This window comes from Prosopis cineraria, unplaced genomic scaffold (genome assembly GCF_029017545.1).
Source record: "Prosopis cineraria cultivar Desert tree isolate PC_DT_omini unplaced genomic scaffold, ASM2901754v1 PC1, whole genome shotgun sequence".
Classification (NCBI taxonomy): Eukaryota; Viridiplantae; Streptophyta; class Magnoliopsida; order Fabales; family Fabaceae; genus Prosopis; species Prosopis cineraria.
This window is the reverse complement of record NW_026555332.1, coordinates 22482485-22554573: the sequence shown is the minus strand read 5'-3', so window position 1 is coordinate 22554573 and position 72089 is coordinate 22482485. Positions and strand designations below refer to the sequence as shown.

General features: G+C 31.6%; 1 protein-coding gene and 1 long non-coding RNA gene across 2 annotated transcripts; both read right to left on the bottom strand.

Annotated features, from left to right (window-relative positions):
* Positions 1-34902: 34902 nt before the first annotated feature.
* Positions 34903-36586, bottom strand: LOC129307283 (uncharacterized). The gene is made up of 3 exons (XR_008592331.1): positions 36292-36586; positions 35561-35626; positions 34903-35012 (listed from the first exon to the last, which is right to left on the bottom strand). It is a non-coding gene; the product is annotated as an uncharacterized LOC129307283 (long non-coding RNA).
* Positions 36587-41531: 4945 nt separating this feature from the next.
* Positions 41532-44613, bottom strand: LOC129309069 (probable NADH dehydrogenase [ubiquinone] 1 alpha subcomplex subunit 5, mitochondrial). Its single transcript, XM_054950418.1, has 2 exons — positions 44145-44613; positions 41532-41956 (listed from the first exon to the last, which is right to left on the bottom strand). Exons 1-2 carry the CDS (start codon positions 44455-44457, stop codon positions 41760-41762), a joined length of 510 nt encoding a protein of 169 aa, XP_054806393.1. The 5' UTR covers positions 44458-44613; the 3' UTR covers positions 41532-41759.
* Positions 44614-72089: the final 27476 nt, after the last annotated feature.

The window sequence follows — 72089 nt, the reverse complement described above, 5'->3', positions numbered from 1 at the left end:
AGTCAAAGGTGACTTTTAACTAGGTCAAAGTTTAGTAGTCATCATGTAGGAATCTATGATGATCTCAGGTCAAAAGGCTTAATAATATAGTTATATATGAGATGAGCTTATGACTTGTGCCATGTGACTTTCTCATAGCGGGTCGCTCCAGCACCTTATACTCTTTCAAGTGTCTACGACTTTGATTTATACCTCTATAATTAATCAAAGTCATACTAGTCTTGTTTCATTTATATTCCCTCATAGATGACCAATTAGAGACATTTAAGACAATCACTATAGTTTGTCCAAGGATACAATTACCATAGTGAGCATGCAATTGATATGATAACAAAAGAGAAATTCATTAAATAACAATGTGTATAGTACATTGATTGGTCTTAGGGTATAATTTCCAACATGCTGTTACTTGTCATCATACTGGTTTGTCCACTACTTGACTCCATCTGCTCAAATAATCAGCAATCAGATTATTTTTTCCTTCAACATACTCAATTTCATAATCATAATATGACATATCACTTTGTCATTTTAGAATTTATAGAAGATTATTTACAAATAACAAATGAAGGAAACAAAACATCCACCTTAATAAGAATAAATAAAAGAGATGTAATGAATGTAATATTATGGGTAGAAGAAAATAATGATAATCAATGTAAAATAATATTAGGAAAAGATTTCTTAAACTAAGTAAAACCATGTAGAATACAATAAGAAAGAATCATGATCAATATAAATTATCAAAAAATAATAATCCCAAAATTAAAATTGATTGTTTAAATGATTAAGTTATATTATATCATTATAAAATTCAATTATCAAAAATATAGATATAGATGTTTTAGTAGATACAGGAAAAAATATTTCAATAGCAAAAGCAAATGTATTACTAGATAAATTATAAAAAAAGAAAATAAAATATTAAGAATGTAAAGAGTAGAAAAAGAAATAAATATTATAGAATTAAAAGCGAAAGATATATTAATAAAAATAAGAGAATATGAATTAAAAATAAAATAAATAAATCAATACAATGAAACATCATGCAATGTAATATTAGGAATAGATTTTATAGAACAATATTATTCAATACATATGTTTGAAAAAGCTTTAGTATTTACAACACCATGTAAACATGAAGCATGAGGAATTAGAATAACAAGACCCTATAGTAGAAAATATGAAAAATTTTAAAAGAAAAAAGAAGAATATGAAATTCAATTTTTTCCTTATAAAAAAACTCTTATATTCAAATCAAATAATAACTAACAATAAATATGTTAGGAACTACAAAAATTGTAGAAAATAAAACTATTGAACAAAGATTAGTAGACAATTATAGTGAAAATCTTTTAGTATATTGGGAAAAATCTAAACCCTTAGCAAAAATAGAATTAAAAGATTATAGTAAAGAGATAAACTGTAAACCTTACCCATGGATAGAACAAGATAAAAAAGAATTTATCATGCATATAAATGAAATGAAACAATATGAATTAATAAGATAAAGTAGATCAAAAAATTTATCACTAGCAATGATAGTAGTAAAACACAATGAAAAAAAAGAGAAAAATCTAGATTAGTAATAAATTATAAAAATTTAAATAATTTGGCAATAAGAAATAGGTACCCAATTCCAAAACTATAATTATTATTTAATTTAATAAGGGGAAAAAAGATATTTAGTAAATTTGATTGTAAATTAGGATTTTTTTAGATAAAATTAGAAGAAGTAAAAAATATACTGCTTTTAGTACTTCTAAAGAATTATTTGAATGGAATGTATTACCCATGGGATTTCATAACAGCCCCAGTATATTTCAAGAATATGTGACAAAATTATTATTACCAATAAAAGATTTTGCTGTAATTTATATAGATGATATATTAATATTTTTAGAAAATAAAAAAGAACATTAAAAACATCTAGATAAATTTATTATATTAATAGAAGAAAAAGGATTAAATATATCACCTAAGAAAGTTGAGTTAAGAAAATATAGGATAAGATTTTTAGGACCTTATATAACAAATAATGGTATAGAATTACAAGAGCATATTAGTAAAAAGATTTTAGATTTCCCTCAAATAAATAATAATAAAGAATTACAATCATTTTTAGGATTACTAAATCAGGCTAAAAATTATATACCAAATTTATTGAAATTAACTGCTAAAATTAGTAAATTAGTAGGAAAAAAAATATGAAAATGGGATAAAAATTAGAAAAAATAATAGATCAAATAAAACATTTATGTCAAAACTTACTAAAGCTAACTATTCCAACTAAAAATAATGTAAACTGGATAATATATACTAATGCATCTGAAAATTATTGAGGTGCAACTTTATACCATAAAGATGAAAAAGAAGAAGAATTAATAATTTGTTATGCAAGTGAAAAATTTAATGAATCTCAAAGTAAAAATCATTCTAATTGAAAAGAATTTTTAGCAATTAGTAAAAGTTGTAAAAAAGTTTGAGCTATTTATAGTTAATACCAAGTTTGCTATAAGAACTGATAATACTCAGGTATGTTTCCCATTATTCTTTCAATAAAGTTATTATATACCTTGGAACCTCTCCAGAACTAGTAAAAACTCTATTCAGTTATGGATTTGTACATTCAATATACCCATCTAGTGACATGTTAGAAATATCTCAACTCCCAAAATCAGTCCAAAAAGCTACAAAACATTATTTTGGAATAGTAACTCAATATTAAGTATAGATAAGATGTTATTTCACAGTAGCAGAAATAACTCCAAAAAAAGTTTATCCTCCTATTAATCTTATCAAGTTTGGGACTACCAAAAAGCCTTTTGAATATGAAGAAGAAGAAAAAGAAGACATAAAAGATGATGAGGATTTCCAATATAAGATTTCTACAATAAGGGCTCAAGAATTCAACATTATATTTCAAGAAATGAACAAGACTATGATAGCAAATAAAGCCTAATGGACATACTTTACAGGCCCAACAACATGTATATATTCAGTAGGGAAAAATAGCATAATGGCAAGAAATTTCAACCAATGGTATGAAAAAAAGTAATCAAATGCAAAACCCGAAAAGTACCAAAAAGAAGATATGTCAAGTATTATCCGAATATGTAAATCACAAATATTGTAAAGAAAGAAGAATCTCAGAAAGAGATTATGAAGACCCCACTATTAATTTAAATATTTTACAATAATTTGCTGATAAGAAAAAGAAGATCTAGACAAATAGCTGATGGCCAACAAAAGTTAGCAGACAAGATAAAAATAGCAGACAAAAGTAAAGAAGCTGAAAGCAACCGAAAGTAAAAGCCAAAAGTAGCTGAAAGTAGTAGATAAAGATCCCGTGACAAATAAAGACAAAGAAAGTGGAAGACAAAAAAAAAAAGTAGTCAAAAGTTATTTTGTCCTTTGTAATCATTGTAAAGTAGCCAAAAGTTATTTTATCTTTTGTAATCATTTTAGATAACTAAGGTTAGAATTGTAACCAGGGTTGGGATGTCAGCTCTATATAAAGCCACGTAATTTCATTTTGAATGCATTGACCGTTAGAAAACTCTCTCTTATATAAAACTCAGAGTTATCTGAATTTTGGTTCCTTACTATCAATAAAATTATCTTTCAATCACTTCCATTCTGTCTTCAATATTTCAAGTATCGAGCAAGTAATCCAGGTATGAATTCTGAGTAATTTCTTTTTAGAGATTAAGGAGAAATTATTGTCTGATCCCTAACATAGTGATAATTCTGTAATGATCCTATAAGGAGATTACTGGTTATATGTTGCCATAATTACGTCTCCTGTAGGAAACGAAGGAAGGCTATGTTGTAATAATCTAAAGGGGAAAGGTATGTGTCGGATTGAGGTTCTGGCCTAGTAATTCTATGTATAAAAGAGGATAGAGACCCTTTTATGACCCGGATCACCATCGATTAAACCCTATAGTAGCATATAGCCAGTCCAGTTAGATTTTATAGAACAATTTTATCCAATACATATGTTTCAAAAAGCTTTAGTATTTATAACACCATGTAAACATGAAACATGGAGAATTAGAATAACAAGACCCTATAGTAGAAAAAATGAAAATTTTCAAAAGAAAAAAGAAAAATATAAAATTCAATTTTTACCTAATAAAAAACTCTTATATTCAAATCAAATAATAACTACAATAAATATGTTAGGAACTACAAATATTATAGAAAATAAAACTATTGAACAAAGATTAGTAGACAATTATAGTGAAAATTTTTTAGTACATTGGGAAAAATCTAAACCCTTAGGAAAATGAAATTAAAAGATTATAGTAAAGAGATAAACTGTAAACCTTACTCATGGACAAAGAAAGCATTTAAATATTAGGAGGAGTGTATAGGTAGAGAAAGCATATTTATATTAGGAGGAAATGGAGATAGTACATTTAATCAAGTAAATTGAACTAATATATATATATATATATGATGAAACAATTAGGAAGCTATATAAATATAAATATAAAAGATTTAATCCAAATATATAGCTTGAATGAAATAATAAAAATGTTACTAGAAGAAGCAAAATATATAATAGAACAAGAAAATCTGAAAAATAAATTACAGAGACTATTAGAATTAGCAAAACCTTTAGAACAAAAAATATATGAAATAAAAAAGGAGTTAAATGAAGAATTAGCAAAAGTAAAATATGATATAGAAAACATAAAATATAATATGCAACTAATAAAATATAATACTCAACAAATAATGAATGCTTTAGGAATAAATTCTAGAACTAAAATAACAGATGTATGTTCCCATATTATTATGATTAGAATAATTGAAGAAGAAAATATAAATATAACAAAAGAAAAAATAAATAAAAAAAATGAATGAAAATATAAAACAAACAAGAATAATAACAGGAAAATTACAAAAAGGACAAGAAGTAATAAATAATAATTTATGGAAAATATTTGAACAAATAGAAAAATTAGAACTTCAAAATTATTATGAAAAACATGAAAAACAAAATATAATAAAAGAAAAAAAGAAGAAAAAATAGAATTAACAAAGCAAGAAAAAATTAAATTAGAAGAAAATAATAGATTAGCAAAAATAATGTATGAAGATTATATAAAAAGATCAAAACAACAAAAAGTATATATAAATATGGCAGATACAATAGATGAAATAAGTGATATAGATCAACAAGAAATAGAAGAAAAAGAAAAAGAATTAAAAGAATTAAAAAGAGAATATGATCACTTAATAAATAAAAAAATATGATGAAGCAATAATAAATATGCAAAATGTACAGATAGAACATTTTAATCCTTCGAACGTAAATAGTGAAGGATATACAAATATGGATACAGAAACAAGTCATATGACATCACAATGAACAATAGTAGAAGATGATAGGGAAGAAGAATTAGAAAGTACTTTTAGAATGCATAAATAACCTTATTATAATGTACCTTATGAAACTACTTTTAATATACCTTCAAAAAATAATTTTACATCCACTCCTTTAGAACAATATGAAACCAGAAGTATACCTAATACAGGAATATGGTTAGATTTAGACTGTACTTTAGATAATAAAAAAATATTAGAAGAATGGTTAAAATCAACTTTCATTGCATTAATAGGAAGAAATATAGATACTCAAACTGCAAGTCTATTAATAGAATCAACATTTTTAGAAAATGAACAAAATTGATGGAGAAGTAAATCCCAAGATTTTAGACAAAAAGCAAGACAACCAAACAGAAGTTATAATAATAGAAAAGAATAGTATGCAATGTTATTAAAAAAATTATGGAATATTAATAAGGAATTAATTTATAGGAAAAAGTTCAGAACTTAATGAAAAAACTAAAAAGGATATAGTATTAAAAAGACTATATGAAATAGAAATATGTTCACTAGAACCAAAATATTTTAATGCTTATATTTGTGAATATAAAAATATTATTATGAAACAAGATTAGGAGACTTCAAAGAGCAAATATTTTATTTATATTAGGATTAACAGTTTATCTTCTATAAATTCTAATTGGATTCTACTTTTTTCTATTTTAGGATCAACTAATGCTATTACTTCTCTCCATATAGCATCTTTTTTAACTTCTATAATTATCATTATTTGTTAAATCTATTCTAATGTTTCTGGTCTTAGAGATGCTAAATTTGAAGCTATCAGAATTTCTGCTAAATAATTTTATAGTGTTCTCATACTTTGTGATCTAGATAATTCTCTTCCAGTTATTAGTTTCTTCTAAAATTAAGCTTCTTCTGAGATGATTAATATTTATATTTAGTATTGGAGTATTCATTCTTAAAGATCTTTTTCCTAAATTATTATTTCTTAACATTTTTTATGGGTTATTTTCATAATATTGTATAGTATTTTCTAATTCTAATTGTAATTGTTTTAAGATTGTAATATTTGTTGGATCTAAGAGAGTTTCTTGCAATACAGGTATAAAATATTTATCTATTGTTAATGTTTCTTTTGTTCTTTTATAAATTTTATGTTCATTTATAAATACTAAACCTATCATGGATGTAATACTTATTATTTTTTATCCTGGTAATAATTTTATTCCTCCTAATTTATGATATACTAAGAGTGTTCTATTCATATTTTGGTCTACTTTAGATATACAAAAATTAGTATTTAGTGTAAACTTTAATTTTTGGTATATTAAAGTTTTTGTTAATATTCCTAATATACTATTTTCAACACTACTTATTATTCTCGCATCTGTGATTAATAATTTTATTAGTGTATTTTTTCCTTCTTAAAAATAAGCTTTTACTAATAATTGTATTTCTGCAATATATATTTTTGTAACTTCATCTTTGAAAGATAATTTATTGATTTCTGTGTCTATTAATTGTTTACTAATCAAAGGTATTCTTAGTACTCCTTCTATTAAGGTTGATTCTATAAAAGATGCTTCTTTTCTAATACTACACAAGTATATTTTTCTTGTTTTTTAGATTTTACTAATATAATATAAGATAATATAATATAATATACTCCCTCCATTAAAAAATATAAGGCATTTTTAATCGAATCTCACCCCCCAATAAAGTAGTTACTTACTTTCCAACTAACCCTATCTTTTCATATTTATCCCTATTATACACCCTACAATAAATATAAAATCATTATCAATAGAGGCACTTTTGGAAAAAAAGGCAACGATTACACCTTGAAAGACTAAAAATACCTTATATTTTTAAACATCTAACTTCTCAAAAAATGCGTTATATTTTTAAATGGAAGGAGTAATATATATATATATATATGTATACACGAAAATACACTTGTGTGTGTGTGTGTTTCGAAAATATATTTATACATTATATTATATTTTAAATTTTATATATCATATGCATATATATATATATATCATACACACATATACAAATATATATATATATATATATATTAGAATATATCTATATATAATTGAAACACGTAACTAGTAATCCCAGCCATAGCAACACATAATCAATAATCCCCTTATAGGATCATTACGGAAATCATAACTTTGTTAAGGATCAAATAATAATCCCCCTTAATTTTCAAAAAGAAATTGCTCAGCTATACCTATTAATCTTCAATACTTTCAAAGGTTAAAATAATTGAAAAAAATAATTTTATTGATGTAACAAGAGATCAAAGAATTTTGAATCTCAGATTACAAGAGAGAGGCAAAGATTGAGTGTGAAGAGGTGTGTCTAGCCTTTGAACTTATAAAGCTTTATATAGAGCTGGCGTGCCAACTCTAGTTACATAATCAAGGATAATTGAAGATAAAAAAAACCTTAATAATTATAAAAGACAAACCTACTTTTGACTAATTACAAAAGATAAAAAAAATGATTACAAGAAATAAAATTACTTTTGGCTACTTTTGGTTTTGTCTTCTACTTTGATTGCCATTATAATTTATCTTCAATTGTTGGCAATTACTTTTGTCTTGTCAGCTACTTTTTTGCCATCTTCTTCTTGTCTTTATATGTCGGCAAGACTAATCCAGAATATTCATGTTAATAGAAAGGTCTTCATAGTCTTTTTCACTTTGTCTTCTTTCTTCATAACATTTGCATTTGTGATTTACATATTCAAATAATACTTCACAAATCTTCTTTTTAGTTCCCTTCATCATTTTTCATTTGATTATTTCTTATTCTATCATACCAATTATTAAAGTTCCTTGAATTCTTGCTATTTTTTCCAATTGAGAAAATACATGTTGGTGGTCTAGTAAAGTAAGTCCACTAGGCTTCATCTGTAGTTATTATCCTATTGAGTTCTTGGAGTATAATGTTCACTTCCTGTTCTCTAATTATTGAGATTTTTGTGTTGGAGGCTTTCATCATTCATAATGTCCTTTTTTTCATCTTCTTCATACACAAAAGGTCTTCTTATTGTTCCAAATTTAATCAAATTAATTGAAGGATATAATTTGTTTGGGTTTATTTTAGCTATTGTTGAGTAACACTAAATATAAACTTGGTATTGAGTTACAATTCCAAAATAGTGTTTGGTAGCTTCTTTGATAGAATCTGGAAGATTTCTGTTATATTATTAGATGGATATATTGAGTATATAAGGCCATAACTGAAGAGAATTTTTACAAGTTCTGGGTTAGTTTATGGATATACAATGACCTTATTGAGGGAATAATGGGAAACATTTAATATTATTGGTTCTTGAAAGGTGAAAATGGTTGATCTTATTGATAAGGAGTTTGAAAAAATTATATTGGTCTGTGGTTTTAAAGGATGGTGAGGTTACTGGACTTGGACTTCTTCTCCTAGAAGAAGTAGAAGTAAAAGGACTATTTTGAGGTGTTTTAGATACTATTTAGGCTTGAGATTTCTGAGCTTGTTTTACTATTTCGATAAATGGAATTATAAGATTAGATCTAGATGGGCTATGAGGCTGGAATTGGGAATCTGATGTTTGGGTTGAAACATCAACCGCTTGTCCTTTTATAGATAATGGTTCCTTGAATTTTTCTTCCAAGGACTCCACTTTACTTGTCAAAATATTCACCTCATTTGTGAGATGAGCTACTATTTCAGATAATGATTGAATACTTGTATTTAGTTGTCCAGCAATCAGGCTCATATTCATTTTCAGAATATTTGCCTTCATAGTTATTTAGTCTACTGGGGTCATTATTGTTCCTTTTGGTAAACCATCACCACTACTACTTGTCATCAACTTGTCTCTTTTCTATTTAGCTCCATCTGGACAAATAATCAACAACAAGATTATTCTTTCCTTTAATATATTCAATCTCATAATCATAATAAAACATATTTGATTTCCATTTAATTAACATTTTATTACGTAATTATTCCTTTATTCAACCAATGTTTTACTTGAGTATTATCATTTCTTATAATAAATCTAGTATTGACTATAAATAATTCAAATTTTTGTATAGCTTTAATTATTGTTAAAAAAAATTTTCAATTAGAATGATATCTAGTTTGGGATTCATTAAATTTTTCACTTGTATATCTAGTTATTACTTCTTCTTTATTATTGATGTGATATAAGGTTGCTCCCTAATAATTATCACTAACATCTGTATAAATAATCTAGACTACATCATTATTTATTCTAGATTCTGAAATAAAGTTTTTATCTAGTTTACTATTTTTTCTTTATCTTTATCCCATATCCATACTATTTTTCCTTCAGCTAATTTACTTACTTTAACTGTTAACTTTGATAAGTTCAGAATATAATTTCTAGCTTGATTTACTAATCCTAGAAATGATTGAAGTTCTTTTTTATTTTTTATTTCATCAAATTCTAATATTTTCTTGCTAATATGTTCTTATAATTCTATTTCATTATTAGTTATGTATTGGCCTAAAAATCCTATTCTTTCTTTTTTTTAATTCAGCTTTTTTAGATTATATATTTAATCCTTTTTCTTCTATTAAAGTTATAATTTTTTTCTAAGTGTTCTTTATGTTCTTCTTTATCTTTATAAAATATTAATATATTATCTATATATATGACAGCAAATTCTTTTATAGGTAATAATAATTTTGTCACACATTTTTGAAATATACTAGGGCTATTATGAAATTCTATAGGTAATACATTCTATTCATACAATCCTTTAGATATACTAAAAGCAGTATATTTTCTACTTTCTTCTTCTAATTTTATTTGAAAAGGTCCAGATTTACAATCAAATTTACTAAATATATTTTTTTCTCTTATTAAGTTAAATGAAAAATCTATCTTTGAGAGTGGATATCTATTTCTTATCACTAATTCATTCAAATTTTTATAATTTATTACTAACCTAGATTTTCCTCTTTTTTCTTCACTATGTTTTATTACTATCATGGTAGGTGATGAATATTCCGATCTACTTTCCCTTATTAAATTATATTGTTTCATTTAATTTATATGCATTATAAATGTCTTTTTATCATTTTCTGTCCATGGATAAGGTTTACAATTTATTTTCTTACTATAATCTTTTAATTCTATTTTTGTCAAAGGTTTATATTTTTTCCAATGAATTAAAGGATTTTCACTATAATTTTCTAATAATCTTTGTTCAATTGTTTTTCTTTTTTCTTCCTTTGCATTATTTAACATATTTATTGAATTTATAACCTCACTATTATATAAATATTGTTTATTTGGTAAGAATTGTACTTCACATTCTTCTATTTTCTTTTGAAATTTTTTATCTTTTCTACTATAAGGTTTAGTTATCCTAATTTTTCAAGCTTGATGATTGCAAGGTGTTGTAAATATTATTACTTTTTAAACTATATGTAAAGGATAATATTATTTAATAAAATCTATTCCTAATATTACATTACCAGAATTATCATTATATTGATTTAATTCTTTTATTTTTAATTCATATTCTCTTATTTGTATCATTATATCTTTTGCTTCTAATTCGATGCAATTTATTCCTTTTCCTACTCCTTGCATTCTTAATATTTTATTTTTCCTTTTCCACAATTCTTCAGGTAATATATTTGCTTTTGCTACTAACATATTTACTCCTATATCTACTAAAGCATGATATTTTCTAGATCTATATTTTTGATAATTGAATTTTATCAATATATAATATAATTTTGTCATATCAATTTTATCTTTGAAATTGCTATTATTTGATGATTTATATTTATTATAAACCTTTCTTTTTGTATTCTATAGGGTTTAACTTATTATTATCAGCTATTACCCAAAATATTATATTTATAACATTTCTTTTAAATTCTTATTAGTGAAGAAGTTTTATTTCCTTCATTTGTTACTTCTAAATTATTATTTGTTAATCCTAACTGTATTGTACTTTTTTCTCTTTTTGGATCTACTAAAAGTCTTTACTTCAATCCATGAAGCTTCTTGTTTTACTTCTATTAATATATAATTATTATTTTCTCTTAGTGTTTCAAGTCCTAATGATTCTAAGTTTGATGTTATAAGTCTTTTACTATATGATCTAGATAATATTTCTTGCCTAGATGTTACTCTTATTAAATTTGTACTAGTAGAGGGTCTTTGTTCTAAACTCAAACTTCTTCTAATGGGTTAATTAATATTTATATTTAAAGTTGGTGTATTTATTCTTAATGATCTTTGCCCTATAATATCATTTGTTATTAATCTCTATGAATTATTTCCTTCAGTATATTGTATAGTATTATCTAATTTTAATCTTAATTGTTTAGGTATTGCTATCCTAGTTGGATCTAACTCAATTTCTTATAATAATGACATGAAATGTTTATCAATAGTTAATTTTTCTTTATTTCTTTTATAAATTTTATGTTCATTTGTGAAAACTAATCTTATCATTGTTGTTATACTTATTGTTCTTAATCCTGGTAATAATTTTATTCCTCCTAATTTATGTTATATTATTAAGGTTTTATTCATATTTTCATTTTCTCTAGATATACAAAAATTAGTATTTATTATAAATATTAATTTTTGGTATATTAGATTTCCTATTAAAATTTTTAAGATATTGTTTTCAACACTACTTATTACAAAGGAGTTTAAAGTAATTGTATTGGTCTAAGGTTTTAAAGGAAGGTGAAGTTACTGGGCTTGGACTTCTTCTTCTAGAAGAGGTAGAAGTAGAAGGACTACTTTGAGGTGTTGTAGTAACTATTTAGGCTTTGACTTTTTGGGCTTCTTTTACTATTTCGGTAAATGGTATTATTAGACCAAATCTAGTTGAACTATGAGGTTGGAATTAGGAATCAGATGTCTAGGTAGAGACATCAACTACTTGTTTTACTTGTCTTTGAAGACATCAACTACTTGTTTTACTTGTCTTTAAGGGGATCGGGATAATGGTTCCTTAGATTTCTCTAAGGCCTCCACTTTACTTGTCAAAATATTCACCTCATTTTTTAAATGAGCTACTATTTTAGATAATGATTGAATACTTTTATTTAGTTGTCCAGCAATCAGGCTCATACTCATTTCTAGAATATTCACCCTTTATGATTACTTAATTTAGTGGGGTCATTATTGGTCCTGTTGGTGAACCATCACCACCACTACTTGTCATCATACTTGTCTCCTTTCTATTTGGCTCCATCTGGACAGATAATCTATAATAAGATTATTTTTACCTTTGATATATTCAATATCATAATCATAATAAGACATGATTGCCACTTAATTAATATCTTATTACATAGTCGAGTTGTCTTTATTTCTTTATTCAACTAGTGTTTTACTTGATTATTATCAGTTCTTATAATAAATCTAGTGTTAATAATAAATAATTCAAACTTTTGCATAACTTTAACTATTGCTAAAAATTCTTTCCAATTAGAGTGATATCTAGTTTGAGAATCATTAAATTTTTCACTACCATATCTAGTTATTACTTCTTTTTCTTTATTATTGATGTGATATAAAACTGCTTCTCAATAATTTTCACTAGCATCTATATAAATTATCCATATTACATCATTATTTACTGGGATGGTTAATTTGGGTAGCTTTTGACATAAAGTTTTTATCTGATTTACTATTTTTTCTTTATCCTTATCCCATATCCATACTTTTTTTTCTCCAACTAATTTACTTACTTTGATTGTTAGTTTTGATAAGTTTGGAATATAATTTCTAGCCTGATTTAATAATCCTAAAAATGATTGAAGTTCCTTCTTGTTTTTTATGTCATCAAATTCTAATGTCTTTTTACTAATAGATTCTTATAATTCTATTCTATTATTAGTTACATATTGGCATAAAAATCCTATCCTTTCTTTTCTTAATTCAACATTCTTTGGTGAGATATTTAATCCTTTTTTCTTTTATTAAGGTTATAAATTTTTCTAAGTGTTTTTCATGTTCTTCCTTATCTTTTGAAAATATTAAGATATCATCAATATATATTATAGCAAAATCTTTTATTGGTAATAATAATTTTGTTACATATTCTTGAAATATATTAGGGCTATTATGAAATCTCATAGATAATACATTCCATTCATATAATTCTTCAGATGTACTAAAAAAAGTATATTTTTTTACTTTTTTCTTTTAACTTTATTTAAAAAAATCTAGATTTACAATCAAATTTACTCAATATATTCTTTCCTCTTATTAAATTGAATAACAAATCTATTTTAGGAATTAGGTATCTATTTCTTATTGCTAATTCATTCAATTTTTTTATAGTTTATGACTAATCTTGATTTTTCTCTTTTTTCTTTACTATGTTTTACTACAATCATAGTAGGTGATGAATATTCAGATCTACTTTCTCTAATTAAATCATATTTTTTATTTCGTTTATATGCATTGCAAATTCCTTTTTATCATTTTCAGTCCATGGATAAGGTTTACAATTTATTTCTTTACTATAATCTTTTAATTCTATTTTTGCTAAGTGTTTAGATTTTCCCAATGTATTAAAGGATTATCACTATAATTTTTTAATAATCTTTGTTCAATATTTTTTATTTCTTTTGCAGTATTTAATATTTTAATTGAATTCATGACTTCATTATTATACAAAGGTTTTTTATTTGACAAAAATTATACTTCATATTCTTCTGTTTTCTTTTAAAAATTTTTATCTCTTCTACTGTATGGTTTAGTTACTTTTACTCCCCATGCTTGATGATTACAAGGTGTTATTAGGATTATTTCTTTTTCAAACATATATAAAAGATAATATTGTTCTATAAAATCTATTCATAATATTACATCTCATGTAGTTTCATTATATTGATTTATTTTTTTAATTTTTAATTCATATTCTCCTATTTGTATTGGGATATCTTTTGCTTCTAATTCTATAATATTTATTTTTTTTCCTGCTCTTCGCATTCTTAACATTTTCTTTTTCTTTTTTCATAATTCATCAGGTAATACATTTACTTTTACTACTGATATATTTGCTCCTGTATCTACTAAAACATGATATTTTCTAGATCTATATTTTTAATAATTAAATTTTATCAATATATAATATAATTTTGTCATATCAACTTTATTTTTGGAATTACTATTATTTGATGGTTAATATTTAGCATAATCCTTTCTTTTTGTATTCTCTATGGTTTAACTTGTTCTAAAAAATCTCTTCCTAAAATTATTTTACATTGATCATTATTATCATCTACTACCCAAAAATTTATCCTTATGACATCTTTATTATTTATTTTTAATGATGAAATTATTTTATTTCCTTCATTAGTTACTTTTAAGTTATTATTTGTTAAACTTAATTGTATTGTATTTTTTTCTCTTTCTAGGTCTACTAAAGCCATTACATCTGTCCAATTTGATTCTTATTTTACTTTTATTACTATATAATTTTTATATTCTCTAGGTGTTTAGGTCTTAATGATTCTAAATCTAAAGTTATAAGTCTTTCACTTCTAGATCTAAGCAATAGTCTTTCTTTTCTAGATACTTCTCTACTTGTACTAGGTCTTTGTTCTAAACTTAGACTTCTTCTTATTGGTTGATTTATATTTATATTTAAGGTTGGTGTACTTATTTTTGATGATCTTTGTCCTATAATGTCATTAGCCAATAATCTTCTTGAATTATTTTCATTTTCATAATATCCTATAGTATTATTCAATTCTAATCTTAATTGTTCAAGTATTGTTATCCTAATTAGATCTAATTTAATTTCTTGTAATATTGACATAAAATATTTATCAATAGTCAATTTTCCTTTATTTTTTATAAATTTTATATTCATTTGTAAATACTAGTCCTACCATAGCAGTTATGCTTATTATTCTTGATCCTGATAATAATTTTATTCCACCTAATTTATGATATATTAACAAGGTTTTATTCATATTTTTATCAGCTTTAGATATACAAAAATTAGTATTTATTATAAATTTTAATTTTTGGTATATCAAATTTCCTGTTAATATTCCTAAGATACTATCTTCAACACTACTTATTATTCTTCCATCAGTTATTAATAATTCTATTGGTGTATTTCTTCCTTCTTGAAAATAAGCTTTTATAAATAATTGTATTCCTGCAATATATATTTCAGTTACTTCATCCTTAAATAGTAATTTATTAAATATATATATATAATTAAATATATAACATATATATTCAAAATATATATGTGTGTGTATATATATATATATTTGTGTATATATATAATATGATATGTATATGTGATATATTATATTATATTGTGTTAGTTTTAAATTTAATTTTATATGATAGATTAAATTTAATAACTAACATAATATGAAAGAATATCATATTAGTTCTATAGTTTGAATTTATAAGATAAATTTAAATTAGATATGATATTATAGAATTTATTTATGAGATAAATTTAATCTAATATTTTCATTAGCTTATTAAAGGAAAGCAAAACCCTAGTCTATAAATAAGATAGAAAAGGGACTTGTTTTATGAGTTTAAGGGAGTTAGAAAAGTTTTGATAGCCAAATATTTTGAGAGGCACAAAACACCTTAGAGAAAAAGTAAACTGATGTTCAAAGACGAACGAATGTTGGGAGCACTAGCATGCTGTTCGAGTTAGAGAGTTGTTCCTGTGGATACTGGTAGAGGGATCAGATCTACGTTGTTAGCTTCTGAGATCCAAACTCTTAAAGAGAACACATGTGAAGTGTAACACTTGCCCCGAGTGTTATCCAAAAATCACACAATTCAAATAAACTAAGTGTAGTTAAGGAGTTAATCCTAAAACCAACTTAGGAAACAAACCATTTAAATCACTAAGCAGATACACGATTGCAAAATAAACATTTAAAACCTTTTTTAAATAAAAAAATTTATAGGTTTTACCCATAGCACGAAAGCAAGCTAGGCGAAAGCGAGGTAAAAAGATGCTGTCATGACAGCATTAAATTGCTGTCATGACAACTCTCCCGGGCTAACTTCCGAGAGGCACCGTTCTGTCATCTAGTCCTCGATCAAAGAAATTTTAAATCTCACACGTCACATTCAAAGGGTACTATAAGTGTGCCAAATTTTAAAAAGATTCAATGGTCGGATTAAAAATTGAACATGTTACAAGTTTGGTCATTTTTACTATCATGATAGCTAAAAAGCTGTCATGATAGCACCTGCAGACTAACTTCTAGAGTGCACCATTTCATCATCTGACCTCCCAGAGGAGCGATTCTAAAGCCCACATGTCACTTTTAAAGAGTACTATTAGCATACTAAATTTTGAAAAGATCTAACGGATGGATTGAATTTCGTGCATGTTACAACATTATCACTGTTGCTGTCATGACAGCGCTTTTGCTGTTATGATAGCTCCTCCGGACCAAATTCTGGAGTACTTCATTTCTCTGTCCGATATTCAATCGACATGATTATAAAGCCCACATGAAGCTTATAAAAGGTTTTACTTGTGATCCAAATTTTAGAGAAATCTAACGGTCGATTAAGATTTTGACACCCGAATGTAAAAGTGCAGTTTTTTAGTAAAAACCATTTTCAAAATTGTCCAAATCTTATCCTGATGGTCACAAACTTGTGAAAACACTTTGGACACATCAAATAGAACTAAAAACACCTGATAAAACATTTAAATGATAGGAAAAATCCTTTATACCAAAATTTGACCATTCGGGGTGCCATTTCCCAAAATGGACTCTAAACCCCCAAAATGCACAAATCATACAAGAGTGGCCAAAAACTATTCCAAATATCATATACACATATGAATACACACGCGAAACCTTTTCACTTGGCTTAAAGATCTCTGTGGGGCCCACACACCCACTCTCTCTATCCAAGGTGCATGTTTGCCCATAGCACGCCATTTGCAATGCAACCACTTTGCATTTGCTTATGGAATCACATATATACCAAAATAAGTATTTGCTTTGATCTACTAAATAAATCCATCAAAACCACACACCATAGCCAAGTTTCCTAACCACAAGTCTACAAGCAAACAAATATTCATACACAAGCCATATAATCCACACATACTCACACACATATACATAATAGCATCTTACTGGCATCCTAATTCTAAATACATTACAATAGATTTGTTTAAATAAAGGGGTTGCAGTTTTTTATAATTCACAAACAACCCCTAGCTCTGCTCCTTTCCCCATCCTCCACTGGTTCCTTTGCCTAGACCTGAAAATATTGAAAAGAAAGGGATGAGACAACCACAGTCTCAGTAACAGAGAAATCTACATTGATTATTACAAAGTAAGCCATAATCGAATAAATGAATAATAAATTCAACATAATATATAATTTAGCCATTTAAAATGCATGAATGCATGACATAGGTCGATATGGCCTTTCATGACTAAAAGAATGTCCCCTGGCACTCTTTAACTCGTAGGTAAACCTTATACTCACTTGTACCTCCACAGGCATAACATAATCTAAGGCATGATTTAATCCACCGAACCGCCTATGCCCCTTCAACGTGAATCCTGAGCATTCGAAGCTAACTCCCTCCCAGAGCTAGCCTGACTTACTCTCTATGTGAAGGCTACCTTAGCCTAGGCACTCAACCTCACACTTCATATGTCAGATTCCCTCCCCCACTGAGAGGTGTCAAACACTCAATACACTAACCACTTTAGTGCACTGAGCCCACAACACGTAAGGCAACACTTAGTACTGGTAGTGTGCCATAGAGTATCAAAAGTCTATACCTTCTCATTGGTGAACTACCACCAAAATTATACCTTTTATTCTTGTTTACCTTTCCCGAATATTGACCACTTCAACACTCTAAGGTAGTATAACATTTATAAATCTCCCTTAAAAGGTTCCTTAGCCTATCTAAGGTACCTTACTTAGTTACACTTTCTTAAGTGCAACTTCTATTCTTTATGATTACAATACATTCAAACAAATCTTGTTTCTATAAAAACATTATTGTTAAACAATTAGAAAACATATTTACACTATAATCAAAGTAGTACCCCATAACCTCTTATAAAGCACATTTAATCTTTTAAAACATGTAATGCATGATAGCTAGTAATATTTATTCAAAAATAGCTAAACAAAGTAATAAGAAATATAAATTCCCTTGTTACCTCAACCCTTTGGTACCAAAAGGGTTGCTCTTGTATAAAATAGGGCTAGGCTTGTTTCTTAACTTCTTAATAAGTTCCACCAACAATTCTCTACAACATATAAGTGATCCATGTCACTTATCATAACAAATAGTATTAATGAAGACTATAGCTCATACCACACAACTTGGGTTAATGAGCCATAATCCATCCTAATAGTCCATATATTAAACCAACCATTCACATAATACCACTTAACCACCAAAACTACTTATTAGCCATCACTAGGCTAATTTTCAATTCGTATAATTTCTAATAAATTAAAAACCTTCACTTAGTATCACCAACTTTTACCATTAGCCCTTATAATGAAAACTAAACCTTAATTTAAATCTTATTAGGCTCAAATGGCAAAATTATAACTAAATCAATAGACTTTAACCATTAAAGAGCAAAACCCAATCTCTCGGGTTTTAATTTGTGCCCAAACTGCCTATTTTCATCCAATTATCCACTCAAAATATTAGATTACTATATAGAAATTCAAAACATCCTCCCTAGGATCTAAATAAACTAAAGCTTATAAGAATAAAGCCTTTGAGATCAAAATTCAAAAATTCCTTCTTCCAAAAATTGAAGAAAATCAAGAGGAAAGGAAGAGGATTGAAGAAGGGAGTTTACCTATTATGTAGCCGAGCTCGCAACGATCGTAAAGCCTCCTAGATCCAAGCCTAACTCCCTCTCTTTCTCCTCTCTTCTTCCTCTCTCTCTCTCTCTCTCTTGTGCATTTCCTTTCCTTCTTTGCATTTTCATTTCTATTTCTGCATCCAGTTTGCTCTTTAAAATGCTGATCTAACACTTCGGGGAAAATTACAAGAAAGGGCCTAACATTTTTTATTATAGCACAACAGCCCGGGTCAACTTTAGTAATTTTTTTCATAGTTAAAAATCAAATAAAACCAAACTTTTACTGAGAAAAATTCAAACTCTGGACCTCTATCAAATTATTCTAAATTTTAATTTGATTATAGATATTTTATTTTTTTTAAATAAATCCGAGTCTTAAAATTTTCGAGATGTTACATGAAGCAAAAAAAAAAAGGTAACTCTTCTTCCCACCTTAATTTAAATGATTTTGTTTGGTCTACATCAAGATAGAAAATTCTCTTTTAATCTTCCGCTGTGCCTCCTTATCCAACAACATCATCCTCAGAGATATGGATTTTTGATCAATGAATGTTGTGATGTGTTACTCATTGAAAACAATGAGCCAACTACTTACTAAGAAGCCATAATAGGACCAAATTTCAAGAGAAAATGTAAGGAGCCAAGGTCATACTATTGACCTTGGAGAACATGAATATATATGTTTCACCTTAATTTGATTATACATATTACTGGAGCCCTTGAGATTGAGAAAATGTATAGCCATACTATAATTATATATATAAGGTGAATGAATTATATATATTTGAATATGGCCATATGTAACTATATTACTGGAATATGTCTAGATTCAATAAATGCAATATAGAGTGAATGAATTATATATACATATATATATATATATATATTTGAATATTTATTTGATATATATATATATATATGAAATATAAAATTCAAAATATAATTATATATATATTTGAAATATATATATTCATGTGTGAGTGTGTATATATGATATATATATATATGTATGTATGTATATGTATATGATATATGAAATTAAATATAATATATATATATATATATTCAAAATATATATGTATATATATTCGTGTATATATATAAAATATAATATGTATATATGATATATGATATTATATTGTGTTTGTTTTAAATTTAATTTTATATGAGATTAAATTTAATAACTAATATGATATGAGAGAATATCATGTCAGTTTTATAATTTGAATTTATTGAATCTAAATTAGATATGATATTATAGATTTTATTTATGAGATAAATTTAATTTAATATTTTCGTTGGCTTATTAAAGGATGACTAAAACCCTAACCTATATATATGATATAGGAGGGGGCATGCTCATTAAGAGTTAGAAAAGTTCTAATGCCAAAACACTTTTAGAGTCATGAAACACCTTAAAGAAAAGGAAACTAACGTTCAAAGATGAATGGACATTAAGACTGCAAGCACGCTATTCAAGTTGGGAAGCTGTTCATGTGGATACTAATAGAGGGACTAGATCTACATTGTCAGCTCTTGAGATCTAAAATCTTGAAGAGAACACACATCAAGAGCTCACAATTAAAAGGTAACTCTTTTATCCACCTTAACTTAAACATGTTCGTTCGGTCCACATGGGGATATGGATTTAACAATTTAATCTTCTGCTGCACCTCCTTACCCAATAATAGCATGATCACTACTAACTGAACATCCAAATCACCCTGACTTAAAATATAAACTCTTCTTAGACCAATATACACTTTCATTGGCCTAGAGCTCACCTTCAGTGGTAGAATCACCTAGCCAAAAGTGTTCTATCTCACTTCCGGACTATGGTTTTCCTTAATACACACAATGGGATATCGTTGACTCCAACACCATATCACATTGATATTAAGGAGTCTGAATCTCTAACACTACACCTCAATAGGAACTAAGAAGATCATCTCCAAGACCGCACCTCAAAAGGCATTAAGGAGATATAATTCTCCAACACCATATCTCGTTAGGCTCTAAGGAAAATAATGCCATATGGTCTTTCACTTCACTCCACATGGGTAAACTCCCACCCCTATAACCATACTTTCTAAACCAATCATAGGTTCCCAATCACCATGATACACACACACACACACACACACACACATATATATAATATTATCACATGATTTTACTTGTTTGTTTGGTCAAAGTTCATTTTTATGCAATAACTGTGAAATAACACAAAACATACTCAATTTAAAATAGTTTCATACACTACATAGCGTACTTACACACAATTACAATAAATAGTCAAACAGAGGAAGTTATTTAGTTACCTCAACCCTTCTGTTACAATAAACATTACCCGTGGTACTTTCTCAATTGCTAACTTGTCTCTACCAAGTTCTCTTCCCACTCTACACTTGAAATATGCCAATCTACACACAATTGGCTCAGTTAGTCAATTGGTTCAATTGATTAAAAAAACTTAATTATCAATTAAGGCTATATGTAGCCATCCATTCATTTCCACTTAGCTAATCTAGGTTTATTACTACTCAATGACCACTTTACAACACTTTAAACAATCTCATTTCACCCTAACACCATTTCCACCCCTATTTTCATTGAATTAAGGCCATATTTGAGCTTATAGGTTTAAAGCTCTATCGTTCAACTCTAAACTAGTCACAAAGCTCTAATTTAACTCTCAAGAACCTTTTTATTACTATAGTGTAAGAAACTAACCCCTTAAATTTTCCTGATTCAATATCTCCATAACTCACATTGAGAGAAATTATAATAGAATCGAAGGTAAGGGCTATACGAAGCTTACCCAATAAGTCACTAGTCAAAAATGCCTTTCAAGCTCCCAAAATCTCTTGCCCTAGCAAATCTTTACTTCTTCTCTTCTCCCCTCGCATTTTTTATGTTTTTCTCCTTCTAAAATCCAAGCCAAATCACGACTTATCAAGTTATTTTCTGTTCTACGCATCACGGTGCAGGCAGCATTAACTGTGGTGCATGGCACAGTAAGGAAAATCCTCATCACGCTTACGTGCTTCACTTTGAGATATAGTTCTTCTACCCATATCTATCCATTCAACATCTCAACTAGTCAAAACATCAAGTAATCATCTAAATTTCTAATCCTTTGCTAATTACTAATTCACTCCCTGATTAGCAAACATGATTAGAAAATTAGGATGTTACACATTCCATTCCTCTCTCAAGGCCAAACCCAAACCTACCAATTCTAAGGATATTTGAAGCTTTAATTCCTCAAGTTTCATGGATCACCATATGGCCTCTTAGAGTTCTTGGAGGAGCAAGATGTAGCTAAATTCTATATGGGATCCTAGGGAAGAGATGATGGAAGAGGAGTTTTGAAGACAACACTTGGCTAAACTTAACTTATTTATCATGTTATTTCAATTTCATTAGAATACTATGACTATAGTTGATTGTAGTTCAATTTGACTTTAATTTCATGGTTGGTTGTAAATGTTTCTTTTTAAAAGAAGTTTGTTGAGTTAAATTTATTCTTCCTTTTCTATTGGATAGTTTAGCCACCCTTGGTAATTGCATTGCAATATGATTCTTAATGGTGAATATCTTACATTGACTTAGTATGTAATTGTTTAGTAAATGCTTGATTAATTGTTGAAGTTGTATAGTATAATCTTGTGCTTGAGTGCTTATTAGCCATAGCTTTAGGAGAAGGAATTTGAGTAATGACTTAGTTAATTTCTAAGCTAAGCTAGTGAGATTGCTTAAGGGGCTTGTAATTAGCACTTAAGAAATTGAATTGGTAAGGCTAGATTGCTTAAGATAGTTGTTTTGAATAATCACTTTTTCAACCAAGGGGGAGAAGTTGAGTGGGCTGCCATAATCAATTAAAAGCTAGAATTCTTCCATTAATAATGTCCTAGGGTTCCTACTTTAATAGGGAAGTCCACTTAGCTTGCAACTTTAATTCATTAGTTAATTAGGTAACAATTTCACTCATTTAGTTAATCTATTCACCAAGTTAACTAGCCTAGGTAGTATAGGTCAGCTCCTTGTGAGAAGACCTAAAATTGGCTATATACCACATTAGAGTTAGGTCTAGAATTAATTTTGAGGGTTAAACAACTACACTTGTCAAAATTTTGACGGTTAAAATCCTTCAATCTTAATTATCTTCTCCTTGCCGTTATATTTATTCCTTTATTAGGTTAAGTGGTGATAGAGGTGCTTTGCCTTACTATAGGGCTTCCTCCCTTCTCAATATTTGTCAAATACAATGTTTGTATCCTGCCTTCCTAATATCTATCACATACTCAAGCTATGAGAATGTCTTTTGTAGTTTGTATGGTTCTCTTAGTTTCCTTATCTTTTTGAGGATGATAAGCAATGCTAAACCTCAATTGAGTGCCAAGAGCTCTATGTAAGGACTTCCAAATTTAGAAGTAAATCTTAGGTCTCTGTCTTATAGATAATGTTACTAGGTATTCTACAATCTGACAATCTCTTTAATATAAATTTGAGCAAACCTATCCAAACTATAGGTATACTTAACTAGCAAAAAGTGAGTAGACTTAGTAATCTATCCACAATTACCCTAATGATATTAAAGCCTGACTGTAATGTCTACTTTGACATTACCATTAATCACCACACAATCACAGCATACAATGGTAATTAGGAGCTCTAAATCACTCCTAGGCTTACCATAAATACAGAAGGGTTAAAACAATTAAATATTTAAAAATAATTTATAGTATTTGGGATCCCATAAAACCCTTTAAATGAGTTTTTTGAGCTCAAACTTAATGGTTTTTAAATATATAGGAAGCATAGAAAAGTTTGGGAAGCAAAACACCTAAAAACAAGGCAAAAATACCTTTTTGCACTTTTTGGCACTTTTACAGCGTTATATGTTACAGAGGGCTCAATTCCACTACATTACCGTATGCTGCAACATACACAATTTATGCCGTGGTGCACGTGCCAATTCATGATAGCATTTTGCTGTTACGATAGCTTTTTAAGGTGAATATTTGACATGCGCCATTTTTACATCCGATGTCCGTTTGGAGTAATTCAAGTGCCCACAAGAGGTTTATTTAATAAGCTAACTAATGGTATAAGTTTCATCACAATCTAATGTCGTATGTGAAATTTAAACACCTAGATGCAAAAGTAATATTTTAAAATGATTTTCAAGTATTAAAGTACCAAAAACTCAAAACTTATACCATTACCCCATTTTAAGGCCTGAACCAAGTCCAATGGACTAAAATACACTTGATTGATCATTTAAATAACCAATAATACTTCAAAACTAAGATTCAGCTACTCTATGCCCTAGTATCACCTAATAGGGCCAGTCACCACATTTCCACATATAAATCGCTGTGTGGCCAAATCATTACTACAATTCACATCTATATATCACCGCACGCACTTGTAATAGTATTTTAGCCTAATCTCACAATGTTTCACTAAACATTCCCCTTAGGCCAAAATATTACAAGTTCACTATACAAGTAATTTAACATATTACAACACATTTTACAATGTACTTACACTTGTACTAGTATTTTAGCCCATCACCACACATATCACCATATATATATCATCATATCGTACAATTCACGGGCTAAAATACATCACAACACATTATCATATAGGTGCAACTCAACAAGTTTATGCATTCCTAGTTGGCAACCTAAAATATTATACATTCATGGTTATATATACACAGAATATAAAATGGGCCTTGCCCAGCTCTTTCCCTTGTCCCCATCTGTCTCAGAACCTATAAAAATGTAAATTCACAAGGTGAGACATTGTCTTAGTAACCAAATATTCTACACTACCAATTAACAGGTAAAGTAATAACAAGTAATTATATAACAATTATCACCTTGCATAAGCAACATATTATAATTCACTAACATATGGCATGCATAACTAAGAAATTCTATCCGATCCTCCATTGCTCCCCGACTAAATTCATGGGCATTTATATTAGACTAACCCCTGAAGTATTAATCCCAACTCACCTTGCATGGGAATAACCGCCCGACCAAGGTGTTATCCTACTTTTGACCTACAAATTTCCCCTTGTCACAAGTAGCTAGGGTGTTATTAACTCCAACTCTACACCTTCACAGGTACTAAGGAGTGCTTGAGATGACTGCTAAGACTACTCATAATAGCAGTCTCGAATACGTGCCAGACCTAGTGTCCCAAAGTGTTAGTAGTACTATATGGATTTTTCACCACTTTCTTCTCAATGTCTCCCCCTCACACCATAAATCACCACATATGTATAAACAATTCACCACAATGCCATGCATGCACATTATCACATAAAAGGATATTAATCACCACTTTCTTTCATGCACTTATATCACACATATGCACATGTACTTTGCAAATGTCTACTAATGTACAACTATATCTTATCTCAATTATGTTTATAGTCCCATAAAACATGTTTATATGAATACAATGCATATCATGCACATGAAACTACTTGTATATGCTTAAACTAATTAATAAATATTGTAGATTATTCAGTTACCTCAATCTCTTTTATCAATAAAAGGGTTACCCCTGGTCCACGTGTGTTCTTATCGCTTCCTTAACCTTAAGGAGGTTTCAACTACTAAAATCTATAAAACATATGCACTATATGTTAGCTTTCAAACCCCAACATAAGTATTCCTTAACTAAGTTTAGTTAAATTTAGCTATTCAAAATTCCTAACTTCTATTATTGAGCTATTTGAAGCTACAACTACTTATATCATCTTCATTTAGCAACAACAAGCTAATTTTTGTCATTACTTAACTCCCACAACTTTAAAACTCTCAATTTATGGCTAGGGTTTATTCAACCCTTTCAATCCATACCCAAATCTTCATGTTAACACTCATTCAACTTAATGAAGCTTAAATCAAACTCCCACAAGCACATATAAGACCTAGAGTTCAAATATAATACCCCTGTAACTTAGAACCTAACCTCCCATTCTTAAAAATCCAAGAAAACCATGGTAGATAAGTAGAGAAGGTTGTTGGGAAGCTTGCCTATATGATTGGAGGTCCAAACAAGCATTTAACCTTAGCTAAATCTAAGCCCTAGCAAAGCCTTCATCTTTGTCCTTTGTGCCCTAGCTTTTCCCTAAGATTCCATCTATTTTTCTATTGATTTTCACAACTTCAATTTGCAGAGTTGTGCATTACGTCATGGCATAATTTGCTTATGTTGCGGCATAAAACATCGTGAGCTTAATCTTACTTGTATCATGCCGTCCTGTCCTGATTCAACTCAACTTCAACCCTAGCCCTTCTTTGGAGTTATCCAATGATCTAAAATGTCAATTAGCAACTCAAAAACATGTTTAACTTAATTAATCCATTAATTTACTAATTTATCCTTAAATAGCCATTAATTTTAAGATTTAAAACCAAGGATGTTACACTAAGAATGTCCTAGGTAATCCTATTAGAAAATCCATAGACACATTATCCCATTTTCATTCTAGAATATCTAAGGATTGTAAAGAACTGAAGGGTTTTTAGTGTTGTACTTTAACTTTTTGACATGTCAAACACTAAGTGACATACTTTGCTATGTTCAATTTCATACTAGGCCACCAAAAATGTTTCTTAAGATTATGATACATGTTGTTAGATACTAGATGAATAGTATATATACTCTTACGGGCTTCTTTGAAAATTATTCAAATCACCTACCTTAGGTACACACAATCTATTTTTGAATCTTAGTATTCCATTCTCAAACGAACTGAATTCTTTATATTTTTCTTATGACAACAACTCTCTAACCTTCTTAAAAAATGGGTCAAATCTTTGAGCATCCCTAATTTGACTCCTTAACTCTTTTTGTATACATAGGGTGCTCACAAAAAATTTTAGGATTAAAAGATATAGAGATATATAGGTTTCTAAAGTCCTTAATCAAGTAATACTATTTAAGTATCATTGAGGACATATGGAGGGACTTTCTACTTAAGGCATCTACAACTACATTAGCCTTACCGGGATGATACTTAAGAGTGTAATCATAATCCTTTAGAAAAACTATAGTTGTAATGCTCTCATTGATATTACCATACAAACCTCCACATAACTACTAATCAAAATAATTTACTTGAAAACTATGGGATCCTAAGATAAAACTTTTAAAAATCTCTTTATAGAAACTATACCCTAATTAGAACAGTACACAGCAAAAGCATAAGATATATACACATCAACTTGCAACTCAAAACAACCTAATTCACACAAAATTAGGGCAATGCACCATGGCGCGTGTAACACCCTCAAATTTACAAACCGATTTTTCGCAAGTTATTAATTCAAGAAATCATTTTTTTTTTGAACCCTTATCATACCCTTATCATGGTAGAAAAATTTCTACCATGATACATCCAAGACAATATACCACAGGTCTTAAAATATCTCAAAAAGCAATTAGAACCATGAGGGACAGACATGATCCTCATAGCATGTTATTTAAATTAGGTCATGAATCAAAAGGGACAGACATAATCCTCTTGGACATATAAATGCATTTAATAAAAAGGATTAGAGTTTACATGCTCCATAGACAAGATATGTCCTAAGTTGGCACAAGATACATTGTATAATCCAAAATAAGAGGCAACGTAAAAGATGGTGTCTCATACACCATAATTACACCTCTGGTGCTTTCTCGGCCGGATTCGCTCCTGTAAAAATATTAACCACGGGGAATGAGACTTAAAAGTCTCAGTAACCAAAAATTAATATGTAATGATGCATGCGGATGTAACTAATCATGCGATTGCTAAGTGGGCACACAAAACATTTAACCGAACAATATTTTCAAACAAACCGAACAAGTATTTAATTGCATGACTGCACCTTATATCCTCCTTTCACCATGCTCGGACGCCAAATCACCCGGCCAAAGGTGAGTTGGACCAAGCGACACGCCACTCATTGGGTCCAATGAGGGCTTACCACGTGGTAATAATTAACCGAACAGAAATTCCCATTAACACCATACATTAAAATACCCTGACAAGTCATGCATCATTCAAATATCCAAACAGAAATATATCCGAACAATAATATCTCATCATGATAAACAAAAATAAATTTTTAACCCACTTGGCAATAATTTCAAACAAGTATATACAGTATTTATTTTCAATAATTCATAATTTTTCCAAACAACAAAACAACACATAACCATTCACAAACACACTCATCACAACACATTAATAATGGTTACCTTGTGTCTTGAATAACAAGTTCCCCTTCACAACTCCTTTTTCACCACTATCTTTGTCAATATAATCTACATAATTATTTCACAATACTATATATTAATTTTACATTAAAATAAATAACTCTAATTTAAAGAGTTAGAAAGTCTTAAATCTATAGTCCATATTAACACTAATTTAAGATTTATGCCTTATTTAACTTCCCAAATTCTTTTCTAAAATTCTCGTACCCTAATGAACTATTTTTTTTTATCCTCAATTCACTTCTAGTATCACAATTTCATCCTTCTACATTCTAAAAATTCATCCAAAAATAAATTAAAAATTTTAGAATTATCCTGAAGCCTCAAATCACCTTTCTATAACCTCAAAAATACCTATTCATACTTAAATAAATATTTAATAATCATAGATTTATCCCTACATCTCAGATTCCACATAAATTCAACCATATAGATCTAGATTTTAACTCAAAAATTCTTAAACATGAGTTTCAACCTTAAGAAAATATTCTATAATATTTACTATATCCCTAAGATTTTAACCTATATTTTTAATCCATCATATCATCAGATTAACTATCCTATAGAAAAATCCTAATCAAAATATTTACTCTATCCTACAAAATAATCATATCACTAGAAAGCTAATATTATTTAGAAAATAACTATAAAATTAATTTTGTAATTAAATAAATTTTTAAATGCTAATCTAAACAGGAAAGTTAGAACATACCTGAAGAAAAAAGAAAATAATCCCCCTTGCGAGAAAACGCCGAGCAACGTGAGAGGAAGAGAGAAAAATAATATAAAAATGGGATTGTGAGTCCCAAAATTATATTAAAAAAAAACTATAGGTTTGAATTTAATTATTCAAACCTTTGGGCCCAAAGTTGCAATTTTCTCTAAATTGCATCTTAGCCTCTCATGCTTCCTAATGCACACACCCCCTCCTTTTTATACATGAAGGCACCTCTTCTCTTCCCTCATCTAACCAATGTGGGACTTAGAAACAACAACCTTCCACCCCCCCTTTTTTTTGTTCCTTCTACCTTCTCTTTTTTTTTTAACACACACATAAAAAAATTATTTATGTATTATATCTTAACTAAATATTGCTTATGTGGTTTTAAATTTAAATTTTTAAATTCATAATTAAATACCTAATCATAATATTATTTCTAAATAACCTCAAATAATATAAATTCCTATTATTATCATTTTTTTCCTCAAAACCTAAATTCCACAATTTCTTTATTATATAAAAATCAGGATGTTACAATTCTCCCCTCCTTTTAGAAATTTTGTCCTCAAAATTTAATAGATAAGCTTAGAAACTATGTACCTAAGCAAATAAATGTGGATAATCTCGCCTCATACTCTCCTCGGTCTCCCAAGTAGCATCACCTAGGGCTCCACCCTTCCAAATCACCTTCACGAGTCGGATGGTCTTATTGCGTAGTTGTTTGTCCTTAAAGTCCTCAATTCGCTCCGGTTCGGATCTAAAGGTCAAATTCTCCCTCAATTCTACTTCTTCAGGTTCAATAACATGGGAGGGATCCGGGTTGTACTTCTTCAACTGTGATACGTGGAACACATTATGGATACCTGCAATCTGTGGAGGTAATGCAACTCTATATGCAGTAGATCCAATTCGCTCCAAGATCTCATACGGGCCCATAAATCTAGGTGTCAATTTCTTTGCCTTAATGGATCTACCAATGCCTGTCACTGGAGAAACCTTCAAAAATACATGATCTCCTACTTCAAACTCTAACGGCCGTCTCCTCTTATCAGCATAGCTCTTCTGTCGGCTCTGAGCGGTTAGCAATTTTTGCTTAATCATTGCAATCTTCTGGGTGGTTTGCTCTACAATTTCTGGACCAATGATACTCCTCTCACTTAATTCTGTCCAACATAAAGGCGATCTACACTTCCTTCCATACAAGGCCTCATAAGGCGCCATCCCAATACTAGAATGATAGCTGTTATTATAAGCAAATTCAGCTAATGGCAAATGATTATCCCAACTACCTGGTAGTTCAATGGCACAAGCTCTCAACATGTCCTCCAAAGTCTGGATCGTCCTCTCTGTTTGTCCATCTGTTTGGGGGTGGTATGCGGTGCTAAAACTCAGTCTGGTACCCATAGCCTTCTGTAGCGCACCCCAAAAGTTTGAAGTGAACCTTGGGTCACGATCTGACACAATTCTAGAGGGTATACCATGAAGTCTAACTATCTCCTTAATGTATATCTCAGCAAATTTCTCTAATGTAGAGGTAAACTTGATCGCCAAAAAGTGAGCTGATTTGGTGAGTCGGTCTACTATCACCCAAATAGCATCCTTACTCGAGGGTGTTCTTGGCAGTCCAGTGATGAAATCCATAGAAATATCATCCCATTTCCACTTTGGAATATCTAACGGTTGCAGTGTTCCAGCTGGCTTCTGATGTTCTATCTTTATCTTCTGACACGTTAAACATCTAGAAACAAATTCAGTTACATCTTTCTTCATTCCTGGCCACCACCAACCTCGCTTCAAATCATGGTACATTTTAGTTATACCGGGATGAATTGTATATTTGCTCCTATGAGCTTCTTCTAAAAGGATATTCCTCAATCTTGGATCATTAGGTACACAAACTCTACCTTTATACTTCATCACTGTGTCCTCAGAGATGGTAAAATTTGGGGCCTTACCTACCACTATCTCCTTCCTTATATTCCTTAAGTAGTCATCACTTTGCTGTGAGACTCTGAGATCTTCCCAGAATTTGCTCTCAAAGTCTGCTACCTGGAGTGCGGCCATTTGATGTTCAATCACATCTACTGGAACATCATGAAAACTGTTCCATAAATGATATTCATGAACCATCAAATGTGCAGCATGAATAGTCTTTCTACTTAAGGCATCAGCTACCACGTTAGCCTTACCCGGATGGTAATGTAATTCAAAGTCATAATCCTTTAGAAATTCCATCCATCGTCGCTGCCTCATATTAAGCTCTTTTTGATCAAATAAATACTTCAGGCTCTTATGGTCACTGAAGATTTGAAACTTAGATCCATACAAGTAGTGTCTCCATATCTTTAGAGCAAACACAACTGCAGCTAACTCCAAATCATGAGTAGGGTAATTTTCCTCGTGTGGTCTCAACTGTCTGGAGGAATAGGCAACCACTCGGTCATTTTGCATCAAAACACATCCTAAACCCTTTAAAGAAGCATCAGTGTACAGAGTGTACGGCACCACAGGTCAGGAATAGTCAATACTGGAGTAGTGGTTAACCTCTTTTTCAATTCTTGGAAAGCAGCTTCACATTTGTCAGTCCAAATAAATGGGGCATCCTTCTTAGTTAGCTTAGTTAAGGGCATCGCAATTTGCGAAAATCCCTTAATAAAGCGACGATAATAACCTGCTAGACCTAAAAAGCTTCGTATCTCTGTAACAGATTTTGGCTGTTCCCACTTCATCACTGCATCAATCTTGCTAGGATCCACCGCAACTCCATCTCTGGACACAACATGGCCCAAAAACTTTACTTCTTGGAGCCAAAATTCACACTTGCTTAATTTGGCATAAAGCTTATGTTCCCTCAAAACTTGCAAGACGATTCTTAAATGTTCACCATGAGCCTCCTCATCCTTTGAATAAATAAGAATGTCATCAATAAACACTACTACAAACTTATCTAAATAGGGTCGAAAGATCCTATTCATGTAATCCATGAATACCGCAGGAGCATTCGTAAGTCCAAACGGCATCACCATGAATTCATAATGCCCATATCTCGTCCGAAATGCTGTCTTAGGTATATCCTCTGCTCTCACTCTCAATTGGTGGTACCCTGACCTTAAGTCAATCTTTGAGAAAACTGCGGATCCCACAAGCTGATCCAGCAAATCATCGATTCTCGGAAGTGGATATTTGTTCTTGATGGTTACTTTGTTCAATTGTCTATAATCAATGCACAATCGGAGGCTTCCGTCCTTCTTCTTTACAAAAAGGACTGGAGATCCCCAAGGTGAAACACTCGGTCTGATGAAACCCTTCTCAAGTAGCTCTTCGATTTGCTTTTTCAGTTCTGCTAACTCTGAAGGGGACATCCGATAAGGAGCCTTAGAAATTGGCCCTGTACCGGGTACCAATTCAATTGAGAACTCTACCTCGCGCTTTGGGGGTAAACCGGAGACTTCGTCTGGAAATACATCCGCAAATTCTTTGACAATTGGGATATTCTTCACGCCTTCATCAATCTCAGCTTGGATAGAGAAGAAAACCATGTAGGCCTGGCAACCCTTCTTCATACATCTATCAACTTGCGCCGCCGACAAGAAAACATGATCTTGAGTCTCGACTGGGGTCACCGACAAAGAAGATAAAGACACACTCCTCTCTCTACAATCTAGGATAGCACCATTTGCAGCCATCCAATTCATTCCCACAATTACATCCATACCTCTCAGTGGTAGGATAATTAAGTCCATAGTTGTTTTCCTATTTTTAAACTCGACTACTAGGTTAAGGCATGCCTTAGCGGTCCTCACAGATTCTCCCGCAGGAGTAGACACATTCATATCAAACGGTAAAATACACACAGGCAAATCAAGGTTCTTTACACAAGTTTCAGAAATAAAAGAGTGTGTAGCACCCGAATCAAATAGTGCAACAATATCATGATGAAGGATTTTGATGTTACCTCTAATGGCATCTGGGGAGTTCATGGTGTCCTGAGTAAGAGCAAACACACGACCAGAGACAGTAGGATGTTGGGAAGGGTTCTTCATATTTGAGCCCTGGTTGTCCCCACAAAACTTTGCAATGTGACCGGGTTTCCCACAAATGTAACAGATCCAGCACTGTCCGAAATGACGACGCCCGCATTTAGTGCACTGTTGAGAGCTCGCTATACTCGGGGCAGGGGTAGATACTGTTGGGCTCCTCTGTGACCCGTAATAACTACTATGATAGCTCCTCTGTCCTTGGCCCCTTTGAAATGGACCCTTCTGCCTTCCTTGGTTCCATGAGCTACTCGAACCCTGATGGTTTTTCTTCATAATGCCTCCGGTGGGTCGAGGGTAGGTTGGGGGTCTACTATATGAATAACCCCTCTTCTCTCTCTCAACCTCCTTCTTACTGCGAGCTACTACTTGTAGTTTTATGCACATTTCATCATAATCTCGGATATCTAGATGAGCCAATTGTTCCCTCAATTCTGGTCTAGCCTTCTCCAATAAGCGCTTAGCCTTCCATTCGGAATCATCCCTATACTGCAGGTACGTGGAGTATCTAGATAACTCCTGAAACTTAGCAATGAATGTGTCCTCATCGAGGTTCCCTTGCTTAAAGGCATGGAATTCCGCTTCCTTCTCAGACCTTAACTCTGATGGAAAGTAATGCCTGAATAATTTTTCCTTGAATTCCTCCCAGGTGAGTGTAGAATCATCCCTGGGCCCTGCTGTCTCCCACCAATCTCTTGCTCCTTTCACTAGGAGCACTAATGCTACTTGTACTTTTTGATTGCTGGTGCATGTGACTACTCGAAAGATGGATTCGAGTCTCTTCACCCATTCCTCTACCACGGATGGTTTAAGGTTACCATCAAATGTAGGAGGGTTAAACTTCCTAACAGTTTCCCACACATCAGTAATGGTCGGTGGGGCTCTCTGTTCCTCCTGCCTAATTTCTTTCCTTCTAGACTCATGATCTCTCAGAGTGGCAGGATGTGAGGAACTGCCTTCCCCCACATGACTCTCAACATGAGCCCTATCTCCATTTTCAGTTACCTTTTGCCTCTTTAGCTCCGTCAACTCTTGTTCGTATCCTTGAACCTTGTCTGTTAATGTTTTTACAAGCATTCTTAATTCCGCCAAGTCAGGCTCCTCATTTGGCAGTGGCGGTGGCAGGTGCTCATGTTGGAATCCTGGGTTACCACGAGTAACAGGCATTTTCTCTCCCCTCCTAAAGGATACAAGATATAAATAATAAAATTAGCCTAGCTATATCATGGCCATACAATGAGAAGCACCATAACAATGTATATTGCCAACCGACTATATGCTCTGATACCAATATATAACACCCTCAAATTTACAAACCGATTTTTCGCAAGTTATTAATTCAAGAAATCATTTTTTTTTTTGAACCCTTATCATACCCTTATCATGGTAGAAAAATTTCTACCATGATACATCCAAGACAATATACCACAGGTCTTAAAATATCTCAAAAAGCAATTAGAACCATGAGGGACAGACATGATCCTCATAGCATGTTATTTAAATTAGGTCATGAATCAAAAGGGACAGACATAATCCTCTTGGACATATAAATGCATTTAATAAAAAGGATTAGAGTTTACATGCTCCATAGACAAGATATGTCCTAAGTTGGCACAAGATATATTGTATAATCCAAAATAAGAGGCAACGTAAAAGATGGTGTCTCATACACCATAATTACACCTCTGGTGCTTTCTCGGCCGGATTCGCTCCTGTAAAAATATTAACCACGGGGAATGAGACTTAAAAGTCTCAGTAACCAAAAATTAATATGTAATGATGCATGCGGATGTAACTAATCATGCGATTGCTAAGTGGGCACACAAAACATTTAACCGAACAATATTTTCAAACAAACCGAACAAGTATTTAATTGCATGACTGCACCTTATATCCTCCTTTCACCATGCTCGGACGCCAAATCACCCGGCCAAAGGTGAGTTGGACCAAGCGACACGCCACTCATTGGGTCCAATGAGGGCTTACCACGTGGTAATAATTAACCGAACAGAAATTCCCATTAACACCATACATTAAAATACCCTGACAAGTCATGCATCATTCAAATATCCAAACAGAAATATATCCGAACAATAATATCTCATCATGATAAACAAAAATAAATTTTTAACCCACTTGGCAATAATTTCAAACAAGTATATACAGTATTTATTTTCAATAATTCATAATTTTTCCAAACAACAAAACAACACATAACCATTCACAAACACACTCATCACAACACATTAATAATGGTTACCTTGTGTCTTGAATAACAAGTTCCCCTTCACAACTCCTTTTTCACCACTATCTTTGTCAATATAATCTACATAATTATTTCACAATACTATATATTAATTTTACATTAAAATAAATAACTCTAATTTAAAGAGTTAGAAAGTCTTAAATCTATAGTCCATATTAACACTAATTTAAGATTTATGCCTTATTTAACTTCCCAAATTCTTTTCTAAAATTCTCGTACCCTAATGAACTATTTTTTTTTATCCTCAATTCACTTCTAGTATCACAATTTCATCCTTCTACATTCTAAAAATTCATCCAAAAATAAATTAAAAATTTTAGAATTATCCTGAAGCCTCAAATCACCTTTCTATAACCTCAAAAATACCTATTCATACTTAAATAAATATTTAATAATCATAGATTTATCCCTACATCTCAGATTCCACATAAATTCAACCATATAGATCTAGATTTTAACTCAAAAGTTCTTAAACATGAGTTTCAACCTTAAGAAAATATTCTATAATATTTACTATATCCCTAAGTATTTTAACCTATATTTTTAATCCATCATATCATCAGATTAACTATCCTATAGAAAAATCCTAATCAAAATATTTACTCTATCCTACAAAATAATCATATCACTAGAAAGCTAATATTATTTAGAAAATAACTATAAAATTAATTTTGTAATTAAATAAATTTTTAAATGCTAATCTAAACAGGAAAGTTAGAACATACCTGAAGAAAAAAGAAAATAATCTCCCCTTGCAAGAAAACGCCGAGCAACATGAGAGGAAGAGAGAAAAATAATATAAAAATGGGATTGTGAGTCCCAAAATTATATTAAAAAAAAACTATAGGTTTGAATTTAATTATTCAAACCTTTGGGCCCAAAGTTGCAATTTTCTCTAAATTGCATCTTAGCCTCTCATGCTTCCTAATGCACACACCCCCTCCTTTTTATACATGAAGGCACCTCTTCTCTTCCCTCATCTAATCAATGTGGGACTTAGAAACAACAACCTTCCACCCCCCCTTTTTTTTGTTCCTTCTACCTTCTCTTTTTTTTTTTAACACACACATAAAAAAATTATTTATGTATTATATCTTAACTAAATATTGCTTATCTGGTTTTAAATTTAAATTTTTAAATTCATAATTAAATACCTAATCATAATATTATTTCTAAATAACCTCAAATAATATAAATTCCTATTATTATCATTTTTTTCCTCAAAACCTAAATTCCACAATTTCTTTATTATATAAAAATCAGGATGTTACAACGTGCCACATGTGCTGTGACATATGGCACAAAGACCACAGTTGCCCAGTTTATGCCATACATTGTGGCATGTAGCAGTTTTTAGTGTGAATTTTAGATGTGCACTATTTTCGCATCCAATGTTCGATTAGGATTGTTCAAGTGCCCACATAAAGCTTGCTTCATAATCTAACTAATGACACTGGTTTCATTTAAATTCGATATTCTGTTTGAAAATTGAACACCTAAGTGCATTTTAACTATTTTATGTCAAAATTTACCACTTGAGCATCATCAATTGAAATCGTATGTCATTAGCTGCTTTTAAGGCTTTGACCACATCTAAATGGACAATATATACTTGATTGACCAATCACATAGGCAATATATCATACATATACACAATTGGCCTGTAAACCGCCCATATTTCTCATTTGGGCAAAATTCACATTCTCATTTAACTCTTAACTAAGGCTAAATCACCCTTCATGTATATCAAGCATTCATCATACCTACATAATACCAACCATCCACTAGTCCACGCTTTTATTTTCATCATGTACACACATATACACAGGAGCTAGGGAACTAAAACTACTAAACACAATATAATGCACATGTACTCAATTCCTATGGCAACTTATACACAAGTTCATAACTAAAAATATACAAATTCATTACACCAATTCTTATAAAAAGGCTTTAGTGAGAGGTGTCAACTCAGCCTATGTCTTTCCCCTTGAACCGCCACTACCAAAACCTAAAAAATATAAATAACTATGGGCGAGATAAAAATCTCAATAGCCAATATAGTTTATTCAAGTATATTAACACAAACCACCATGTCAAAGTAATAAAAATCAAAGTATAGCATATGTATGTATTATAACATAACTTAAATCACCGTTTTCACATATAAATCATTTTTAAACACTTTTACACCTTCACATGAACATCTAACCATAAGAAACCTAGCGTCAAAATAGCTCATCAAAATCCATAGATTATAAACAATAAGAGTTTGGTTTCAAGAACAAGGCTCTGATACCAAAAATTGTAAGACACTCAAACTCTATGAAGTTTCATTAGGGAGTTATTGGCTTAACGCAATCACATTGAAATAAAGGGAAAATAATATTAAGAGTATATGAGTAAATGTGTGTGTGTGTAACTTAAATAAAAGAAAAACTCTTACATCATTGTTTGATAATTACCAACTATTTACAAGAAGTGCCAAAAAATTATTTTTACTAATAGTTACATTCCATCAAAAGAAAGCATACAAGGATATATATATATATATATATAAACCAATTCCTTGCTTTTCCTTTCCTTGCCCATCTACTATTTGACCAGAAACAAAATTCTTAAAAAACAAAATACAAGTGGGATGAAAATTTTAGTATTTTAACAAATTAAATTGGTCACATATAACCAACACCATAACACAATTATTTAGGAGAAATAAGTAAGGAAGTACAAAAGAAAACATGTTTATTCACAAAATGGATTGCGTAAACAATCATGCTAATAGAATCACACCAATGACTCAACTAAATTGCATCAACGATTTCTATAACCTAGCATCAACTAAGGTTCTTATTACTAGATAAGTCACATCTATCAATATTTACTAATAGAATGCATCAACAATTTCTACAACCCGGTATCAACCAAGGTTCTTACTAATGTTATATAATTGTTTATTATATGACTAAGTACATATATCTATAACTTCACATTAGATAAATGCAAGTAATCCTCATGAATACAATGTAAACATCTACAGTTGCAAAACATTTGATAAACAATCATCAAAATTTAAAAGATTCAATAATAAAGCTTATTATCATTTTCTTCTCAAAATACTTTATGAGCTTCCACAGCAATCCACTAATCCTTCTTGCTGTCTAGCAAAATAAGTTTGACAACACATAAATAAATAAGGAAGCATTTAAAATAACAGTAACTTTAAACATATCTAAGAAAATGTCTATTATTACTTAGCTGAGAGAGCTTCAAAATTTCAAGTTGACACAATACTAATGCTAGAACCTGATCAACTAGAGCAATGACAACAAAAATGATAAAACTAAATAACCAAGTTTATGTTCAATTTCTAAGATGGAAGTTTGCAAAATCATTTAGAAAACTTATCATGCTTGAAATATCATTTGATTTATTGTGATAATGCCCCCTTAATTTGTTTATTACCTATCAAAGTTAAAATAATATTTTATACTTAATAGAATTATTTAAAAATTAAAATTAGTTCAAAAAATAAAGAAAAAATAATTTTAAAAAGTTTCAAAGCCCATAGGTGTTAGGGTTGGGTTTGGCTATATGGGCTTCTTAGAAGGGTTGAGATACTTCAAGCCTGATTTGAATAAGCCCAACTTGAATTAAGCCCGACCCGAATAAGCTCGGCCTGCCCAAATTATCGGCTCTACGCAAAAGGTATGGAAGAGGTGAGGTTTTTATGCATTTTAATAAAAAAAAAATATAATAAGTTAGTGGGCTAAAATTACTCTAATAGACCCCACTGCTAATTAATTTAAAATGCACCCCCAATAGATTTGAAAGATGATCATAACATTATATCAAAACATATTCTTAAATTTATTTTGGGATAATTTATTTTTTTTATTTTTTTAGGAAATTAATTAAATACCTCTCTAAACAATACTCAAAAATCAAATTTTGGGATGTGACAAATAGTAAAATATAATTTTCCACAATCATATTCTTTAGCCTTTATCATCTATATTACAAACTTTGAAATGTTTTGATCACTAGCTCCATAAAGTTTTAAAAGATATTCTATTTACCCAAAATGGAGTTAAGTTGAAGAAGTTATGAAAAATTAAAATTTAAACTTTAAAATGTGAATTGTGCAGAAAACAAGCTTGACCTATGGTCACATTTTTAGTCATATCTCTCACTTCCTTCAAGAGATTTCTAAAGATATATAATTTACTAAATTTAGAGTTGTATTGAGTGAGTTATAGCCTTAAGTTTTGTGCTATAATGTCTCTCATATGCTATAATGTCTCTCATACATGCATGTCTGAGAATGCATACATGTGTGCTTCAGTCATAAAATGCATCATAGGACTAATACACGAAACCTAGAACTCGCTTGTCTCAGAGGTCATACCAGCATGTCTCACATTCCTATTCTAAATATCCAATATATGCTTGTCCTAAACCTAATACACACTTGTTTTAGTCTCATACAAGCTTGTCTGAGTTCACAGAAAGAAGCAAGGTGCTTCTAACCTCCAATACACGCTTGTTTTAAAGAGAGCACATGCCTTTTTTAGATAAGAAATTCTGCCTTGACCAATACAAGCTTGTTTTAGTCTCACAAAAGCTTGTATGAGTTCTCTAGGAGAAGCAAGGCGCTTCTGACCCCCAATACACTCTTGTTTTAGAGAGAGCATACGTTTGTTTTTGATGAAAAATGAACCAATCCTTTTTGCCTTGCACAATACAGCTTGAATTAGACGCTAACTGTGCATTTAATGCATTTTGGAGGAAAAAATATGCTTTTACTCAATTTCTTCATACACCCACACTTTGCATCAACTATAAACAACTAGTTCTTGTGTCTAGTGGCTATTTCACTCCATAGAGCATAAATATAACAATCCAAATATATTTTAACAAGAGATTAAGCTTAAAAATTATTAAGTTATGAGATATGCATTTTTTCTACAGTTATTATATGAAAATATTGTTGTTGAGCCCATCTTTGTTATATTTTCATCATGTGAATTTTAGAGCTTCATTGTAATTATTATAGCTCTTAGAGAGAATTTTTCGTTAAATAATTTACTTATTCAAAATATTTGTAAAAATGAGGGAGAGATTCCCTTTATAATTTAAGAGAGGGTGTTCTCTTGAGAATCTACCCCTTGTAAACAAGAGATGTTATTCTCAAGGAAAAAAACTCACTGATGCAATGAGTGATTGTAATAACTCACAAGTGCCTAGCTTAAACTTGTGAAAGATGTGGAGATTTGAAAGATGTGGAGAAATCTCAAGTGGTTTGCTCAAAAACTAAATGTAGGTAATTGGAACTAAACCATAATAAATCACAATTTGCATTCTCCTTTTCCTCAACTGTTTATATCTATAGCATCTTAAATTCTTACTCTATTTTAGTGTTCAAACTGAATTTGATTTATTTACAAGCTCCAACTCAACTTCCCACCTATAAATTGATTAATATTTCAATCATTCTTAATTTGTGTTTGTGAAAGCTGGTTATTATTCTCCCAAACAAAGTTTTGAACTTGCATTTCTTTAGACTTACCTTTGTACTTTGTTTAAGTAGGAAAAAATTTTAAAGTATTAGAAAATTCAATTGACATCCAATTCAACCCCCCACAAGCATGCTGTCATTATCTTAAAAAGATGGCAAAACGAAAACTCTTGGGAGAGGGGGAGAGCGATCATGCAAATATTTTTTTAATAAATAATCTATAAGACAATCCATATATAATATAACATCAATGTGGAGTCGGGGAATCTGGGTTCAAATTCCGAGTGAACAAGAACATTCTAGGTATGCATCAAAGGGCATAATGGCATGGAATTATAAGTTATTATGCAAATCCAGGAATAAAAGTTGCTACAACTAAGCAACATAACACAACAGGAGGCTCCATACCATGGAATGTTGCAGCAACAGCAATGAGACGACACATGGTTTTGCTTGTCATGCAAGATTATTCCACATTTCTGTTTCAGTTAAAGCATAAGATCCAACACCATCTTACATTAAACAAAACCCTGTTACTTCAGTAAACCTCCATACCATGGAAAACAACTTAAGGATAGGAAAAAGTGAAAGTAAAGACAAATTGAGAAACCAAAGCTCCAAAAAAAATTTTAAAAATAAAAATAAAAAGACAGACAGAGGCTCTAGATCATTAAGTTATGCTTTTGATGGAGATTCACCAGAGCTAACTGCAGGAGTATCCTCTTTAGGCTTTGACATAACTGCTTCCAGAGTCTTGTGAAATTCTTCGGGAAGAGGAGGAGGTCGATGTTGAGGAACATGCTTAGGAATTGGTGCATCATTTTCAATTAGCTCACATTCATAATCATCAGGGACACCCCATGGATCCCACTCTGCAATAAAAAATAGGAGGGAAGTTAAACCAATCATCTTCCATCAATAATTGATGCCTAACACTTTGATGAGTGACCACTGAAATCACATTTGTTGGTTACTTTATACTAACAAAAGACAGGTAAGAGGAAAAGAGATGATCTGTTAACTAAATGAGAATAATGATACAATGACACTTTGGAGAAGCATACTAAATTGGATCACAGTATCTGCATATTGAAAATCTTTTTGGCTCCATTGCGTATGTAATTTAATGTTAAAATATATAGCAATGGTAACAAAAGACATGGGGTATAAATATACAAGCTTGCATCTGTAATCAATCCAAACAGAGATAAACCAAATTCACAAAACTTAAATTAAATATCTCATTTTGCTCGACACCACCATAAGGTGTAGGGATTTTTTTAATTGTGGGTGGATGTAAGAGTGTTACGCTTCCAACTATTAGCCCCCTTTCCTTTACATGGTTTTACTTTAGCCTTCTTTATTCCCCTAAAAAAAAATTAAATATTGGCTAGAAGAACTTCAAATTTACGCCAAGCCCCTTGCTGACATGAATCCTTATTTGAACATAGATCTCTACAAACAAACACCAACTCTATAAAGCCATCGGTTGTCCTAGATTCAAGTTGTTATTCCTAGACCAATCCTAGCATTATTAAACCTGAAATTCAGTTCACATCATAATCTGAGGCCCCAAATAATAATATTTTTAGATTAAGCTCTTTTAAGTTTAGGAATTTGGTCCAAAGAGCAAAACCAACTTCTCAATGAATTCCAGTAATTTACTAGCCAGAACAAATCTAGGACCATATGGCTCAAAGTTGAAATGAATTTGAGCACTACAACCATAACATGTGAAGACAACACAGGAAACCAAGAGATATCATCAATGCGAATAATGACTACTCTATCTAATAGTCCTTATCACATTGATAAATTGCCAACCATAATAATGCCAACACATCCATATTTGTAAGAAACATACACTGTGCACAAGGGAAAATAGAGACGTTGGTGTGCCTTGAACAAAACAATAAGATTGAATATTAAACTGCTCCAACAATGGTACGAGTACACCAGCTCACTAGATGTGCAAGTCATTTTTGTTCCATGTACTTCACATATTGCGCACAACTGCAAAAGATTGTTAATCAAACTTGTGGTTATATTAAGTAGCCTGGAAGAGAAATATATAAAAATTCTCTAGAGCAAAAATTTGCTTTTGGCTGAACCCATATTAAGAATAAGCTAATGAAACTGGGATTGTATAAAAACCTAGCAGGACTAGCTTTTACTAAATGTTAAATTGTTCCTAGTGTATCATTTTTGATCTGATATGGATATTAGTATTTGTTTTAAATCAAAGCCAAAGGGCCCGCAGGCTACTATCCTATATATAAATGCACGCTAGACCACTGAAGAAGAAATTCATGTTCGAGTTAAAAATCTTCCAAGCAATTTGATTGTATGACCATCAGTTGATCATTTTAATTTGATATTATCTACAGTTATTTATTTAACACTTTGATATTTCTGTTTGCTTCAAAAGAAAAAGAAAGTTGGAATGCTTCTTGAAACATGCAAAATTAATGCAACAAGGGAATATCTGAAAAGTTAAAACAGATCAAGTGAAACGGGTAACCTCAACAGACGTGTATATAAGGTCAAGCTTTATACAAGCAGCCATTTGGTAATGGCTTCTCTCTAGACCATGGCACGTTATCTAAGGACAGAAACAAAAGCATCTTCCCAAGCCACAAACTTTTTTGTGTTCTTGTACTTTATTTTCCTGATTATATGAGCAGTCAAATATATCATATTTTTCATATTACTTTGCTTTCGTTTGTAAGAAAATAGGGAAAACGTAAATTTCTATTCAAGCCAAGATGAATTCACCAATCCTAATTATTTATAAGCTCAAGACTAGAACGTACCAAGAAACATCCAATCCATGGGTATACAGGGGAATTTACCAAAAGAAATTGAAGATTAAATACCAAACAAGAGGATAACACCCTATTGCTGCTAAATTAACATTCAATTAAGATAAAAACAACATAGTGGCACACCATAACAGCATGTAAACTCATTTCGCTATTAACAACAGAAGCACATCAATGCAGTTTAATCAACATTCTTTTTCACGCACACATAATTCATTATTTTCAAATAAATCGATACCTATCATTTTCCCAATGAGCTTGAGCTCATCTTGAGCCTCCTCGATGAGCTCCTCCACCTGGCCACAACCAAGTCGCTTCTCGATCATTTCCCAATCCTCCTCTTCTTGGCAAACCTTGAGCCTGTGGCGCGTGAAGCTTTCCACAGCCTTACGGTAGCTTTCGTCCTCAGGAACGGCTTGGATCTCCTTGAGGGTTTTGGTATAGAGGCCGATAAGCACTTCTCGAGCGTTCGGCACCACATCAAGCCCTACAATTCCCGTGGTCTGCTTCACCTTGGCCATCAATGGCCGCGCGATTGCTCGTAGGAACATTCTTGCGAACACACTGCGTCCCACAGAATCACTGTCTTCTCTCTGGCTCCGCGATTTTCTTTCTTTGTATCTCCTGGTTTCCGGTTAGACTTAACAGTGGCAGGGGGTGATGGGTTGCTCCAAATTAGTCTCGGGTTGAACGATGTGAGGCACGGGTTTAACCGAGGAATGTGCCACACCAATAGGCCATTGGTGCTATTGTTGCTAGCTTTTTTCTTTTTTAAAAAAAGCAACAAGAATAGTCAAAATTTTAAAAGGCCAAAGATCTAACTTGTCCTTATTTTTTTTTTTTTGAAGAACACTAAATACTGTAAAAGGCAGGGCAATCTATATTAAAAATTGGGACATATGAATGTCCCAAAATTTTTGTCTGTGATTAATAAGATAATAGTGGGCAATTTAGTAATTTGATATGTTAATTATGTTATGGATGATTAGAAAGAATTAATGGGTTTAATGCCCTGTTTGGTATGGGGAAATGAATTTGATGGAAGAAAAAGTAAAAATGGCAATAGAAGTAGAAATGGAAGTGGAAGTGAAGTTTATAAGTATGTTTAGTATGCACATGTAAGTGAGCTAAAAATTCTATCTAAAAAATATATTGATTTTTTGAAATGACCAATATATCCATCATTTAAAAAAAAAAATTCTCCACGTTCTTCGCAAGTCGCAACCATCACTGCATCGGTATGAACACCATTATAAATCATGGAATGCCCAACAAATATGAATTTCCATCAAACAACAAATCCAAAAGAACAATTAACTTCATCATTTACAGCCCAAAATCATTGAAGAACATGAACCAAATTTCAAAAAAATACAAAGAAAAAACATGAAATACAAATTTGGAAGTTCATGGGAATCCAAACAGGGAATTAATGGAAAATACAAAGCCTGTATTTTCTTTTATAGTTGTTCCTCATAGCAATCGAACAAAAAAAAAATCCAAAAATATTATAGATCTAAAAAAAAATCTAAAACTCTTCTCCTCGTTCCTCATCTTCGATGACTCACAAGATAACAAGAATCAACAGACAAGGTTCAACTATACCAAACATGTGAAATGGGGGGTTTTGGTTCCACTTCCATTTCTCTAGCTCCAATTCTTTCCTACCAAACGAGCCATAATGAATGTGCTGGCAACGTTAATCGTGGGCTATGTGGTATATTAGAAATGTTTTAAAAATTGAACTAGGAGATCAACAGAAAAAGTTAATGGATCACGATTCTTATGGTATAGCATGCTAGACGATAATTGAACTAGTAACCTAATAATTAAATAAAAATAGTATTTATATACATATATATAAATAAAACATTAAAATATTGATAATATCATTCTCGATGTAGAACTGTTTAGTCATAATATATTAAATTTTAATTTTCTCATTTTTTTCATATGTATATTATTTTACTTACCTTATCTATTCTTTTAAAGCAAATGTGTTTTCAATTTTCTCTATACTTTCATTTATATAATGCCAAAAAAAAATTATAGATTCAAGATTTTACTATAACAACACAAAATTATATTGACATTAATATTTCTAAATTGAATAAAAATTTTCATTACTAAAATAAGAGTAAAAAGAAAAACGGTTCAAAACAATCTAACCATTTTGAGTTCCAAATTTTAGTGAGTTTTCAAAACCTGCCCAAGTAATAACGTGCTAACTTAAACCAACTACTAGAATGAGTTAAATGATTGAACTAAACTGCTTTCTTTACTAGGGGATCGTTTGAGTAGTCTAACAGTCCAAGTCTCAAAACATTAGTATTAGGCCACCTAAGCCCAACTAAAGAGGAGAATAACTATCTTGGACTCTTTGTACTATTTGCCATGGTGGAATGGTCGAATTTTAGTTAAAGCAAACAAGTGTGCTAGTGAGACAAAAAGACGAGAAATGAGGGAATCAGAAAGAGGGAAAACTTAAGGCTACTAGGGTTCAAGGCTAGCAAGAGCTTGGGGTAAGTCTCTAATCCTTTCCTCTTCCGACTTATGCAATTTTCTATTGGTTTTGGATAGAAGGAGATGATGATTTCAGTTCTTTAGGAGGTTTGGCCGAACCCATTAATTCAAATTGAGCCATTAAGAGTTGTTTGACGTTTCCAAAGTTAGGGTTGGTGTTTTTATGGAGTATTATGAATGGGTTCTCGAATTTGGATGAACCCTAAGCTTAAAATTGATGTTTGGAAGTAATGTAGGTTATGAAATGAGTTTATTTAGCCTAATGGGAGCTAAACAAAGTTATTAGATAGTTGTAAGAGTTTATAGGATATGAAGAGATATTTGTGCTTGAAATTATGAGTTACATGTCACGGGGCTAGTCTTTCAACCCATGCAGTACTTAGACAATCTTCATTGGAAGTTGCTAAGTAAGCTTGACTCGTATGAAAGGAAGATGCTTGGCTAAGTTAAGGAAAGGGAAAGCTTGAGGGCAAAGGATACTTGGAAGAGAACTTGGAGAATGTGAGAGTATATTGCTTTGAGGACTCAAGGGTTGTGTGTTACAAATGAGGAGGGATGAGGTATTTATAGGCCTCCCCCTTGGTTCTAGATATTTCCCACCTCCTTAATGGACGGTGGAGATTGAATTGATCCTACGGTTACAAATGATTCTCTGGAATCCTCTCCTAGATATTTACAACAAATATCTAGATATTTACATGGAAAGATCTAGTAGCAAATATTAAAATATTGAGGCTAGAGTTGTGTAGACTTATTTAGAATATTCTTGCACTCTCTAGCACTCTTAAGCTTATTCGGGAGCCTTCTGGAGGGTTTTGGAATGTTCCAGAGCTCCTTAACCTCATGAAAAATGAAGAATCGTGACATACAGCTAACCCATTCTGGTTAGGAATATGCATGTTAGAGTTTAAAATTGATATATTAGTGCTTGAAATTGTAGGGTAATATCATTTGGATCTCTTCGAGTAAGGGGAGGCTTGAGTAATCAATAAAATCTAAGGGTAGCCTTCTTTGGTAACAAAAGGGTTGAGATAATTGGATAATTTAATCATTTTATTTGCTTGTTTGGATTATTTGTGAGTTTTGTGAAATTAGAGTTATGTTTAATATGAAAAATGTAACATCTTGAGTTTTCAACTTTGAAATTTGAGTGCTTATGAAGGGCATATTGGTTAAATAAGAGATTTGTGAATTAATAATGTCTATGGGACACTAATAAAGTTTGTGGACCTTTGGACAGCCTTGAAAATGAACTAAGATAATTTATAGATTAACCAGGCTCAAGTGGGATGTCAAAACAGCATGTGACACTTACTGTGCACATTGTGTGGTAGTGCACAACCAAATCCTTACTTAAACTAGATGTGAAATATGTTTGATTTCAAAGAGAGAAAAGAAAGAGACAAGAGAGGCGAAGGAGGAGGACTAGGGGTCTGCTAGGGCTTTATCTTAAGAGCATTTCAAGAGCATTTTGAGCAAGAATCACTATTAGGTAAGCTTCCTATTCCTCTCCTTCCTCTTTTTATGCAAAATTTCTATGAATTTGGGTATGTTGTGTAATATCCACCTCGATATTACTAGGACAACACTCTAACACACCGTTTGGATAATAAGGATTAATCATATAGCCTCCTCCTATAACTGCTCAATATAGGAGAAAGTTAACCCATTCACCACATTAATCATAAAAATCAGTAATCAGATATTTTGTTTGAAAAGCTTTGGCCAAAACTTGTTTTGCAAAATTACTAAAGTCCTAACACATTTGAGTAACACATAGTGGAAGTAAATTATATGCATTCATAATGCTAGTTGCATGCACTAAAACCACAAAATAAGCTAGAAAAATGGGCAATGCACCATGGTGTGCAATACGTGCACCGCGACATATGGCACAAAGCCATACACCCAAACTTTTTTGTGTCATGTGTAGTGGCACGCTAGTCTGAACTTTTTTCTGTCATTTTGACAGCAAAATGACAAACTTTTGGCGTGCGCCGTTTTCACATATGACGTCCAATCAGAATGATTCAATCGCCTACATGAAGCATATTTCATAAGCTAGCCAATGAGATGGGCTTGGACACAATCTAATGGTCCGATCAAAATTTGGACACTCAAGTGTAAAAAGTCACTTTTTACAAAAAAATTCACACACCCAAGTGCTCAAATCGATCCCTTTCTCTCATCAAACCACATAAGGCCTTGAACAAGTCCAAAAGGACCTACTACACCTAATTAACCATAATATATCACATACATACATATATATCAAAATTTGACCCCTCAACAACTAATTTCCATATTTCTCATCCTTTTACAATTTAACACATTTTGGCCTACTTGGCCCCTTTTTCTTTATCACATATCCACACATTTCATATTTACTACTCAGTCTTAGCTCTAAATTACTCATTTCATCATAATTTCACACATAAGAAAAGATTCATCATAATTTATACACTTTCAACTAAAAACTCATTTCAAAAAATGCATGCAAACTCCTATGGCAAATTATTTACATATATACAGGCTAAATTGATTCATTACACAAACTCAAAGCTTTCACACGACCACGGCACCACTATACAAGCTCAAACTCTTTTTCCTTGCCCTGATCACTGCTCTGTCCTGTAAAATATAACCACGAGGGTGAGATAAAAATTTTAGTAACAAAATAACTCACTCCTATTGACTATCACATGCAACAATATGAAAGTAAAGCATAATATAGCATTTCACATAATATATCAATTCACTTCTTTTACCACTATAATCATCACTTTTCACCATTTTTCCACATGTACAATATATAGCATGATCACTACTGACCGAACCTCCAAATCACCTTGACACAAAACCATAAGCTTGCCTTAGACTAATGTACACTCTCATTGGCCCTAAGCTCACCTTTAGTGGTAGAATCACCTGGCCAAAGGTGTTCTATCTTACTTCCAAACTATGGTTTCCCCTAATACACACAATGGGGTGTTATTAACTCCAACACCGTATTACACAAATATTAAGGAGTCTCAAATCTCCAACACCATACCTCAATAGGTACTAAGGAGATCATCTCCAATACCATACCTCTAAAGGTATTAAGGAGGTATAATTTTCCAACACAGTGCCTCGTCGGGGTCTAAGGAAAATATGCCATACAATCTTATCACCACCTCTCTACTTGGGTGAACTCTCCCCCCTATGATCATGCTTTCCGAACCAATCATAAGTTCCCAATCACCACTTTATATACTTTCTCACACATAACATATATATATATCTATATTTACATACCATATGAAATCACATTTTTCAATACTTTTACTTGATCAAAAACTATTTCATGCAACATTCACAAAATGCCATAAATCATACTTAGTCAAAAACCATTTCATGCACTACATAGCATGCTCACATATAGTTACAACAAATAGTCAAACAGAGGAAGTTATTTAGTTACCTTAACCCTTCTGTCACTAGAAAGGTTACCCATGAATTTCAATTACCACAACAACTCGTTATAAGCTTCCTTTCTCAATTCACATGCTCAATGTGCCAATCTGAACGCAATTGGTACAATTTAATCAATTGGTCTAATTTGATTAAAAGTACATTTTTACTACTTATGACTATATTCAATCGTCTATTCTTTTCCATTTATCCATTCTAGATCTATTACTACTCGATTACCACTTTACATCACCTCAACCACTCTCATTCCACTCAAACACAATTTTCACCCTAAAATCTCTTTGAATTAAGGCCAAATTGAGCCTACGGGTTCAAAGCTCTATTGTTCATCTCTAAACTAGTCGTAAAGATCTAATTTAACTCCCAAGAACCTTTTTATTACTATTAGGCAAGGATCAAACTCCTAAAACTTCACTGATTCAATTTTTCTATAACTCATATTCAAAGAAATTTGGGTAGATAAAATGTAAGAGTTATACATAGCTTACCTGATAAGTTACTGATCAGAAGCACCTTCTACAGCTTCGAAACAGCTTGCCTTAGCACATCCTTCACTTTTCTCTCCTCCCTTTCGTGTGTTTTAGATTTCTCTCTTTTAAAATTTTTGAAATTTGACAACTTAAGAAGTCATTTTCTAGTCCATGCATACGCATGTAGCACAAGCCATGGTGTGTGGCACAGTAAGAATAATTCTCACATGCGCACTTGCTTTGATCTGAAACACAATCCTTTCACCCGTATTTGTTCATACAACATCCCAAAGACATAAATCATCATCTAACCATCCAAATCTCTAATGCCATACTAATTACCACTTTACCCTTAATTAATAGCTAATCTTAGGATTAAGAAATTCAAGACGTTACAAATCAAAATCTCAAAAAAAGTAATCACAACCATACCTTACTAGGCAGTAAGGAGATACATGCCATATGGACTTTCACTACTTCTTATGAGTGAACTCTTACCCCCTATAATGATCATGCTCGTACTTATCATACATACCACATATTTGTATCCAAATTACATTTAACTAATATAAGAGACTTTCATAATTTTTTCATCACTCAGAAAATCATTTCAAATACACAAAAATCTTATTTCACAATATGTAATGCTTTCAAATCACATGTAGAAAATTTACATATCTACTTACAGATAGTTAAGCACTTTAACTAAATAGTGTAAATTATTCCATTACCTTAACCCTTTTACCATAAAAAGGGTTATCATGGTCTAATGTTTGCTCTACATGTAACATCTGAAAATTTCAAATCTAGAAAAATTGACTAATTAAGGGATAAATTAGTTAAAAAGATGATTAATTAATTTAATTATGTTTTTAGGTTGCTAATTGGCTTTTTGGGTCATATTTGGCTCTAAATTGAGTTAGGATGGAAGTTGGATTGAATCGGGTGGCATCAGGGGGGAGCAAAAGTGAGTTTTTACTCTCTACATCGTGAGCTGTGGCTTGTGTGTCGTGCACTGTGGTGTTAAACAGGCATTAAACACAAAAATGATCTGAAAAAGTCATTTTTTGTTAATGAAAGCTTGGAACTCGAAGGAGGAAGATTTGGGCACTGCTAGGGCATCATTTTAGGATGATTTTGAAGATAAATTAGGCCTTTAAACTCTTGAGTAAGTTTCCTACCCTTTTCCTCTACCTTTTCATCTCATTTGCCATGGGATTTAAAAGTGGGAGAATTTGCTCTAATGGATTAAGCTATGAGTCAATGTTTTAAAGGTTTCTATTGACTTTAAAGGTTTGATTTAAGTTTCTTAACCTTGGATAAGTAGTAATATGAAGTTAAATTCTTATTTAGTGAAAGTTGGATCAAGCCCTAGCTTGATTATAGGGTTTTGAGGTGTGACAAGTTGAGACGTCAAGTGTTATATTGTGATAGAGTTAGAGGGAGGCTTGAAGGCATTGTGTGAGAAAATTGTAATCTTGACAAGCCTATTTGTTGAGAATATGAGTGAGAAGTGGGAGAATTGGGATGTTGTGGATAGCTAATAATGCTTGTGTTAATTGAAAATTAACATATAGTACTTGTTGATGTAGATTATGGTGTGGGAAAACTTGCCTTAACACAATAAGAGATAATTTGCATTATTTATTACCTTGTATAAGTTATTCTCAAGTTCTTCTTGCATGATTTGTTATGTATATATGTATAAATTTTATAAAAGTTAACTATTTTAGAAAATTAGTAGAGTATTGATTTGTAAAATGTCATGTTTTTGAAGTAAGTAGTAATATTCATTATATTGGTTTAGAAAGTGGTTTATGCAGGGTCAAGTGGAGATATGTAGTAAAATGTGGCATATTAGAGGGTGGGAGGTCACCCTAGTAGAGTTAGTGGAGATTAAGTCCATATGATACTGTTGGGACCTCGGGATGCTAGGTGCAACTCATATTTGTCCTTAGTGCCTAAAAAAGGGTGTGTTGTTGGAGACTTACTCTCCTTAGTACCTAGAGGGTGTGGAGTTAGAGATTATGCTCCTTAGCATCTGTAGGTTGTGACGTTGGAGTAATGACACCCCAATTACTTGAATAAACAGAATCAGTAGTCCAAAAGTGGTTTAGGACACCTTGGCCGGGTAGTCCTACCATAAATGGTGAGCTTGGGGACCATACATGTGGTTTAGTTCCCTGAAATAGCTTACCGATTTGGTCGAGAGTATTGGAGGACCAAATGGATAGTGATCATGTGTGTAACTTGTGGTGATTTTATATGGTGTGTTTATTATGCTTATTTTACGGCTTGTTTATAACTTGGCATGTTAATCAATAATGTAGATTATCTTAGTTACTGAGATTTTTATCTCACCCTATGGTTATCATTTTATAGGTTCTACTGTTGAGATTGAGCAAGGGAAGGAATCGGGCAAGGGCTAGCATACTTGCTACATTATCATTATAAAGCTTGATTTTATTTTGAGTCGTGTACATAAACTTATATGGATGATAACATGAGTTGCCAACTAGGAATGCATGTCATTTTGATTGATTGCACTTGTATTATACTATGATATTTTGTATTTTAACCCAACATTATATATGATGTGTATATGTGGTGATTTTTATGGAGATGGGCTAAAATACTAATACAAGTGCAAGGAATGTTTTATATATGTGGTGATAATGTATATATGGTGTATTATGTGGCAATAAAGGCCAAATAGTGTATGTGGTGTTGATTTTGTATTTTGGCCATATTAGGTGAAATTGGCATTAAGTGGCCAAATTTTGTGTTTGGTATGTTTTTGTGTGTTTGAATGCTCAATCATGTGTATTTTGATCTATTGGACTTAGTTCAAGCCTCAACAATGGGTTAATAGAATAAGTTTTGAGTTTTAGGTACTTGAATGCTTGAAAATTGCTTTAAAAACTAACTTTTACATATGAGTATCTAAAATTCTCATACGGTATTGAATCATAATGAAAATTATACCATCAGTTAGCTTATTGAATAAGCTTCGCATGGGCGCTTGAATAACTCCAATCGGACATTAAATGCGAAAATGGCGCATGTTCAAAATTCGTCTTGAAAAGCTATCATGACAGCATTTTGTTGTCATGGACATGTGCACCACGGCGTATTTCGCACAAGCTATGACGCATGGTATAGTGGCCAAATTTGCTTTTCTGTGTCATATGCTACGGTGCATAGACCACAAGCAACGGCCCATGTGCCAAAATACTCAAAAATGTCATTTTTAGCCCTATTTTGAAGTATTTTGCTTATCAACTTTTCCATGCTTCCCATACCTTTATAAATTATTAAGTTTAAGCTCAAACTACAAATTTGAAGGGTTTTTATGGAATCCCAACTATTTCACAATTATTTTTAAAAGATTATTAGTTTTAACCCTTATATATATATAATGTGAGCTTCGGAGCAATCCTTGCTCCTAATTATGATTGTTTGTTGTAATTGTGTGGTGAATTTTGGAAATGTCAAGGTGGACATTACACCACATGTTCACTCGCACGGTAACACTCAAGCAACACTTAATCTATACAGTTAAGCGTTAACTATCAATTCTTACTCTAATTAAACCTTGAAATCACTAAACTTTGAGTACCTATTATATCAAAAAATCTCATTTATCAACGTCAAACTTTCCAACACACTCCAACAATCCTATTTAATATCCAAAAACCTTAATATCACTAACCACTTACCCACATTGTCCCAAAACTTCAAATTCTCATATAAGGTTCCTTTAAACCCTTACCAAAAATTCCAAATCATTATAAAACCTATTAACCTTAGGTTAAAGGCTTGATTTACTCTCCAAGACCTTAACTAAAGTAATGGGTTGGGTCTAAACCTAAGGAAAACACAAAATCCATCCCATTTTGCTTGAAACTCAAAAATTTTACATATATAGGGAGAGGGAGATGTGAAGGGAGCTTACCCAAGGTGTAGTAAGCTTAATGTGCCTTTAAGATGACATTGGGAGCAAATCCTAATAGCCTAAACCCTTCTTTTGTCACTTCTCCCATTTTCTTTCTTTCCTCTTCTTTGAAATCAACCATGTTTCGCATTTGGTTTATGCCAGAATTTGGTTGTGCACCACGACACATGGTACAGAAACTGCCATATGCTTTTTTAGCCACCCTCTCGAGCTCGATTGACCCATACACCATCTTGGTTTATTTCCAAAGCTGTTCAAAGTTCAAATAGCTTTATTAGTGTTCCAAAACACCTTTAGTTTAAAGATCACATATTTTGACCAATTTGGCCTTCTTAAAGACCCAAGGTTCGAAGTTGAAAACTTAGGATATCACATATTGGGGCTTGATTTCATCTCTCCTTAGGTTTTGACTAAACCATTCATTTAGATAAGGTCTTGGGGAGTTAAATCAAGCTTCTAAATCTAGGTTTATGGATTGTGTAGTAATTTAGAGTTTTTAATTAGGGTTTAAATGAACCCTAAGTGAAATTTGAGAGTTTTAGAACTATGTGGGTAAAGAATTTATGTTATTAATATGTTTTGGTGTTAAATGGAATTAATGGAGTGTGTTGAAAGTGTTGGTGGCATTCCAATAGGATATTTGGGTATAATGGGTGCCCAAAATTTAGTGATTAAATGGTTTAATTAGAGTGATAATTGATGATTAGCACTCAATTGTGTAGATTGAATATTTCCTGGGTGTTGATATGTGAGTAGACCTTATGGAGCACACATTAGACCATAGTAACCCTTTTTATGACAAAAAGGTTAAGGTAACTGAATAATTCATGTTATTTGATTGAGTGTTTAACTATTTGTGAGCAAATGTAATTTTGCATTTAAGTGTTTGAAAGCATTGCATATTGTGAAATGAGGATTTAGTGCATAAAAAAAGACTTTTAAAACATTGAATTTATGAAAATATTGTTATATGAGTAGTTTATAGTTTAGGTGTAAATGTGTAATTTTATGAGAAGAGTGGGCATGATCATGATAGGGGTTGGGAGTTCACCCATAGGGAAGAGTAGTGGAAGTCCATATGGCAATTATCTCCTTAGTGCCTAGTAAGGTGTGGTGTTAGAGATTATCTCCTTAATGCTCATATAGGGTACGATGTTAGAGATTTACGCTCCTTAGCATTAGTGTGATGCAATATTACAATAATGACACTACAAATATTGTGTGATAGGGATAAACCATAGTCCAAAAGTAGGATAGGACACTTTTAGCTAGGTGATTCTACCACTGAACGTACGCTCGAACCATTGTATCTTTGTTTGGTCTAATAGAACCTTTGGTTTCAATTAGGGTGATATGAATGTTTAGTTGGTAGAATGATCATGTTAGAGTGTGAAAATGACTTGTGGATGTATAATGCTAAATGATGTCTTTGTGCAAATAAATCTTACTTATTTACAATTGTGCATGTTAATTGTGTTGAAAATTGTGACCTAGGACCAATCATTATACTATGAACAATGTTATTTGATGAATTTTTCTTTTGTTATCTGATAAAACACATTTGTTACCCACTTTTATTTGTCAATTAGGACCCTTTTATTAATGATTTATCACCTTCAAGTGCACACATTGCATTGGATTTGTAATTTTGCCTAAGTTTCTAGGTTCAGTGCACTAGGGGCATTTTGGTTCAAAAAATGAACTTTTGAGAAAATGTACAAGAAAAATTGACAAAGTGCATTTTATGTCCAGTTGATGAGTGGTGAAATTATATTTTTAAAATTCATTTTAGTTTGGGAGTAATTAAATAAAAAAGTCAACACTTTCTTAAGTGTCTTAGTTTATCCTAGTTTTTGGTTTGCTTTTGTGTGGAAATTTTTTTATATAATTTTGTGCAGCCTGAAACTTGGTTAATTTGATAAATTCTCCCTTCTAATTATGAATTTAATTCTAGACATGAATTAGATTTTATTATATCATATGCGATTTAATTGAATTATGTGATTTATGTGACATAGGTGGCATGTGACTTGTGCATCAATTGGGCAATTGAGGTCAACACTCCTTAAGGTCAATGGCTGATGGTTTGCACGTGAATTATGATTATTTTGAGGGATTAAATCAGCTGAAATGATGTGGATGACATATGAAAAATTAGGCACACATTGGAATCATCTACAAACCAATAGGAAGTTGCCACCTTGCAAGTGTGACAAGGCTCCCATTTACATTTTAATTTTTTTTATTAAGCTTCAGCTGATGGGAAATACCAAGGAGCACGCCATTTTAAACCCCAAATGGGATCCAACACTGATCTCATTCATCTTCCACATTCTCTCTCTCTTGTTCATAGTGTTCTTCATTTTCTCTCTTTTGTTCTTCATTTTCCAGCACCCTAACCTCTATTTTCAGCCACCAAACCTCCACAAAACTCATACCATTCTTCTCCTCTCTTCATTTTCGTTCCATCCCTTCCATTTTCACAAGGATTGAAGCTCATTTCCATCATTCAAGAGCTATAGAGTTTGGCCTTCACAAGCAATCACTAGGGTTCTTGAAGATGAAGATTGGCTAAGTTTCTTTGTGGAATCCTAGAGAGATGAAGATGGAGGATGAGTCTTGAGCTTCAAATTGGCTAAGTTCTTTTGTTTCCTATCCTCTTCTCTTTTTACTAGATGGTTAGATTCCTTAATCTAGGGTTTAATCATCTTAGCTTATAAATTCTAATTTAAATTTGACGTTGATGTAAAGAGAGAGGATTGTTTCATTTAATTTCTTCCTTGGACAGCCATGACTGAATTTTGCCACTCTTTGTTTGGCACATAATCTTGTGTTTTTCAATTAGTGAATATCTTGTGTTAATATTGCATAATCTTGTGGTGTTAATGCTTGTGTTGTTGAGTAGCTTGACATAATCTTGTGGTTGCTCAATTTATGTGTTTGACCATGGCTGTTGAGAGAGGATTTTGAGTGAATCACTTGGCTAATGTCTTCACCAATTGGTTAATTGAACTAGAGACTTTAATCTAAGACCTAGGGAGGTTAGCTAATTAGGTTAATTGGCTTAGGATAATTTTCTTAAGTCATGACAGCTTTAGTCAAGAGGAAAGGGAAGCTAAACTTAGCCTAATCATGAGAAGATAATGAATCCAAAATCAACTAATCTCTAGGGTTCCATTATTGCGAAAAGGGAAGTTCACTTCACTCACTTTCACTAGCATTTTAATTACTTGCATATTAGGTAATTAGTTTAGATAATTAGCTAGGTAACTAAATTCCTACAAACTTTGGTTGATTTATTTCACTAGATAACTTTCAATTAGACTTAAAACCATTCCTTAGGAGATGACCTAGGGTTGGCCCTATATTGCATTAGGGTTAGCTTTAGTGTAATTTTGAGGATAAGCGACTAATTTCCTATCATTATCATATTAATTGCATGTTCATTATGTTAACTATATCCTTGGATAAACTATCATGATTATCCTAAATGTCCTTGGTCGGTCATCTATGAGGGATAATAGATGAAACAAGATTAGTATGACTTTGATTAATTATAGAGATATAAATTAAAGTTGTAGGCACAAGAAAGGGTTCAAAGTGCTAGATCAAGCTGTTAAGAGAAAGCTACATGGTACAAGTTATAAGCTTATCTTGTAATCTCCTCTTATATCCTCCTAATATAGGAGAAGGATAACAGATTGACCACTTATACACACCAATCAAAAATCAAAGATTTTGTTTGAAAAGCTTTAGCTAAAAACTTGTTTGTAAAACTATCTAAAATCATATCATATTAGAGAATACACAGTGGAAGCAAATTACACATTTGTATAATGTGTAGTAGACACAACCTACTAGCATTTCCTATTTCAATTGCATGTATTAAAACCAGGAAAACTAGGTTGAATTATAGACCATGCACTGTGGCATGTAGTACGTGTGTTGCGACATGTGGCACAGAGCCATATGCCTAAACTCTATAATGTGTGCCGTGGCATGTGACACCATGCACCGTAATGCGCCTGTTTGAATTTATGCTGTCATTTTGACAACAAAATAATGAACTTCCGACGTGCACCGTTTTCACATACAACGTCCGATTGGAGTGATTCAAGCACCCACACGAAGCTTATCTTGTAAGCTAGCTAATGAGATAGGTTTGGACATGATCTAATGGTATGATCAAAATTTGGATACTCGGGTGCAAAAAGTCACTTTTTTAAAAAATTTTGTAAACCCAAGCGCTCAAATTGATCCCTTTCTCTCAATAGACCACACAAGGCCTTGAATCAAGTCTAAAAGGACCTAATACGCCTGATTAATTAAAATATATCAAAATTATATGCACATATTGAAATTTGACCCTTCAACTATCAATTTCCACATTTTTTAACTTTTCACAATCGAACATGTTTTGGCACTCTTAGCCTTTTCACTACATACTTATATATAACCACATATATCACCATTGCTACTTAATCTTAGCCTCAAATTACTCATTTCATCATAATTTCACACTTGGGCTTAAGATTGACTAATATTAATAATAATTTCAGCACAAGTATACTCAAATCATAGCCCCTGATTCATTTCATCACAAAAATGCACAAATGGGCTAAGATTTCACAGAATTACTACTTAAAACATACATGTAACCCTATGGCAACTCATTTTCCCATATATACACAAGTTCCTTAGTTCATTACATACTCTCAAAGACTTCCATGACAACAATACCATTATATTGATCCTGTCTCTCTCCCTTTTCCCTGATCACTACCTTACCCTGTAAATATGTAACTACGGGGGTGAGATAAAAATCTCAATAATAGAATAACTCACTCCTATCGACTATCACATGCAACTATATGAAAGTAAAGCATATTATATCATTTAGTATAACATATCATATATTCCATTTTCAATTTACAACCACATATATCCATACATTACTTTTCACCACTTCCTCACATATAGCAACATAATTATATCATATAACATTCCATCGCATGATCACTACCATCAACTTCTAAATCACCCTGACATGAAACCATAAGCTCGCCTTAGACTAATTACACTCTCATTAGCCCTGAGCTCACCTTTGGTAGTAGAATCACCGGGCTAAATGTGTTCTATCTCACTTTCGATCTATGGTTTCCCCAAATACACACAATGAAGTATTGTTGACTTTAACACTATATCACACAGACACTAAGGAGACTCAAATCTCTAACACTGCACCTCAATAGGCATTAAGGAGATCTTCTCAAACACTGTACCTTAGAAGGCATTAAGGAGGTATTTCTCCAACACCGCACCCCGTTGGACACTAAGGAGAATATGCCATATAGTCTTATCACCACCTCTACACTCGAGTGAACTCCTAGCCCTATAATCATGCCTTCTAAACCATTCAAGGTTCCTCATTACCACTTTACATGTTTTCTCATATATAACACACACACACACACACATATATATATTAACATATCATTTAAAATCACCCATTTCAATGCTTTTATTCTATCAAAAGTTATTTCATGCAACATTCACATAATGCTATAAAAACATGTTTAGCTTAAAACACTTTTATACGGTACATAGCATACTAACACATAGTTATAATAAACAGTCAAACAAAGGAAGTTATTTATTTGGTTGTCTCAATCCTTCTATCACTAAGAAGGTTATCCGTGGATTTCAATTACCACTACAGCTTTCAAAAGCTTCCTTTTTCAACTCACACATCTAATATGCCAATTTGAACACATTTAGCACATTTTAGTCATTTAGTCTATTTTGACCAAAAACTCATATTTATTACTTGGGGCTATATTCAACTGTAAACTCTTTTCTATTTATCCATTCTAAGTCTATTACTACTTGTTCACTACTTTACATTACTTCAATCGGTCTTATTTCACTCAAATCAGATTCTTACCCCTTTTCTCTCTCTAACTTAGGCCTAAATTGAGCTTACAAGTTCAAAACTCTATTGTTTAGCTTAAAACTAGTTACAAAGCTCTAATTTAATTCCCGAGAACCTTTTTATTACTATTGGGCAAGAATCAAACCCATCAAATTCCACCGATTCAATTTCCCTACAACTCATTTTCAGAGAAATTTATATAGAATGGAAGGTAAGAGTTATATGTAGCTTATCTACTAAGTTATTGATCAGAAGCACCTTCCAATGACCTAAAATGGCTTGCCCTAGCTTTACAGCCCTTCTTCTCTCCTTCCTCTCATGTGTTCTAAAATTCTCTCCTTTGAAATTTCTGAAATTTGATGACTTAAAAAAGTCATTTTCTAGTCCATGTGCCGTGGTGCATGTAGCACAAGTACCGACGTATGGCATAGTGAGATTTATTCTTACCACGCGCCCTTGTTTCGACCCAAAACACATGCATTCAATTTGTGGGCTAGTAGCATAATTAACCTACTGCTAACTTCATATGAGCCTACGGAGTCGCACACAAGAATAGCCCAACTCGAGCTATAATGTTCAAGTTCATTGAATCTGGAATGTGTCTAGATTCAATGAATGTAATGCTTTATCTAAGGTGAACAAATTATATATATATATATATATTTGAATATTTATTTGATATATATATATTTATATGAAATATAAAATTCAAAATATAATATATATATCCGTGTATATCTAATATATATTATATTATATTATGTTATTATGTTAGTTTTAAATTTAGTTTTATATGATAAAATTAAATTTAATAACTAACATGATATAAGAAGATATCATATCAATTTTATAATTTGAATTTATGAGATAAATTTGAATTAGATGTGATATCATAGATTAAATTTATGAGATAAATTTAATTTTATTTTCACTAGCTTAAGATATGATTTTCAAAATAAATTATGATTATCTTCAAAAATTTAAAAGGAAGACAAAAACCTAATCTATATATAATATAGAGAAAGGGATGTGCTTTAAGTAAGCAAAAATTGAGAGAGTCTCTTGACGGCAAAATTCTGAGAGCCATAAAAATTCCCTAGAAAACAAAAGGAGCATTTGATTGACGGACAGACGGACATTAAATATGGAGAGCACTAGTAGAGTGATCAAATCTATGTTGTCAACTCCTAATATTCAACTACTTGAAGATAACATATGAGAAGTTCGAGATAAAAGGTAACTCTTCTATCCACTTTAATTTAAATGAGTTCGATTGATCTATGATCATGATTGGTAATTAAATTTTTTAATCTTTCGCTATGCCTCCTAATTCAACAGTGGTACCAAAGCCAGGTCAAATTGCTATTGAAGTTAGGTTATGATTGATTACTTTCTTATATGTTCATGTGATGAATTGATTATATATGTGTGTGTGTGTGTGTTATATGTGATATTTTTGACTTGTATACATACACACACACATATTTATTTTTATACCTATATATGTTTATATATGATATTTTCGAAATAGATATATATATATATATATATATGTTGCCTTATGATGTGCGTTCTCAATATGATTGATGTTCATCCATACTTGTGTTCAAACACGTTATCCATTTGGCTAATTCTCAATATGATTGATGAATTTGAAGGGTTTGAGGTAGCAACTCATTCAAAGAGTAAGCTTTTTCAAAGCTTTGAGGGCGCTGCCCCTTGACCTTGCCTGCTAATTGATTAGCGAGACTGTAGTGGCTAATTAATCCTAATGCAACTTAATTCACAATTTTGTAGCTTTTCATAATATATGATTTGTTTATTTATTGTTATTTCCTTAGTTTGAAGTTGCTTGGGTATGGTGACAAATATGACTCTAGTTTTACACGGATTGTAAATTTTTAAATACAACATGTGTGTCGTGCTTCTCTCTATAAACTCTAAATGTACATTCTCTTTTCATCTTAATCCCCTTATATGCTTAAATGAGGTTTCTTTATGTGATTTATTTTCTTAGAGAGGTCTTCTCATTGGCTTTGGAGGACATAGGTTAGGTGAGCCATATGGTGTCATATTTAATTATGCTTTTGATTTAGATCATTATATACATAATTTTATATGAGATATAACCACATTTTATTTTACACGATAGCTAAATTGATAAATTAAACCTTCTAATCAAAATCTTAAATCATAATGTCATCAATTAATGAATACTTGTTAAAATCTAGATCACTTAAATGTAGGTTCACTAAAATGGATGCATCTAGGTGATCTTGGTAAGACAAGCATGAGTAATATTGCTACTCACAAAGATTCATTATTGTTTGACTTAATTGATATTATCAAAATGGTTTTGGATCTCAAGGCATTAGATGGGATTGAACATGCCTGATCATATGATGATTGAATCCCATAAAGATCTAAGAGTTACATGTGATGTAATTGGTAAAGAAGTTACCTACCTAAATAACTTAATTTTAAGAGTCCTACCAAAGTAGACTTGAATTTAAGTAAAATATCGGTCTTAGCCCACTAATTAATTTTGAGGGTTAGAGATATAAATTAACTTTGTGTATTTTATCCTTGTAGAATCATGTCAACTAGTAACACTGCTACACTATCATTGCAATCGGTCCTTGAGAAGGATAAACTCAATAGGACAATCTTTCTTGACTGGTTCAAGAACTTGAGAATTGTTCTCAAGTAGGAAAGAAAGGCAATTGTCTTAGATGAACCTACTCCTGAGGAGCTTGCGAATAATGCTCCAAGAGCTTAAAGGGACAGTTACATGAAGCATACCAATGACTTGGTGGATGTAGGATGCCTAATGCTATCTACCATAGTTCCAAAACTTCAAAGAGATTTGGAACCCATGGAGGCTTAGGAGATGATTTTACATCTCAAGGAAATGTTCCAGCAATAGGCAAGGTGAGAGAGGTATGAGAACACAAAGGCCTTACTTTCCTGCAAGATGGCAGAGGGTGCATCAGATAGTCCTCATGTTTTAAAAATAAAGAGCTACATTAATCACCTTTAGAGGCTCAGATTTCCCCTAAGCTAGGAGTTAGCTATAGATTTGATCTTGAACTCACTCCTGAAAAGTTATGACTAGCTTATTATAAGCTATAACATGAACAACATGGAGAAATCCATTTCTAAACTGCATGGGATGCTTAAAACTACTGAGCAAAATTTTAAGAAAAAGCCTAACACTATTTTGATGATTCAAAAAGGAAAGGGTATGAAAAAGAAAGTCAAGGGCAAGGGAAAGGGTAAAGGCTTAGGTAGTAAGACTAAAGAGTCAAACAAGTTCGAAAGCAAGCCTGCAGTTAAGAAGGCATAGCCTTCAAAGGAAGGAGTTTGTTTCTTTTGCAATGAACCTAGTCATTAGAAGAGGAACTTCAAGCTTTAGTTGGAAAATCTAAAAAAGAAGAAGGATAGTGAGGCTTTCCTTTAGGTATTCATGTTATAAATATTCACCTTTCTACTTCTTCTGCATGGGTGTTAGATACTACATGTGGTCCTTAAATTTGTATAAATGTGCAGGGTCTTAAGGATAGTAGAAACTTGATGAAGGGTGAAGTGGACCTACAAGTTGGAAATAGAACAAGAGTTGCTGCTTTAACTGTAGGCACTTATGAATTAGTTTTTCCTAGTGGGCTTTTGTTAATTTTGAACAATTGCTATTATATTATTGCTTTGAGTAGTAACATTGTTTCTCTTTCTTATTTGGATAAGGAAGGTTATACTTCCATTACTAGGAATGGTAAATATTCTATTTATCGAAATGACATTTTTTATGCTAATGGTGATTTGCATTTTGGTTATTATTTTTTAAATCTGAAACATTCTGATAATGAAAACATCTATAATGTAACTACTAAAAGGATCAAGTCAAACAATTTGAATCTAACCTATCTATGGCATTGTTGTCTTATCCATATAAATAAGAAACACATTTCTAAGCTCTATCAAGATGGACTTTTTAACTCATTTGATTTTGAATCTTATGACACTTGCAAATCTTGTTTATTATGAAAGATGATGAAAGCACCTTTTACTAGGCATGGTGAGAGGGCTATTGATTTATTGGGACTCATACATATAGATATATGTGGACCATTAAGTACAACTACTAGAGAGGGTTATCTATACTTTATCACTTTTATTGATGATTATAGTAGATATGGATATATCTACCTAATGAAACATAAATCTGAATCTTTTGAAATGTTCAAGATATTTCCAAATGAAGCACATAACCAACTTGGCAAGACTATTAAACTCTTTGATTTGATTGAGGACATATATATTTAAGCCACTGATCATCTTAAGAGCTGTCAAATAGTCTCATAAATAAATCCTCTAGGAACACCACAATGGAATGGCATTTTTGAGTGGAGAAATCAGACACTATTATATATGGTTTGATCCATGATAAGTCAAGTAGATCTTCTACCATCCTTTTAGGGCTATGCACTAAAAACTGCTATGTTCACATTGAACCGTGTTCCATCTAAGGCAATTAAGAAAGACATCATATGAGATATAGATTAGGAAGAAACCTAGTTTGTCTTTTTGCAAGATTTAAGGATGTGAGGTATACGTTAAGAAACAGGCCTTAGATAAGTTATCACCTAAATTCACAAAGTGCCTTTTATAGGGTATCCTAAAGAAACAAAGGGATACAATGTCTACAATCCCACTAATAACAAGGTGTTTGTAATTCAAAATGGAATCTTTCTAGAAAGAGAGTTTATCTCTATGAGGACTAATAGGAGCAAGATACATCTTGAAGAAATTTAAGAATCATAAAATAGAATAGAGTCACGAATAGAGTCACAGATGGAAAACTGAGAAGACTCAAAAGAAGTAAATGAACCTACTCAAGTAATATAAGGCCCACAAAGGTCTGATAAGGCATGGTATCAGCCTCAGAGATATGGATTTTTGATCAATGAATATCACGATGTGTTGCTCATTGAATATAATGAGCCAACTACGTACCAAGAAGCCATAGTGGGACCAAATTCTAAGAAATGGCTAAATGCTATGAAGTCTGAAATGCAATCCATATATGATAATAAGGTGTGGACCTTAGTTGATCCACCTGAAAGTGTAAAAACCATTATATGCAAGTAGGTTTTTAAGGAGAAAACTAATATGGATGGCAAAGTAAATGTCTTCAAGGCATGATTTGTTGCATAAGGATTCACCCAAACTCATGGTGTAAACTACAATGAAACCTTTTTCCCAATCACAGTGGCCAAATCAATCAGAATCCTCCTTGCCATTGTAGCATATTATGACTATGAAATATAGCAGATGGATGTTAAAATAGCCTTCCTTAACGGACGTCTGCTTGAGGAAGTGTACATGACACAACCTGAACGCTTTATGCATCTAGAGGACTCTAGCAAGGTATGCAAACTTTAAAGATCCATTATGGATTGAAACAAGCATCTCAGACCTAGAATCATCATTTTGATAAAGTAATCAAAGAAGTTTAGATTCATTTAAGACATTGATGAACCTTGTGTTTACAAAAGGGTTAATGCTATCATAGTTATATTTCTAGTGCTATATGTATATGACATCCTACTCATTAGGAATTACATTCCTACCTTGCAAAATGTCAAGTCCTGGTTAGGAAAGTCTTGCTCTATGAAAGACTGAGGTGAAGCCACTTACATCTTAGGAATTAGGATCTATAAAGATAGATCCAAGAGGCTTATAAGCCTAAATCTAAGCATATACATAGACAAGATGCTACATAGGTTCATTATGTAAGATTCAAAGAGGGATCACATCCTTATGTGTCATGGCATTAATCTCAACAAAGACCAATGTCCTATTACACATAATCAATGAGATCGTATGAGTAAGGTTCTATATGCCTTGGCAATTAGATCTATCATGTATACTATGCTATGCACTCGATCGAATGTTTCATTTTCCTTCATTATGACTTGCAGATACCAAGCAAATCTAGGAGAGGATAATTAGATTAATGTAAAAAATATCCTAAAGTACTTAAGAAGGACTAAGGATTTTTCAAAGATTTTAATGCACCCAAGCACTTAAATCGATCCCTTACTCTCATTAGATCATTTGGGGCTTAGAACCAAGTCTAAAGGGACCTTACATACCTAATTGACCATAATTTATATCATATATACACACAGATCTAATTACATATAACATTTGCAAAATATCATTACACATAACATTTAGGTAAAAATCTAATTCATTTGCCACATATTCACTACTAACGTATTCATAACATATTCACAACTAAATCTTAGCCTCTGTTTCTCATTTTACCACATATATATACACATATAGGATAAGATTTATCAATATTTACAATTCTCAATATTTCACAACTATAGACATGTATGCACCCTATGGCAATTTCATATACAACTATATACAAGGGAAGTGTTCATTACACAAAACTTGAGGATTTTACAGCAATGGCACAACTATGCCGACTTTGACTCTTTTCCCTTACCCGGTTCACCACTATAACTTGTAAAAATGTAACCAGGGGGTGAGATAATAATCTCAATAATAGAATAATTCTCTAGTATCAATTATCACATGCAACTATAAGTAAGTATTGCATAATATATAATTAAACATAGTATATTACATGGATTTCACTTCAAATCGCATCAATATAACATTTCACCACTTTCACAAGCCATTTTCATGACATTTCACCACTAATAGTATATAGCATGATCACTATCATTTGAACCTCCAAATCACTTTGACTCGAAACTATAGGCTCGCCTTGGATAAACACACATGCTCATTGGCCTTGAGATCACCTTTAGTGGTAGAATTACCCGGCCGAAGGCATTCTATCTTACTTCTAGCTATGGTTTCCTCAATCACACACAATGGGGTGTCATTGGCTCCAACATCATATCACAGATGCTAAGGGGCCCAAATCTCTAACACCACACCTTAATAGGTATTAAGGAGATAATATGTAACATTGCACCTCAATACATACTAAGGATATATAATGCTTTAACATCGCACCCCATCGAGTACTAAGGAGAATAATGCCATATCTTTCTCTACTTCTCCCTACGGATGAACTCCCACCTCGATGATCATGCTTTCACATAAATCACATTTCTATGTATATAAAATCATATATATATACACACGATATATATTCACAAAACATGTTATTCATAAACTTATTCCTTCAAAACTCAATTTCATGCAAAGAACATTCACTTGGCAAAATATGCTTATTCTAAATTATTTTCATGCAATAATATTCATACTCCCAAATAGTTCCAAAGGATAATTAAATAGAGAAAATTATTTGGTTTCCTCAACCTTCTATCACAAGAAAGGTTACCTGTAAATTTCTTACGCGCCTATAGTCACCACACTAGCTCTTTAGCTCAAGTTACATGCGTAATATGCTAATCTACATACAATTGGCACCATTAGTCAATTTACCCAATTGACCAAAAATACCTAATTGTTGCTTAATGCTATATTGAGCTGTTCATTTCTTTCCACTTAGTCATTCTAGGTTTATTATCCTTCAATTTCCACTTTCTATCACTTCTCACAATCCCATTTCACCTCTACTCCCATTTCACCCTTTTCCTTTGATTTAGGGCCAAAATCAAGCTTGTAAATTAAAAGCTTTATTATTCAACCCCAACCCAATCACAAAGCTTTAATTTAATGTCCAAGAATCTTTTTATTACTATTGGGTAAGAAAGTAACCCATTAAATCTTCCTGGTTCAATTTTTCTATAACTCATATTAAGAGAAATTATAGTAGAATTAATGCTAAGGATTGTATGAGACTTACACGATAAGCTATCGGTCAGAAATTCCTCTCAAGCTCCTAAGAATCCTTGCCCTAACAACTATACCCTTCCTCTCTACTCTCTCTCACATTTCTTTCCTCTTCTCTTTTGAAATCACGAGCTGGACACACATATAACAGGTCATTTTTTGTGTGATGTGCCGCGACGTATGGCACAGTGAGTAAAATCCTCATCACACGCACACGCTTCATCTTAAAAAGCAGTTCTTCCACTCATATTTTTCCAATCAACACCCTAAAGACTCAATCATCAAGTAATCATCCAAAATTCTAATTATTTGTTAATTACTAATTCACCCTTGATTAGTAACTAATCACAAGATTAGAAAATTAGGATGTTACAAAACTACTGTCGGAGCTGGTGCTATAGCTATCCAATACTGGAAGCTACCCAAGTGTTGTCCATGTCACATGGACTTATAATATAATTAACTCCTAACTAGGGTGAACTCCCACTCATTTCAAATCTCATTCATGCCATAATGTATACAATCTTAACTATGCACCATAATGCAATTCTACATGTCAAGAAATCACAATTTCTAATCAACATGCTCAATTCCATCCATGTAGCATATTTCAGAATTTATATCCAAAGAGCTCTCAACCATTCTCATAATTTATAATAAAGCACATCTTACTTGTTTCACTCACATTATTCAACAAATTAACTTATATCCACTTTACACATTTTCTAAAATCATCAAAATAACATCTACACATATAATAACTACTTTACACATTTTCTAAGATCATCAAAATAGCATCTACACATATAATATACTTTTCATAATTTTTATAATACCAAAAATACTTAAAACATGCATATGAGATAATTTAGGTTCCTGGTTACCTCCACCCCTTGAGTCATTCAAAAGGGGCACCTATGGATTCAATCTAAATTTAATCTTCCAGATGCTCCAAGAGCTCAAAAGAGTTTAGTTTACAATTAGACAACTCAAAAATATCGATACAATATTAATTTCACTACTCTCCTAGCTACCTATTTTTATCAAAAATTCTGAATTTTAGTTTGTTACATAACCTTATTATCTACTAGTTTTATTAGCTTTATTAGACTCTAATATGTCTAACTAAACCCATCAATTGTAACATACTGAATTTCTTAATCTCGTTATTAGTTGTTAATCGAGGGTAAAGTAGTAATTAGTGTGAGATTAGAGATTTGGATAATTACTTGATGATTTGACTTATTGGGATGTGCTAGGATGAGAGAATTTGAAGCTGTGGAAGGTGCTTCTGATTAGTTACTTAGCAGGTAAGCTACGTATAATCATTACATTCCATTCTAACTAAATTTCTCTAAAAATAAGTTCTAGGAAAATTGAATCGGTGAAGTTTGAGGGGTTTAATTCTTGCTCAATAGTAATGAAAAGGTTCTTGAAAGTTAAATTAGATCTTTGTGATTGGTTTAGAGTTAAATGATAGAGCTTTCAACTTATAAGCTCAATTTGGCATTAAGAGAGAGATTTTAGGGTAAAAATATGATTTAACTGAAATGAGACCGGTTAAGGTGATGTAAAGTAGTAATCGAGTAGTAATGGACTTAGAATGGATAAATGGAAAAGAGTTTATGGTTGAATATAGCTAGAAGTAGTAAATATGTGTTTTTGGTCAAAATGGACCAAATGATTGAATTGTGCAAATTGTGTTCAAATTGGCATATGAAGCGTGTGAGTTGAGAAAGGAAGTTTGGGATAAGCTGTTATGGTAGTTGAAATCTATGGGTAACCTTTCTAGTGACAAAAGGGTTAAGGTAACTGAATAACTTTCTTTGTTTGACTTTTTGTTGTAGCTGTGTGAGTATGCTAGGTAGTGCATGAAATGGTTTTCAGCTAAGCATGATTTATAGCATTTTACAAGTGTTTCATGAAATGACTTTTGACTAGATAAAAGGATTGAAAAATGTGATTTTATATGGTTGGTGTATATATGTGTTATGTAAGAGAAAACATGTAAAGTGGCGATGAGGAACCTTGAATGGTTTGGAAAGCATGATCATAAGGGTGGGAGTTCACCCAAATAGAGAGATGGTGATAAGACCATATGGCATATTCTTCTTAGTGTCCGACAAGGTGTGGTGTTGGAGAATTATACATCCTTAGTACCTTTACAGGTGTGGTGTTAGAGATAATCTTCTTAGTGCCTATTGAGGTACGATGTTGGAGATATGGGAATCTTAGTATCTGTGAGATATGGTGTTGGAGTCAACGATAGCCCCTTGTGTGTATTAGGGGAAACCATAGTCCAGAAGTAAGATAAAACACCTTTGATTAGGTAACTCTACCACTAAAGGTGAGCTTAGGGCTAATAAGAGTGTACATTAGTCTACAGTGAGTCTTTGGTTTTTTATCGAGGTGATTTAGAGGTTCGGTTAGTAGTGATCATGCTATGTGATGCTATATGTTGTATAAGTGGATAAAAGTGGTGAAATAAGTGGAAAAGTGATGAAATGTTTGATATGAGTGTTATTTGAAATGAAATATGTGATATGTTATGTAAAATGGTATATTATGCTTTACTTTCATATAGTTACATGTGATAGTCAATAAGAATGAGTTATTCTATTACTGAGATTTTTATCTCACCATTGTGGTTACATTTTTACAGGATAGAGTAGCGATTAGGGTAAGGAAAGAGAGTCTAGACCGGTGATAGAACACATTTGTTATACACTTTTTGGTCCAAAAAATAAAATTTTGAGAAAATGTACAAGAAAAATTGACAAAGTACATTTTATGTCCAGCTGATGAGTGATGAAATTATATTTTAAAATTAATTTTAGTTTGAGAGTAATTAAATAAAAAGCCAACACTTTCTTAAGTGTCCTAGTTTAACCTAGTTTTCGGTTTGCCTTTGTATAAAAATTTTTACATAATTTTGTGTAGTCTAGAACTTGGTTATTTTAATAAATTATCTATTCTAATTATGAATTTAATTTGGGACATTAATTAGATTTTATTATGTCACATGTTATTTAATTAAATTATGTGATTTGTGAGACGTAGGTGGCATGTGACTTGTGTATCAATTGAGCAAATAAAGTCAAAACTCCATAGGGTCAAAGGCTGATGGTTTGGACATGTAGGGTCTCTTATTTGGTCTTTTATAACAGCTAAAGTTGTAGATGACACATGGGATTAATTGTATACACATTGGAATAATCTACAAGCCAATAAGAGGATGCCACCTTGCAAGTGTGACAAGGCTCCTTTTATTAATTAGGACCGGTGATAGAACACATTTGTTACACACTTTCATTTGTCAATTAGGACCCTTTTATTAATGATTTATCACCTCAAAGTGCACACATTGTATTAGATTTGGAATTTTGCCTAAGTTTTTAAGTTTAGTGCGCTAGGGGTATTTTGGTCTAAAAAATAAAATTTTGAGAAAATGTACAAGAAAAATTGACAAAGTACATTTTATGTCCAGCTGATAAGTGATGAAATTATATTTTAAAATTAATTTTAGTTTGAGAGTAATTAAATAAAAAGCCAACACTTTCTTAAGTGTCCTAGTTTAACCTAGTTTCTGGTTTGCCTTTGTATGAAAATTTTTATATAATTTTGTGTAGTCTAGAACTTGGTTATTTTAATAAATTATCTATTCTAATTATGAATTTAATTTGGGACATTAATTAGATTTTATTATGTCACATGTTATTTAATTAAATTATGTAATTTGTGAGACATAGGTGGCATGTGACTTGTGCATCAATTGAGCAAATAAAGTCAAAACTCCATAGGGTCAAAGGCTGATGGTTTGGATGTGTAGGGGCTCTTATTTGGTCTTTTATATCAGCTAAAGTTGTAGATGACACATGGGATTAATTGTACACACATTGGAATAATCTACAAGCCAATAAGAGGATGCCACCTTGCAAGTGTGACAAGGCTCCTATTTCCTTTTTATTTTCTTTTCCTTTTTTTAAT

Excerpts from the sequence above, each read along its gene's own strand:
- LOC129309069 (XM_054950418.1), bottom strand. The coding sequence starts at position 44,457 with ATGTTCCTACGAGCAATCGCGCGGCCATTGATGGCCAAGGTGAAGCAG. Across the intron at positions 41,957-44,144 it reads GCTCATTGGGAAAATGATAG|AGTGGGATCCATGGGGTGTC; the intron begins GTATCGATTTAT and ends TTTTTATTGCAG.